Raw genomic sequence first — 72,089 nt, 5'->3', positions numbered from 1 at the left:
TGATGGCCAAGGCATAATTCATAATCCTTGATGGGGTCAAGGATCATGTGGTCCAACATATTGCCGAGAAGGAGACAGCAAAGGAAATGTGGGACACCTTGAAGATATTGTATCAGCACACTTCCGTGCAGAGGAAGATGCTACTAGAGAATCAACTTTGGTCATACCAGATGTAGAAGGGGGAGCAGATAGATCACTTCTTTGGCAAGTTGAAGGAGATCTAGGACCAATTGACTTCCATAAGGGCCACGCCGGATCAGGAGTTGATGGTGAAGACCGCCCTAAACGCAGTCTCCGAGGAGTGGGAGACAATCTTCCAGAGCATTCTAGGCAGAGCGAATCTTCCAGATTGGGAAGAATTATGGGCAGCTCTTCGCTAAGAAGAGATCAAACAGCTGACCAAGACAGGAAGTAGAACCAAAGGAGCCCGGGTCAAGAAGAGGAGGAAGAGGATGCAGCGCTCGCATCTGCGGGGAAGCAGGAGAAGAGGAAGAAAAAGGACCTCTCCAAGATAAAGTGCTTCAACTGTGGGGAACTAGGGAATTATGCGAACCAATGTCCGAGGAAGAAAAATAAGGGAGAGGCATCTAACTCCAAGGCAGCGCTAGCTAAGGCGGAAAAGGAGGTAGAGGAAGATGGTGATTGTGCCATGAGTGTTCATGTACCGCTAGAGAAGAGGTGGGGAGACATCGAGTTGTAGTCAGGGGGACTATAAGCGATGAGGGGTAGGATCCTTGAGGTACCCAAACTCTTAGATTATACCTGGCTACGAGAGCCCCGAAGTGAGAGTAGCAAGATGGCGGATGTCGATAGAAGCGAATGCGGATGAAGCGACAGAGAGTGCTAGAGTGCAATATTCCCTGGCAATGCAAAAAGGTTGCAGCAGTGCGAGAGGCACAGAGGAGGTTGCAGTGGTGCGAGAGGCACAGATTTTTTGCAGCAACTCAGATGCAGCGGAGGGAGCACAGTATAGCGGCAGAGAGAGCTTCAGCATCAGGAGTGTTTTTTCTAGCCTGACAGGGATGTCAATAGTTGGGTGGATCAATTACTTACTTCTCAGTAACTTAGTTGCAATGCAGTAGCAGTAGCAGTAGCACAGTGCAGCATGATGAGAGAGAACTGCAGTGCAGATGCAGTGTTGGGAGAAAGGACCAACAGCAGCACGGATGTAGAGGGAGTTGTTGTACGATGTAGCAGTGGTAGTCGCAGAGCCATGGGAAAAAGTATAGGATGCAACAGTGCATAGGATGTTGGGCGGGGAGGCCTAGCATCAACACAGGTACCGGTGCCGTATAATCAGAGTGATGCTCAAAGTGGAGTATTACTAGAGCACAATCCTCGCTGAGAGGGAGTGTTGATTTGGGGTAGCATCGAATGTGCTCTAGCCATGAAAATTGGTGGAGAGGCTAAAGCACATGCGATCTCCAAGACCCGGAAATGGTTTGGGGAAATTCTACCCGGTGAAGGAAATATTAAAATAATTAATATTTTTAATGGGTTCCTAAGTCTAAACTTAGGAAAATAAAAATATTAATGTGTATTAATATAAAACTAAGTTAAAAGGTTCTAAATGACATGGATCAATCCAAATCTAATCTTAGCCATTGATTAGAGATGTAATCTCAGTCGTTGAAGACTCAACTGAAAAAGTATAAGAGGAGGCCTGAGGGTCAGTTGGAGATACACCAAAGTGATCAGTGATTCGATTTTCTAGAGCAGGGTTTGCTAAGAGAAATCGAATCAGTGATCAGAGTTGCAGCGAGGGCCAATGAGTACGAGGCAGAAAGGCAAAGATAGTGTCGGAAGACTAGCGCAGAGGCAGAGAGGCAGACGCAAAGCCAGAGGGAGCCACGCAGAGGCTAGCACGAACTGCACAAAGGCTAGAAGGGCCTGTGTCATCCACACAGAGGCTGTAGGAGTGACACAGAGGATCAGAGAGGCTGCGCAGAGCCTCAGAAGGCTTACATAGAGGCCAATAGGGTTGGCGCTGAGCTTCAGATTGTGCTAGAGAGGGTTTCGTGGGGCAGACTTTCCAAATATTTGTTTCCAAATAGAGAGGTATTACTACCAGATTATTTTCTCTGTCGGGTGAGCTAGTTTGGCACCCAGTTGTACTCAAAAACACTGCATAATAATATAACCCTCAGAACTGTTGCACCGATTTTCCCAAGTTGGGTTTTTCTGGGGACGATCGTCCAAAAATAATGTTGTCATTTGTGTGTTTGTCTATTTCTTTTAGCTATTGATCTGTAGGTGGTTGAGACTGTATTGTGTTTATTTCAGTGTTTATATGGGTAAATAACTTGTTAGTAATTAAACAAGTACGTGAAATAAACTAGAGTATACAGATAAAATTTCTAATGGGTAATACTTGGAAAATTCAACAAACAAGTGGATAAGTTGGAATTCCTCTAGAGGCATATACACAATGTAAACTAAGCCCAATTGTTTTTCAATGCCAAAAACCAATTATCTTGAGCTTACATGTGATTTCTTATGCCTACTTCCATCCCCTTGAGCACTCGAATTTTAGTTCCAATGCGAACTACCTATATACCCCTCTCATGTGTATCCACAAGGAATTTTGCCTCCCACATCTCATTCCATTTACTCTACTGCAATGCCAATTTGGTCACCTCACATTGTGCTACAAGTATGCACTCATAGTTCCTCATTTGCCTCATAAGGCCTCCCATTTCACACATCACAAATCTCCTATTTCTGTAGTGAGCCTTGTCGAACTAATGTCCAATCTATATTCCCACATCCCATAGGTTATGCCTTCAATGCAACTTTCCTCGCCTTAAAGCTAGGATAATCCCTTCCAACACCCTCACAGTGCAGGCAAACTACAACAATAATAAAGGAATTCTAGAAAACATAGGAGTGAAAGACAAAGGTCATGAATTTATCCCACACAGAGACATGAATCTCCACACCTCCTTCCATTTAATTCTCATTGTCAATGAGTTATTGCATGGGAATGGGGATGAATGAAAGAGGCCATAACACCCCATCCTTTTACTCATGTAATGAAATACAATTGGCTATCACACTCAAAATCACATAAATGTGTTAATAAATCATGCGAAGGGCATAGATATTAGAGGCCCCCTTTTATCCTTAGAGTTCCTTCATTAAATTGAGATTCTGCATTACCTAGATAATCAACATCTCCATCATGAGCCTGCAAAGCTTGGAAATAAAAAATGGTCTTAAACTAAGAAGCTAAATTTTGGACTCTTAGAACCAAATATTGCAAACCAATAGTTTAAGAAATGGAAAGATTCAAGAGAGATGAATGACAATGGAGGAATCGCCATTAACTATTGCTTGTTGAACTCCATAATCTTTTAATCCAAGCAATCTTTCGCATATTGTCAATGCTTCAATTCCATTATTTGCGGCAATACCTAATCCCCAAGCAAAATCAATTTCTATATTTCCTACGAAATCAAAGAGGATCCTCCTCTGCATTTTCCACCCTTAAAATTAAGCAACATCATTAGCAATATCTATGCACCTAATAAAGTATCCAATTTTTTTATATCTTTCTCTATATATATATATTCCCATATAAAATTTATTTATTCCAAAACATATAATTTTTTAAGTTTACCATAATGGTTATAAAATAAAAAATAAAAATAAAAAAATTCATCTAAATTAGTTCTTAATATTCTAAAAGCATTTGGAGACTTTTTTTGCATTTGAACTTTTTAAATAAGGTGTAAATGTTTCCAATACTTGGATAGATAAATTGAAATATTTTATTTTATTTTTCTATAATCGAAAAGCAATTAGTCAAAAGAGACTAGTTTAACCAGTGGTCATTAAGCAATAAGTCAAAAGGGACTAGTTTAACCCGTGGTCATTAACATGCAAAGCATTCGGTCAATTCTATGTCAAAATGTCTTGTTCAAATCCCTTCTGATAAAGTGCAGTGCACAATGTATGCTAACAGGTTTATTGGAATGTCATTCACAAAATTGGATAAATATCCTATAGATTTCCCCACAAAGTTTTTCTGGGAGAAAAAAAAATACATAATAATAATAATTAAAAATAACAACTTCAAAATGAAATAATTAACCTTTCAAACATTTTTCATATTCAACTGTACTTTTCATTAAAAGGGAATCATAGAAAAAATGTCATCCAATTCAACTGTACTTTTCATTAAAAAGGGAATCATAGAAAAAATGTCATCCAAACAACAATATAAGAAACTTTAAATATTATACTAAATCAATTTCTTCTTTTATCTTTAATTTCCAATGTATTTGATGTTCAAACCAAGTAATGTCTACATATTTTGTTGGAACATACATTAAATATATGTGATGTTTCTCATGCTTTGCAAGTTAAGGGTAACTCATCGTAGATAGTGTTTTTTAGGTTGCCATAAAATGTGAAAGGGGAAACTTTGTTTCACAAATACTTATATCGTTTTTCATCTTATTCTACCAAATTACACACATATTTTACAAAAATATGGTTTGGTCACTCTAAGCCTTAGATTTTTATTGTAAATAATTGTATCCCAATGTTAAGGTCATCTGACTGTGCACCTAAATTTAGTGTAAAATAACCTTATATTATTCAATTCAATTCCTAATAATAAATAAATAAACAAATTTATATTATTAAAAAAAATATCTATATTAACAAAAAAAATATCATTTTGTATCCAGTTTAAAACACTCATGTCAAACATGCTAAATAAACACATTTATATTATTAAAAAAAATTATCATTTTGTATCCCGTTTAAAACACTCATGTCAAACATGCTTAGATGATACAAGCTCCAAGAACCTTAAACAAAAGCCAATATTTTCTTTCAACTGATCAATGAAAGACCTATATTTTTAGGTGAAGATACACATCTATAGAGAGCTCTAATGATTTGGCTGTGAATGTCTTCATTGCTCTTCAATTTCATCTTTATTCTTTGTTTTGATAACTCAGTTGTCTTACTATGGACTTGAGCAATTAATCATACCTATCAGAAGATTTGAAGGCACCTTAAAATAAAAATACCTGGAACCCCAACAGATACTGTTTGATCTACTAAAACATATAGCCATGGCTCTGCTAAATTCCCATAAAACGTTGGTACCCAGAATCTTTCATAAAGGTAATGAATTCATTTTGATGAAACTCTTGTCAATATTTATGTTGATGAATTTTATGGTATTTCAAATAAAGTCAATTAGCGCACACTGCTAATGATTTTCTGTATCAGAATCAGATTCCACGTGTGTTTGTTATTGAGGCTTGGATTAAGAAAGTCTATGACCTACATGAATGGAATTGTTTGAGTAGCTGCACCTACAAAAGGGTTTTTTTTCGGTTCTCAATTGAAGATGAACCGCACTATGTTACAATTGTTTGTGAAGGCCCTTGGGCTTGTTATAATACCTCAGTCACTATATCTCTATGGATTAAATATTTTTTTGTTGAGAAATCAGCACATTTTTGTTGTTTCATCTAGGTGGAATTCACAGATTTGCCTATGCAATTCTAAGAATCTTTGGGTGTTTCTCAATGCTTATTGGGACTTCCCTATGTTATGAATCGATGTGTTTCTTCAGCTCTGGACTCTAGGAACGAGTTTGTCACAAGGTTATTCTATCCAAATATTTGAAAGAAACTGTATATGCCAAGGCTAGGAACAAAGTCCTATAACATTGTATGGGGTGTATCAACCTCCTAAGCATCCACTTTAGATGTTGGAGTTCCAATCACAAAATATGAGACCACCCCCATTATTAACCTTGAGAGACTTAGTACTCAACTTTGAACCCCAAATGTGTCAACTACAAATTATGATGAAGGATGAACCCCAAATTTGTCAACTACAAACGATGATGAAGTATGGGTTCAAGTCGGATGAAAGTCCTAGAGTAACAAAACGATGGCATCCATGATGGCCCAATGTGCCAAAACTGTCACTGAAATATGGCCAACCCCAAATACACCCATGTGTCAATAGTTGGGAAGGAGATTGTGCACCAACCGACAAACCTCCTCTTCTTGCAAGGTGGTTGGGAGGGGGAGGTTGGTTGCAAAAGGAACACTACCCACCTGTATTGTTTAAACCTTAAACCAACTTGGATGCCAGGGAATACTTGAACTGGTCAAAGGTCTATACACTTGATGGTTGGGTTCCAGTTACTAGTTACAAAAGCATGTTCTCGTGGAACTCCTTAATAAAAAAATGAAAAAATGGACTCCATCCATCCCCACTAAAGCTAGCACCATGAATGCTCGACGACTGACAAACTGCTATAGAAAATCCACAACTCAAAGGATTATATGATTATGAGCTTCGATATTTTGTTTACAATAAATTAAGATTATTGGTTGTTTCTTAAAAAGGGTCTTGAATGTTGTTTGATAAAAATGTTTTTGTATTCATGTATAAGCAAACAAATGGCAAGAGAAGCACTGCAACCCTAATTTTATCTAACCTTGTGTCAATGGTTGTGGGTTGGGGCACTAGCCCAACTCAGCAATGGACAACCCGTTGAATTTGGATGCCCAAATTTTAGGCATGGCCAATATCTATGCTTTGAATGACAATGAAGAAACACATGCCTTTTGGAACTAGATGGTCAATGTATTCCTTGAAGCCCATTTGCTAGTTTGTGGGGATTTTAACACAGTTGGGACTCCATATAATGAAAAGGGTCGCTCCTTAATAGAACCCTACAAGGAAAATTCACTGCATGGAATGACCTCTCGGCCAAGGGTGCCTTGGAAGACCCCAGCAAATTCACAAAGCGTGACTCACCAAACATTTCAGTTAACTTGATCAAACTTTCGAAAAGGAAATTAAAAAGTATTCAAAAGGTTCAGTAGAACCGTATTTTAAAGAAAAATAAATTACTTTTTTATTGTAATGGAGGCAAAGGTTGTTAAGAGAACTACTCTCTCAAGCCAATGACATATAATATTATTTTTGCAGTGTAGGGGCTAGAAAATGTCCATTCGTAAGACCCTCTTTCAACTTAATGTATTGCATTCGCAAAACCCCAATTGCATGAACTCCATCAAAGTGATTTATACTAAGTTGCCAAGGCCAAGAAGAGATGAGGTTGGTTGCCTAGTGGGGAGACAGCATCATCCAAGTCATTACATTTCTACAGGGCAACAGAAAGCAGATTGCACCCATCAACGGTAGGCATCATACAGTTACTAAAGAAGAGTCAAAGCAACTGAATCAGAAGCTTCAATTCAATTCATATGATGAATAGCTCTAGACTCTAGACTTGGGCAATGAAACTCTATCGCTTACTAAAAAGGTTGAGGAAGTTCACTAAACTCGAGAAGCCCAATTGTGAACCAGCACGTGATCAAATTAAACCCACCAACGTTAAACATCATACAGTTGTCAAAGAAGAGGAGTTAAAGCAACTGAATTGGAAGCTTCGATCCAACCCATATGATGAGTACCTCTAGAGTCTAGACTTGGGCAATGAAACTCTATCGCTTCCTAAAGGTTGACAAAGCTTGCCAAGCTCAAGAAGCCCAATTGTGAGCCAAATTGCGTTTGATTAAATTAAAGGCTAGGCCAGCGAAGGCCTTCTCAAAGCTTTGACCACTAAAAAAGATACTAAGAAGATTGTTGCACTCAAATTGGTTGAGAGACAAATATTCTAAAAAAGAGTTAAAGCAACCGAATCAGAAGCTTAAATTCAATCCATATGATGAATAGCTCTAAAGTCTAGACTTGGGCAATGAAACCACATCACGTTCTAAAGGTTGATTGTGGATGTTTGTAGCTCGAACAGATACTTCCGCACTCGCCTAAGTGTCTAGGCATGTGGAAGTCGCGTAATTGACCCTTAACCTTAGCAGTTACTTTAAGTATTACAGTAATTGACTTTATAAGATAAAATGAGTTAATATAATGAAAAGACAAGGTTATTTGCATTAGTGAGTTAGATGAATTTCAACCGTTGATCTCAAGTGATGTTGAGATCTAACCTCAACCAGCAATCACTTTGGAGATTAGAATTGTGGATCTGGTCAATAACTCAAATTGATAAGAGGAAATCTAAGCTAAGGGGGAAGAAACACAAAACATCTATTGAGCACAAGACATTCAAAGAAAGACATCTCAGTGATGGGTGGAGAAGGATTTCCATTCAAGTGTGCAGGGTTCAAGGAAAGTGCAAAGGGCAGCAAGGGAGAGCCAGAACAGCCAAGCAAGATTAGGCAACAGATCTAGGGTTTGATCAGCTGGACCAGTTCCAAGTTTATTGTTGTATGTATTTTCCTCAGTGGACCATTTTCTCAGGAAAGGAGCCCATGTAAGTTCTGAATTTAATGAATGGAGAGCAAATCTGAAGGGTAGAAATCTTGTGTGAATGCGATCATGAGATTGGCATTTAATTTTGCTTCTATTGTTTATTTTATTTGCGTTAGAATCTTAATTGTGTTATGATTCAATAGATCTAACCTGCAAAGGAGTAATTAACTACGCGTTGGGGTTAGAAATTTAACATGGTAATAGAGCTTAGCTCCTGAAGATCGATTTCCCAAGTACTACACACAAGAGCTAGAATTGTATAGGAGTCGCATGGGCTAGGTTTACCTAGCAACCATACAAGGTAGCAACACAAAAAATAAATAAATAAATAAAATTGAAAGGTGTTGAGTTAGGGCGGGTGACATTGAGCCATACAAAGAAATTGCAGCAAAGTAGGACTGCAAAGCCATATGCAAAGGCAGCAACAAACAAACAAAAATTGGGATGAGAGGGCCAGGACACATTAAAAGGCAACTGAAAAGTGAAGTGACCAACACTTTGTGTAGTGGCCGGCAGCAGCAGGTAGAAATAAAAAATATAAGATAAAAAAATTGTCGTAGGCAGGGCCAGCCACTAGTAAACAGCTGAATCATCGATACAACAGACCAATAGCCACGAGGACTGAGTGCAGCGGGCTACAATTAGAAAAACCAACGTGCAAGAACAGAAGACAGGGTAGTTACAGAGGGTGTCAAGACATAAGAGTGATTTCAACCACCAGCAAGGATGTCGCGACTGGACCCGCAGGAGACGAGACTAGGCCGCAGCCACCAGGAAGTGCTACGAGGGACAATTTTCAGGTTGTAAAACACAGAGATGTAGTTGTACAGTGCTAGAAATGCACAGGGATTGTACAGAATGTACAAGGGCACAAGGCAACAGTGAGGCAGTAGTACATGATTGCAAAGTGACTGGGTGGACTGTACAACTAGAATTTTTTTGCTACAAAGGTCGTAGTCGCAGTTGTGTCAATGAATCTAGCCAAATTTGCTAGCATGATTGGCAAAGGTCATCCTTCAGAGGGAGAGGAGACCATACCGATCAAAAAATATTTTTCATGGGTGTTTCAGAGGACCAAGACACAAATCCACAAGAAGATCCTAGTGGATCCATAAACTAGCATTTATTTCTTGTAGGTGCTAGAGGGACTTAACACAAGGCTAATTATAATATTAGAGATATGGCAGCAAGCAGTTTGAGGATTGAGGACCGATTGGATGGAGCGTCTAACTTCCTGCCCTAGAAGGCAATGGTCACCTTGTTGTTTGAGGAACATAACTTTGCAGAGAAGGTTGTTCCTAAACCAACAAATCCAGCAGATAAGGCTACTCATGTGAAGGACATCAAAGCCCAAAGGGTTAGCTTGGATGCCATGAAGGATCATTTGATCATGCACTTGGCATAAAAGAAGTCGGCCAAGGAAATAATCAAGGCTCTAGTGGACCTCTTCCAGAGTAACAACATTAATAGGAAGATGATCTTGAGAAACAAGCTCAGATCCATCCAGATGTCAAGGTATAATAATGTTACCAGTTACTTCAAGAGGATTACCCAGACATAGGATTAGCTTGCAGCCATTGGGGAGAAAGTGGAGGACACAGAGCTTGTAAATGTGGCACTAAATGGTTTTCCCAAGTCATGGGAATCATTTGTCAAGGAGATCTGCACTCAGGGACACTTTCCCAAGTGGGAGAGGCTTTGGGATGACTGCATCCAGCAAGAAACTCAGGAGGAGTCTAAAGCCAACAGGCAGGGACAAGGAGAGAAGAATCTGGCCCTCGTCATCATGGCCAAGAAAGGCAAAGGAAAGGGTTCCAAATGTCACAATGAGGGGGCAACCTCTCAACCAAGGACTTGACCAAGCTCAAGTGCTCCATTTGCTACAAGAATGGGTACTATGCATAACAATGTCCAGAGAAGAATGAGAAGGGGAGGTCACAACGGACAACAACATTAGCGGAGGTTCGACTTGATGAGTTTGCAGCAAACTTTGAGAATGTCTTCTCATTTGTCTCTTGTCTATCTACAAGCACCATCACAAGGACTAAGTACGTGGATAGTGGTGCATCACATCATATGACAGATGCACAAGAGCTATTTAGCAATCTCACAAATAGTGACTCAAGTTTCTTTGTGGTGCTTGGTAATGATGCCAGCTGTGTAGTGAAGGGCGTTGGAACCATTAAGTTCTAGCTAAAGTCAAATGGGACATTGGAAGCCAAGGGCGTGCTATTTGTACCAGGACCAAAGAATAACTTATCCTCAGTGTCAATGATCGACGACAAAGGATATGAGGTCAAGTTCAGGAATGGGCAAGTGCTCATTCATCCAGAGGAGTCTAGCCCAAACACAGCGGTGGCCATCGGGGTTAGATAAAGCAACTTATATAGGTTGACGACCAAACAAGTTTGGGCGTTGGTACATGACAGTGACAACCTATATGAGCTATGGCACGGGAGGATGGGACACTTGCACTACAAGCCATTGTCGATCCAAAGGGAGATTGTCACTAGTCTCCCATATTTCAACATTGAGCACAGGGCATGTGCAAAGGGTATGCACTTGGTAAAAATGCCAAGGCCGCTTCTTCGAGCAACAAGAGTAGGTCCAAGCGGATCTCATTCACTCAGATGTATGTGGACCGATGTTAGTGGCATCAATACAAGGAGCACAACACTAGGTGATGTTCACTAATGACTACTATAGGAAAACCTAGATCTTCTTCATGAAGATCAAGAATGAGGTCTCTATTTGATTTAGGGAGTTTAAGGCCCAATTGGAGAACCAGACGGGCAAGAAGATCAAATTCTTAAGGTTAGACAATGGGGGAGAGTACAACTCCAATGACTTCAAGGATTTCTACAAGGGGGCATGTATCAAGAGAGAGATGACAGTCTCATACAACTCTCAGCAGAATGAGATTATGGAGAAAAAGACTCAATACATCATCGATTCTACCAAGGTTGTGCTACATCACCAAGAGTTGCCTATATTTCTTTGGGCAGAGGCGTGCAACACATTTGTTTATGCGTAGAACAAGAGTCCTCATAGGATATTGGGGAACAAGACTCCTGAGGAGGCATTCACAGGGGCGAAGCCAAAGATAGGGCACTTGTGCATCTTTGGTTGTCCACTATACATCCATGTTCCTGTGAAGAAGAGGACGAAGTTGGAATAAAAGGGGATTTTTCTTGGGTATAGTGAGACCTCAAAGGCTTATAGGATCTTCATGCAAGCACAAAGGAAGTCAGTTGTAGGAATGTTAGGTTCAAGGAGAATTTGGCATCCAAGACGTCTAGTTGCCACCAATAGTAATAAAGGACTAGAAGTAGGAGGCACCGAAGTAGAGCAGCATGCAGAGGCTTCCAATAAAAGGAGTCAACCTTTAGGTAGGGAGGAGTCAATAGCTTCTTCCACTTCTGTCAAGAGACCCAAGTGGTTTGAGCAGACATTCAGGGATGCTCAAGGGCATGTGGAGGCTGCTACAAGCACATTCAAGGAGGTAGGCCTCCACAGAAATTTTCAAACTCCATGGAACTGATGAGTAGCGCCATTGAAGAGGCTATAGACCACGAGGCTTACATGAAATCCATGATGAAGGATGATGCATGAGACATTGTACCAAGACTAGAGGGACGAGCAGTTCCAAGTAGCTCTTTCGGAAGTACCTTCCTCGCTAAGAGGGAGTGTTGATGTTTGTAGCTCGCGCAGGAACTTCGGCACAGCCCTAAGTGTCTAGGCATGTGGAAGTCATCTAATTGACCTTTAACCTTAACAATTACTTTAAGTATTATAGTAATTGACTTTTATAAGATGAAGTGAGTTAATCCAATAAAATGCAAAGGTTATTTGCATTAGTGAATTAGATGAATTTCAACCATTGATCTCAAGAGATGTTGAGATCTAATATCACCCGTCAATCACTTTGGAGATTAGGGTTGTGGATTCAATCAATAACTCAAACTTATAAAAGGAAGACTAGGCTAAGGGTGAAAAAATACAAGACATCTACTGAGCACAAGACATTGGGAGAAGGACATCTCAGTGATTGGGTGGAGATGGATTTCCATTAAAGTGTGTGGGGTTTGAGGTAAGTGCAAGGGGCAACAAGGGAGATCTAGATCAGACAAGCAAGATCGAAGGACAAATTGAAGGTTTTATCAATTAGATCAGTTCCAGGTTTATTGTTGTACATATTTTCCTCGGTGTGTCACTTTCCCAATTAAGGAGCTCTTGTAAGTTCTGAATTTAATGAATGGACTAATTTGAAGGGAACAAATATTGTGTGCGTGTTATAGTGAGATTGGAGTTTAATTTTTCTTACGTTGTTTATTTTATTTGTGTTAAAATCTCAGTCGTGTTATTATTCATAATATCTAATCTACTAAGAAGTAATTAACCAAGTGTTGGGGTTAAAAATTTAACATTGGCAAAGATTACCAAGCTCAAGAAGCCCAATTGTGAACCAAATTGTACTTAATTGAATCAAGGGCTAGGCCAGCAAAGGCCTTTTCAAAGCTTTGACCTCAAAAAATCTACCAAGAAGATTGTTGAGCACAAATTGGTTGAGAAAAAAAAAACATATTGAAAGAGAATTTGTCTATTGCTATAAGATGGTTTTTCAAACACATGCATTTACAAGAATGTAAGGTGGCCATACAAACCTGCATGGACATGGTCCACACCCTCTCACCTAGACATGAGGATGTGTGATCAAGCACAGATTAGGTGCACTAACAGTGGCTCTAATGGAAATGGTTCACAATAAATCTCCAAAGCTTGACAACTTTGAACCCTACGTGAGTTTAAGTCCTGGCCCTCGCTGAAAGGATTAAATCAGGGAGTTAGAGGTTACTTAACAAGAATTGTTCTGTTTACTAATTTGTGTTGTTAGAAATTACAAGCAAGATAGTTTTTCGGTATTGCATTTTCATTATCTGGAGCTACTCAAAATGCTCCCTAATACCTACTGAGAAGAGCCACATAATGTTGCTTTCAAAGAGATTAAGAGTATAACAAGCAACATTATCACTCCATTTTGAAATTAACAATCCAATACCGCTGCCTAGTTATCAACATCTTCCTCATAGGGAATTTGCACCTACAAAACATTAGCATTATCTTAAAAAGATCTCAGAATGTAGGATATAAATTGTCAAGCTAGCCCAGCTAGTCCAAATCTTGTAAACAATGGAAAATCTGACGACTAGTCCAAACTGCCAAGATACAAGATATATTCTTCAAAATTGACAATAAACAAGACTCCATATTCCAAACTGTATATGATAATATTCTACTATCGATGCAATATATACAATACAAACATATTAAAATAGTGATTTCACTTAAATATGTGAAATGGCTCGTTGATAGCTCGACAGATCTCCAAATATGAGAAAATGTGGCTGTAAATAATGTACATATAAGCTATAACCAACACTAATAATATGACTTGCACATTAACAACTGTCTTCTGTATATTTGACAAGATGTTCAAAATTTTACATCGCTCATTACAAAGCATGAACCAGTTCCTGCTGCATTGTTTTACACAAAAAAGGGGAAGGCCTTCATCGTCTTAGGTGGCTTGTGGCAATCTGCATGGACCCAGCCAATCTGGTTCTTGACATTGTCATAAACAATCAGGTGTCCTTGCAAAGAAATGTCTGCAATAAAAACATTGCAAATTCATAGAAGTTTTAGGCATTGACCATCCTAGGGTTCAGTGTGCTAGAATTTTGAGACGGTTTCAACCATCACTATGAGGACAAAAGGAAGTATTATTGACCATAGAATAACGGACTGAGGATCCAGCCTCAAATTTATTGCTATCACTTATATGTTGCATAGTCAACATCACTGACTTAAAATAAAGCCTCCAAAGCAACCAAAGAATTCTATAGCATAAGATGTGCATGGAAAAGAAAAGAAAACTTTAAAAAGAATCTCATTGTTAGTAATCAGGAGATTCATTATGGCACTTCATTTACCTCCAATTATATTTGTGGCACCATTGTTCACTTCACTGCCATTGAGGATTCCCAGACAAACATTACCATGAGACTGTTAAAAGAAGAAAATAACTGCAAGTATTAGAAGTCTTAACCTTTGCATGGTGGCCTTCCAGCTTTGGATGCAATGAAAGCATTCTAACTAGAGAAGTAGATATGATATTTATTGAGGTTGATGCATGCTTACACTGATGACCAAGTAACCTTCTGGGGGAATGTCAAACTGTTTGGTCTTAATAAGCCATGGGTTGCCCCCAAAATCCAGAGTCAATGGTTTGAAGAAAGGTTTCACATCTGCTATAGACCTATTGCATTATAAAATTAAATCAGCCTGCCTTGATTTTGTAGATGAATTGCCTTGCCAGAAAGCAAGGAGAAAATTTTGTGAACTTTCATAGTTACCTGTAGATAAAATAAAAATGAAACTTTCAATAAACTTTCATACCTGATAGGATGTCTTGCCCGCCAACACAGCGGTAAAGTTTTATCTGACAAATCCTGTACTAACCCTCCTCCAAAAAGGTTCTCTTTAACCTGTTCACTCTCACATTATAAGAGAAGTATATTTTAAGCAAGGACAGACTAAGTCCATTCTCAATGCATCAAGCTCTCTGAAGTAGTAATACTTACTGCTGAGACAAATGCGAAGTAAGCCGTCTCTGTGAGATATGTAAAGGAGCTACCACTATCAAAAACCACCCCTCCTAATTTGTTTTTTAGGTCATTAGAAAAAAGCGGTCTGTTTCCAAGTTTCATATTTGCATTGCCCACGTAATATAATTTCCTGGTAGCAATTAGAAAAGACCAAGAGACTTGATTAAAAAAAAAAAAAAATCCGCCTACTTAATTAAAATAAATAACTGAGCTGTGAGATTGTTTGACATACATTGCAGGCTTGCCAAGCATGGGAACCCATGTCATTCCCCACACAGGTACAAGATCATTTCCAAAGAACATATAACCCCCACCTCTTTCATCTCTTTCATCTCCAGCAATACAATGACCAATCACATTCTTAGTCAGACCTTGACTTGCTAATTGTGATGGCAGACTAACCTGAGCACTGCTAAGGCCCAATACTCCATCTGTCACTGCAGGTGAAACTGCAAGAGAACCCTGCTGGTCATATGCACATCTGTGTCAAAATGAGCAGCCACATATTTATCGTCAGGAGATCATCCATTGCTGAGACATTACAAAAACATTGCTTCATTAGAGTCTGAAAAGAGTATTACAGATTCATAGGCCTACCCAAACACAAAATTTGTTCGAGCTATAGAGCCATTTGTCAGTAACACTCTAATATTGTCTCTCGCAAGAACTCCCATAGAGGATCCCAGATCAGCATACTCTATCTCATAGTCACACTGTTCAGAGGTACTTGTGCATTCATAGCTGTGACCTGCTTGCACATTCACACACATCGGCTCCATGCAGGATACAAGTTGGCTTTTCTTGGGTTTGTACAGAGCGTGTGGTCCCTGGATAAAAGATCCCACTTAGTGATATGTGCACAAGGAGAACAGCAATAAAACACTCGTAAGAAATAAAATGCAAGAGGAATTGCCGCAGCTGAAACATTTTGTGTGTGTGAACAAAAATTGGTAGGTTGCAAGTATTTATGATCAGTTAGGAAAGGAATTTATGCTTACTAGGCAAGTTAGGTGTAGTGGTATGTGAGATGTACAAGTGTCTCCTAAAATAAAAGTTACAAATGCAAATACGATACATGTTTTTCACCTACTACCAAGTCTCACTCCTTAGTCTGCAGCAATCTTTACAACCAAAAGATAATAGTCTTTTGTTACAAGTTTCAAACTAGAATGCCACAAGTCAAACCCAGGTCCTCTCTAAAATATAGGCATTTTCATTATCTGGATTCCATATGCTACCACCTGGTCTGCTTGGAAGTGCAAGCTTCTCCAGGTTTGAAGACAGACAAAGTCGGAAGAATTCAGAAAGGTGGAAGAACTGATGAGGCCAGATGCTGCTACAAAATTGTATTTCCATTATCACTTAAATCTATAGCTCAAGGCATGCCACTAAATCACATAAATATACAAAAATATACAGTAGAACTCCAAATCATAACTTCAGGAATTTTACCTTGGCACAACTTCTGCAAGGAGCATCACATTGGATCCAAGTCAAATCACTCCCTGTGTCAACATCAAGGTGATAGGCCTTTGGTGGGTTCCCAATGAGCATTGACACATAATAAAGTCTGCAAAAGTTGAAATTCTTTAACTCCAGTCAGTTTGAGCAAGATTGAAAACAGAAATGCTATAACAAAGATTGAAACCTGGCAATGGTTCATGAAACAAGAAATTATTTGTAAGTTTCACAACCTATGTTGTACCTTTGTTTGAAACATTCAAAAGTATCCATAAAATGATTGTTTAGAAACAATCACATTCTGAGATGGAAGCAAGCATTTGTAAATTGTGAGTACAAACTACATCAGTAAAAAATGTCCATGCAGTATTTTGGGATGGAAAAGAAAGGGTGTTTGTGTTACAACCCAAGCTAATGTGAGGTGAATAAAATAAGCTGCAGATGCCCAGGTCGCTAACATGCATTTACAATAATTAATGAAAGATTTTAAAAGTATAAGGGACCTCATTAGCCTTAGAAGACACCCGTCACATTGTCATTAAGATCCAAATTGACTGGGGCCCAAAGAGGACAGCTGCTATCACCTTGCCTTGTCAAATGATTTGGGTATTATATGAAGATCCGTGGCCTGGGACTTCATGTTCGATGGGCTGAAATTTACCAATTCATACTTCAGACATTAACAAACAGCAGCTACCTGACATAAGTTATAACATGAAGTTCTCAGTGTCACCATACAACCCATCAAATGACAAGTACACACCACTTAAGACCACCTTTGGCACAGTGCTGTAGACTCCGATCAATTCATGCCTCAATTCTGACATGAGTTCATGCTATGTGGCCATAGCTTATAACACCAAAAGGTAGCCATTACAATACACAATATATAAACAGGCTATAATGTGCAATATACTGCCTCCAACCTTCCAGCGTGTGCCTATATGTTAGGGTTGTAGTTTAGGTTTTAATGAATAATTTTGCATTTTTGCATGGTTTTAATTTTTCATGGTGTTTGAACTGTGAGTCTGTCATAGGATTGGAGTACACAGAAATCATCCATAGAATTGCATACATCCATCTTCCTAAGCATTTCATAACAAGGCCATTCATCCAAACACCATAACTGAAGTGTTAGATCCATCATAAATCTCTCATACCTGTACCACGATCAATTATGAAGACCTAGTTCACAGTATAACTCCAATAAACAAGTGACGTGTGCTCACAACTGAAATGCTAAAAAGCAATGAACACTCGAAAAAAAGAAGATAACATCACAAGCAAAAGACAGATTAATGTTCACCATCTATACAATTTGTTTACTCTATATTTATTATTGCATGATAGGTATAAAAGTATACAGATTACCAAAATTGGTATCTGAATCCACAAGTGACATGCAGAGCTTTTACACAGGGCTTTTCCAAATAAAGCTCATCTATAAATGGAAAACATGGATGATAAAAGCCAATGTTACATTTATTGTTATTGGCGATTTTATTGTCAGGGGTTTGAAATTTAAATTATCAGCAATATCGGTGAAAATATTGGAAATTATCAAGAAACTTAACAAAAATAATTACAAAAATAATCATTTTTTTCCGATTTTTTAACTTCTAAAGCAACATCAACATCAGACAAATGCATTTTTACATAAATATGAAAATAAAATTGATATATAAGAGTATTAGATGTCAAGTGGTACATTGGATATTGATACCGAAATATGATATTTTCCGAGTCATAAGATCTGACAGGATGATACAAAATCACATCAAACCAAAAATAAATGTGTCTCATGAGATGAATCATGGCAATTAAAGCAATGGTTTCCCCTTGTTTGCTTGATAGAAAATGGTCACAACATCAACAATGTTACCCGAATCAAACTAAAAGATTGGTCAACCAAAAAACACATAAAAGATTCAAATTTTGAAAAGAATATATATTTCATGTGCATCCATATGAATCCAGACCATTATACACAAATATGCAAAGTTTCTCATGTATATAGCAAGGGTGCATATCACCAAAATAGCACTGAGTGCAATCCATGTTTGAATCAAAATACATCAACAAAGAGGCTCTAAATGGCCTCTAGAGTCCAAAAAACAATTATGCTACAATGAATAGCTACATAACTTCAAAATCATTGCCTATATTGGGATCCTCCACATCAATATCCCCCTCTAAGCATCAAAATAAGATAGAAAATGTTTAACATGCCTAATCAGTGATTTTGCTCGATTGAAGGGTACATTTTTGCTAGGATCATGATAGAGGAGTTCAACAATCAATGCCACCAACATTGAAGTACATAGAGGGCTTGGTGCTCTTGATTAAATGTCAGTTCCATAAGCATTGCAATCCTACCAACCCTGAAGATTGTTTAGTCTGCTGATTTTGAATGGGATCTAAAATTCTACTTTCTCCATATTAAATCCAGTGAGGTTGGAACTACTTACTCTCAAGAATCCTAAAACAAGTAATCTTAATGTTAAAAAAAAATCATCCTTTTACTTTAAAAAAATAATATTACCATTAACTACTAGGGCATATATCTCATGAGATGAATTATGAGAAAGGAAAACAACAGATTTCCCCTTGTTCGGTTGGTGGAAAATAGTTACAGTTTCCTCAAAGCTCAATCCCTTGAGACCCACTTTCAAAAAATAAGGGTTATATGACTAGGAACCTTCTTATCATGTGATAATGACAGACACAAAGCGATGAATTCCAAATTATCACGATAGTTAAAATAAATTAATCGTGATAAATTGAAATTATCACAACAATTTCAAAAGGGCAATTTATCGCAATATATACTAGTGATACAATCCCCATGGTTGATTTTGGGGATATTATTATGATAATTTTGATAATATCACGATAAGTGAAACATTAATAAAAACCATATTTTGAAATTTCCTATGGTTCTCGTCATTGTAGGATTTTATTGTCTTGCAGTCTCTATCAATGCCCTATCACTATTATCAGTCTTACTATAGTGTTGTCAGCAGAACCTAGCTTTAGTTAAACTCCATGATATTGTGACTAAATGCTGTGTAAGAGAGGTTTAATGCTTAACATAGTGATAATAATAAAGTAGTACAATCCAGACCAGCTTTTATTGTCAATGCCCTATTACTATTATATGTTTTACTATCCTACTGGTGTCACTATAACCTAGCATTAGTTAAACTCCAAGATATTGTGACTAAAACTACTGTAAGAGAGGTTCAATCCCTAACATAAGAATAATAATAAAGTAGTATGATCCAGACCTTTGAGACAGAGGTATGGCTGCCCTATGGACATAAGAGTGTTTTCCATGCTTTAGAATAGATGGATTCACAAGGACTCGACACCATGTGCTTAAACTGCAAAATTTCACCACAAGATGCCTGAAAGCCCTAGAAAATTTGAAAATGTAATAATACGTGCATCATAAATGTAGAAAAAGATTCTGTATGTACAATGCGCACTTTCCAAGTTTCCTTCATGTTTTTGTGATTAATTTCACAGTATAAGCAGTGCTTGCATTTCTAGATTTCTCAATTTCACCACGCCGAGACACTTTACTCATTCAAAAGGCTGGCTTTTATTTTGCCAGGGATGCATTCTGTCACATATTTTATCCAATGTTATCAAAACCGAACCGGTGATTGAACTAGAAAACCCTCTAGACAAGGAACCAGTCGGAACTGGACTGGAACTGGTAAAAAAATTGGTTGCCAAAAACCTATAAAATATTCAAATTTAAATAAATTAATTAAATTTAAAAAGTTAAATTGAAAAAAGAAACATATATATTCATGTGCATCCATATGAATCCAAACCATTTATACACAAATAAGTAAAATTTCTCATTTATATAGCATGCAAGCGTGCACATAACCAAAATAACACCAAGTGCAATCCATCTCTAAATTGAAAATACATAAATAAACAGACTCTAGATGGATGGCCACTAGCATCCAAAAAAATTATGCTACAACAAATACCTACATGTAATCAAAATCATTGCCTATATTGGGATCTTTGTCATCAATATCACACTCTAAGCATTAAAATAAGATAGAAAAAACATAGCATGTCAAGTCAAGATTTTGTTTGAGTGACGGGTACATTTTTAGTAGGGTCATGATAGAGGAGTTTGACAACCAGTGCCACTAAAATCAAGGTACATAGAGGGTTTGGTGCTCTTGGTTAAATACTAGTTCCATACGCTCGTACATGACAAAATCCAATGTAAATGTTGCAACCCCCCCAATCCCGAAATCCTGAAAAATTTGTTAAGTTTGTTGCATTTTGAATGAGATTTAAAATTCTACATTGTCCATATGTGAAATCCAATGAGGTCGGAACCACTCTCAAATATTCTAAGTCATTTCAAAGCAATGTTAAGTAAGAGTGATATCTAAGTAATGTCAATTTTACTTTAAGAATTTAACATTACAATGAATTGCATAGCCGTAGTAGGGCCATAGGCTTGAATATTAGGTTGCCCAACTCAAAAAAAAATTGTTTTTTTAAATTGTGTTTCAAATGCTTTTGTGTTAGTTTTTAATACTCAGCTACTAATTTAATAAATATTATGAGATGAACGAACTAAAAACTGAGCTTCCAAACACACTTACTAAATATGTTGAGTATTCTAACAAAACAATAGCAATGGAAAATAATTTCTTGAAGACACAATCACACAATAAAATAGTACACCAAAAATTTACAACCACAATTGGGGAAAACTTGCAACTTGTGTGTTCTCTTTGTTTTTCTTCAACAGTAGCAAATTCATAAAATTACATAGAAGAGGGAAAATCCTTCCCTTCACTCAGAAATCGACCAACACCCTTATGTGCCCAGCTGTGTTAGAAAATCAGAAAGGCAGAAAGATTTCCTTATGTTGACAATTACTTGTGATGTTCTTGTATTCTTATTAACTTTCTTTATGTTCTTTTATCTTCTTCTCATCAAGCAATAATCAAATTAAAAACATGAAGATCAATGACACCAGATGTAGGCATTCAGCCAGAGCTAAAAGCCCTATGGAGGGGAAAACCCATTCAAACTCTTCCATTAGTAGATTCAAATCAATTGAGACAATCCAAGACCTTAGACCAAACTAAAATATTTTCCTCACTCCACCAAGTCAGCCTTTCAAACCTCAATAGTCTCTTCTAGTCAAACAACTTCAATCCAACTACAACACAGAATTTCAGCCCTCCAGCTCCCAAAATTTCGGCCCTACTGCAAATCTGAAATTTCAACCGTCTTGCAACTACCCAGAAATTCACACATGTGGCAGAAAGAGAGAAATTTGGCTTCTTCTTGCTTGACAAGTGTCTCCTTCTCCTTCTTAGGTATTTCTCTCTCCTTTTGCAACTGCAGATCGAACCTGCTCGTCTTGTGCTTCAAATGAGGTCAAGTTGTTGCCTATATATAGTAGTTTCTAGCAACCTTTGAGGCTAACTTGTCCTTAATGAGGCCGACTTGTCTTCTTTGAGGCCGACTTGATGGAGGAGGTCTATTTGACTCAATTTATATCAAAATATTTTTCTTTCTTGACAAATAAAGCCCAAGAAGAGTCTATTACATGATGACATGGACTAGGACTCATGACATAACTAGAAGCCTACAATGAAAGCTTTGACCTATAAATAAAATAATAAAGCATGAAACCCATGCCAATAAATAATCTTTTTTTTGTAAAATAAAATTCTTTTTCTTTCTTTTGACAAATATATTACATCATGACTCAAATACAACTATGAAAACAAACACTAGTTACAGTCTTTAACACTCCCTCTTAACTAGGGAGGTATTCATAATTACATATATACATAGGTACATGGATGAACTCAAAATGATATGTTTCAACGAAGAGTTACAACACATGTTGTGCTACATATTAGATACTTGACCAGAGTATCTAATCGGATGGGACTAAGGTGTGTTTCAAGCTTCATCCACTATAGGTACCATCAGGCTTCAACTCTAACACCAACCTAGGGATCTAGGTAACATATGTCGGAGCTCCACAAGACTAATGATACCCACCCTACTTCAGGATCTAGACATCATCACAAGATGGCCAGATGTCCTCCCAAGCAACTTGTCGCCCCAAGATGCTTCATCTCTCCCTATACTTTAAATCAGATATATCCACCAATCCAAGAATGCTTCCAAAAATGTTCATCCTTCTTATGGAGAGATCCTGCACAATTACAACCCCAATTAGTAATAGACTTTCAATATATATAAGTTAATTCAAACCTTTAGGGTTCACAAATATATTGATGTTTCTTATATCATTATTATCTTATCTAAACACATCTTCGTTAGAAGCTTTCTTCTTTAACTTCTACAGCAGCACCAAACTCAACTTTAGCACTTCTTTCAGAACAACAAAGTCTTGTTTACAACTTTGCCACTCACAAATATATATTTGTAATGTTTCAGCAATGATCTTTATTCTTTCTGCAAGGTCTTAGTTGTCACATTATGCCCTCCCTCTCAACTAGGGAGATATACACTTCCTTTCATCCAAGCTCCCTCTTAACCTAGGAAGATCAACAACTTCATAACATTGGAGAAACTTCAAAGTTTCAAAACTGCAGGAAATCATTCTTTTTCATGGCAACAAGGTCATCCATCTATTCATCATTTATGTCGTTAGCATTCCCTTTATTCATCATGCTTATCATTATTATCAAGTCATCTTCAACATCTTGAAGATTGTGTACCTGCAAATCTTCAACGGCAAATACAACCAAATATACAGAATCATGATGTCAAATATATCAAAATCGTGTCATTACAATGGAAGCATCAAAATAATCAAGCTTTAGACATCAAATACCTAAACCTAGTTAGGTTCAAATTCAACAAGGTTTCATATTCTGGATTTCAACAATTTACTAGGGTTTCTATGTGAAAATTATGTGCATTGGAATCCCTACTGCAACAACCGATTAAACTTCTCCTACTTGTTAATTACTTAAACAAATTATTTACTGCTTCCTATAGCAAATATCGAAGCTATGCCCAAAACAAGAACAAAACAATAGAGAAAGATACAACACACATGACATAGTATTTTTTGGACAAATGTCCCCAGAAAAACCCAATGCGGGAAAACCGGTGCAGCAGATCTAAGGGTTTTCATTATTAAGCTGAAGTATTTCTAAATACAACTATTGGATGCCCTCCCAACAATCCAATTATAGAGAAAATCACTTGGCAAAAGAAACTGGTGAGATTACCTCACTCTACACTGCAAGTCTCGGCTGATCCGGCAGCTGAACTGCAAGTTCCCCAGCTACTTCTGTGTTGCCCTTGCGTGGGCCCTGTGTCAGCCTCTAAGTCACTGTGTCAGCTCAACTGAGAATCGATCTGCCTTCAGAAGCCTTTTTCCAGCCCTCCCGACTCAGAAACGTCAACTCCTTCAGCAAATTCGGACCTTTGCGCTAGACATTGTTGCGATGCTCTGTGTGGGACCTGCGTGAGCCCTTCCTGGCTTTGTGTCACCCACTCTACCCTCTGCACTGCCTCCTCTATGTGTCTCTATACCTCTCTAGTGAGTATTCTTGGCTTCGGAGAAGATCCTCCAAGCAAACTTCCTTTGCCCCTCTCTGCACAAGCTCACTCTCGAAATTCTCCCGCCAGTTGCTCTGCTTCATAAAATCGAACTTCTGAACTCCCTCTGTGTGTCTTTCCAAATGACCCTCAAGCCTCCTTAAATAATCTCCTCGTTGACATTCAACAGCCCAAATTAGAAGCTAATCAATGTCTATGATCATTTCTGTTTGATCCTCATCTTCTTCTAGAAGTTACACCCACAGTTTATATTAATACCCTTTAATTATTTTATTTTCCTAAGTTTAGACTTAGGGTCCCATTAAAAATTATTAATTATTTTAATAAAAAAAATTCTGGTCAGAATTTCCCAAAACGCTTTCTGGGTTCTTTGGAATACATGTGCCCGAGCCTCCCTGCAAAATTTGAGACTTAGAGCACATCCGATGCTACCAAAAATCAACATTTTGTCGCAAACCCTAGATTCCATCTTAGATATCAACAACTAAATCAAGTTAGCAATCCAATCATAGCACTTTACATCTTCAATATTATGCCCTAGAATTTTATGTCAAGTACTGCTAGGGTTTTGTTACAAACCCTAGATTTCATCAACAAAAGGATATCAAAATCAAGTTAGCATTCTAGCATTTCATATCTAGGGTTTCATTATTATTCTCTAGAAACTCATATCAATATCTTACTAGGGTTTTTATCGTAAACCCTAGATACAAACATTTAATTTCAAAATCACATATACAACAATTTTGACCAGGCTAGGGTTTTGATCATATGGATGTACATACACCTAGGGTTTCATTCCTAGGACCTTTAATTATTACAAGGATTTTGCCATAAACCCTAATTGACCAAACCCTAAAAATATAGGGTTTCTAGACATCAACAACAAACCTTAAAAAGGCTAGGGTTTTACCCCAAACATCAAGGGAGTAGAATTTGTTATGAGATCTAAACTTTATCAATAAACCTTAAGAAGAAAGGTTTAATCATATGCCCTAAGCATTGAACAGTTAGGGTTTTACAGTGGACCGTAAAGGTTAGGGCTTCACCAAAATGAACAGTGGTAATAGATAGTATGATAAGGGTAGATTCAACCTAATGATTAATCACCCTAACAAGAATCTTTATGATTCAAACGACTTGCCATAAGAGAGTTAGTAATATAAAGCAATTTTCAAATGAAGAATGATCATACCTTTTTGTATGAAGAAAATCTTGCAGCAAATCTTGTAGTCTAGGACATACCTTTGTTCTTTACCAAACCTTGTAGGATATCATCTTCTCTAAAGGGCTTCCTTTGCAACAAAGCTTCTTTCATGACTAAAGTCTTTCTTTGAAGTTTCCTCCATAATCCTTGTGTATTCTGCAAGTTTTTTTTTTTTGTTAACCAAGGAAAATATAAAGAATGGTTTATTAGTATGCAATAAAAACAAATCTCGATGTGTGGAGGAAGTCAAATATGAAAGAGAAAACAAAGAACAATATACTTATCTTTGGTAAAATGGTGAAGGCTCCATCTTAATCCAATCCTTTTGAGGGATACCTACAACTTATCAAAACAATTCAAGAATTTCTAACAAGACATATTAGATCTTTAGAAAACAAAACATAAAATTAAAAGCTTTACAAAATTTTAAGAACAATAGTCTAGAAGGATATGCAAGAAAAGACTTAATAATATAAGTCTTTGACTTCAAATTCTTCAACCTTATTCTTCTTAGGTGGAGCTTCATCAGCAATTGTTGCATGTTCTCTTTCTCTTTTCTTGTTCTTGTGCCTAGGATTTTCTAGACATTGATTCTTATAATGTCACATCTTATGACAAATGATAACATTCTACTTTACATAGGTCAATCTTGTTCTTTGGTCCTTTAAACTTCTTGTTGCCTCCCTTTTTCTTGTAGTGAACGGAGTATGCATTTGAAGTGTTGTTCTCATCTTCTTCCTTCTTATTACTTGCTAATGAGATGCGGGCTTCTTCTTGACTGCATGCATTCCACATTTCTTCAAAGGATGGTGTTTCTTTCCAACTACTAATGCCAGATGCAAAGGAGCTCCGTGATTTTGGTAGACCTAGTAGAGCAGCAATCACAAGTTATTTATCTAGTATGATTTCATCAATAGCTTGGAGTTCATCTCTTATTCGGGAAATCCACACAAAATATGAAGATACGGTGTCATCTTATGTCATCTTCAATGTTCTTAGTTCATTCTTGGGACTAGCAATTTGTCTAATGTTCTTGATAGTGAACAGTTTGGAGAGAGCCTCATACATCCCTTTTGCAGTTTCTATGTTCGATATATAGGGGATTAGGTTGTCCTCGGTGCATACCATGCCCTCGGTGCCTGCTTGAGCCCATAAAGAGCTCTCTTCACCCTGCAAACATGCATGTCTTTGTTGAAAGTCTCAAAACCCTCAAGTTGCTCAAATATATCTCTTCCTCAACAACTCTATTAAGGAAGGCGGCCTTCACGTCCATCTAGTGGATCTTCCATCCCATCTACGTTGCAATTGCCAATATGGTCCTAATGGACAAAGATTGGGCCACTAGAACGAATGTCTCATTATAGTCAATCCCTTCACCGTGAGAGAACCCTTTGGCCACAAATCCAACCTTGTACTTCTCCACACTCCCATTAATAGTGTGCTTGATCTTGTATACCCAACGTGATCCAACAACTGATTTGCCAACTAGTCTTGGCACTATCTCCCAGACATCATTCATCATGATGAAGGAATATTCCTCCGCCATGGCATCTCGTAATACCCGCTGAAAAGTTGCTTCCTTATAGAAAGAAGGATTTGAGTCTATCATCACAGTCATAAGTGCCATGTACCATTTATATCTTTGTGGTTACTTTCTCTGTTTGAATGTGGAGTTGGGGGCTCCAACTCTCTCCTGAGCCTCCCTAATCAACTGATCTTCCCACTTGGCTCGTCCTCTCCCTATGTTGGGAGTCACTAGCTAAGTGGGTTTCGTTTGCTCTACTCTCTCCTCTTGTTCCTACTCTTTCTCCTCATTTGCATGTTGCTCGGCCTGCCCAACAACTGGCTAAGATGAAGTCTGAGGAACTAGTTGAGACTCTTGCTTGAGATCTTGTTGCCCCTCCTCCTGTGTTGCAGCCTGCTCATGCTAGAAGGACTTCCTAAAAGCCATTTCCTCCTCAAACCTCACATCACGCCTGATCATCGTCTTCCTGAGTGTTGGGACGTACACCCTATACGCCTTAGATGTCTCGTTGTAGCCCACTAAAAATGCCCTTCTCTGTTGTGAGCTCCAACTTCCTCTGGTTATCAGAAAACAGATGGAAGTAAACAAGGTTGCCAAAGATCCGGAAGTGAGACATGTCAAGGTTCTTTCCTGTGAAAGCCTCGTTTTGTGTGACTCTACCTAGCACCCTATGTGAACTCCTATTCTACAAAAAGATTGCGGTATTGCGTGGCACGTGCCTCTTCCCAAAGAAACATTAGCAGCCCTTGATCATGCAACATTGCCTTAGTTGCTCCAACAATGCTCCGGTTTTTACGCTCAACCACCCTATTTTGCTAAGGATTATGAGGTGGGATAATCTCTCTCCTAATGCCCTCCTTAGCACACAAGTCCTTGAAGGCGTTGGAGATATACTTGCTACTGTTGTCTAATCCCAGCGCCTTGATCTTTCTACCACTTTGATTTTCCAAGAAGGCTTTGAACTCCACAAACTTCGAGAAGACCTCATATTTCTTCTTCATAAAGAAGATCCAAGTCTTTCTCGAGTGATCATCAATGAAGGTGACATAGTATCTGTATCCCATAAGGGATACAGAGGAAAATGGTCCACAGACACCCGAATGTACCAACTCCAAGATACTCTTAGCCCTGTTGTCTCTACTGGGGAAGGATGTCTTAGCATACTTGCCAAGTTTGCAGCCCTTGCACACGTCATGTTGATCTACGCTACACTGTGGCAGCCCTGCGGCAATTTCTCTCAAATTCTTTAGCGATCCATGGTGTAAGTGACCCATACGCCTATGCCAAAGCTCCCCTAGGTCACGGCTCTGCTCACTAACTCCCCTATTGCTCAAGGTTGCGGTTGTCTGAAATTGAAGTTTGTTGAGGTTCTTCACCCTAACTCTAATCTACTTAGCTACACCGGAGTTGAAAGGCTCGATAAAGGCCTTTCCTCTGCTGAAAATAACCACATAACCATCGTTCTCCAAGGTTGAGACTAAAAAAAGGTTTTTCTTCAACCCTGGGACATAGATGACATCTCTGAGGTAAAGAGGGTTCCCAGACTCCCTCTCAAATTGGACAGTACCCACATCATTGCCTAGGTAACTTGCATCTAATCCCATCTCTGTGCGAAATTGCATGTCCTTTTCGGTCAACCAGTTGAAATACTCCTTGTTCTCGGTCACATGACACAAAGCTCCACTGTCAATATACCACACATTGTTGGTCACTGAGCTGCCATGCAAGTTATGAGCAAAAACTCCCTCTCAAAGTGAGAGGTGAACTCATCCACTTCTGCTAATGCTACCACGTGGTCCCTCTTGGACCCCTTATTCATATTTGGACACTTGTAGTGCCCAAACTGATGACAAGAGAAGCATTTTATTTTGCTGAGATCTTTCTTCTTCTTGCTTCTTGAACTGGACTCGGCCCCTCCTGCACTTTTCTTGCCCTTGGCCTTGCCCCCTTTGCCAGCTAGGGCAAAATTCTCCTTTTCCTCAATCTTGGCATGAGACCCAGATTTGGCCTGCATCGGGATCTCCTCTTGGACACAATCAATCCACACCCTCTCCCATCTTGGTAGGTTTTCTCTGCCATTGACAACATCAGTGAAATTTTCCCATGACTTGGGAAAACCCAACAACGCAAAACTGACTAGGTCTGTCTGAGACTGTCTCCCCAACTCCAGTTAACTTGTCCTTCACTTAGGCGAATCTAGTGAGATATGAGACCACAGACTCAGACTTGGTCAATTTAATATTTCTGAGTTTATCTCTAAATACCAGCTTCTTGGCCTCACTCGAACCTTAGTACAGCCCTCAGATCGTTGTCCACATAGCCTGAGTTGTCTTCTTTCTGAACAAGTGAGGTATGATGTGATCCTTGATACCTTCAAGGATAATCCTTCTGGTGTTTGCATCCTTCTTATTGTGTTGTGCCAGTTGTTGAGGGTCTGTTGGTTGGGCTAGTGGATTGTCCACAAACTTCCAACTCCTTGCTCCTCTAGCACTATACCAATCCTCTCCCTCCACAACAACTGGGTAGAAGCTTACAAAGGAAGGGCAAGTGAACATGGCACTGAACGAATTCCCAATTTCATGGGAACCTTTTGTCATATGTATTTGTACTTAAGAAAACATTCCTAACATTGAGAGGTCATGAGATGACTATATCCAATAGGTGACTCAATGGAGTCAAAGGCCAACAAGAAGGGTGGTGATAAAACCTAGCTCTATTTGGTTAGTCAAATAAGGGCAAAGGTAGAAGACCCAACAAGGGTAAGGGAAAGAGTCAGTAGTCAACCTCATAGCCAAGAAAAGACTTGAGTAAAATCAAGTGCTTCATTTTTCATAAGTGTGATCATTAGCATCACAGTGTCCAAACAAGAAGAGGGTAAAGGGAAGAAAGTAGCAGTCTCTACAGGAACTTACATGAACAAGTTTGCTACCAAGTTTGAGAAGGACTTCTCATTGATGGACAACTTTGCAGCCAAGTTCGAGAAGGACTTCTCATCAGTATCTTGCCTTTTTACCAACACAATTCCAAGGAATGCATGGTATGTGGACAATTGAGCATCTCAATGTATGACATCGACCCAACAATTATTTTCTAGTCACAAGAAGCTAGACTCGGGAGTATAGATTAAGGGTGGTGATGATGCAAGTACCCAATAGCAAGAGTTGGTACTATTCCCTTCTAGCTCAAGTCAAGTAACTCTTTAGATTTTGATGATATCTTGTTTATTATAGGTCTTAGAAAGAACTCACTTTCAATTTTGATCATGGAGGATAATGGCTTTGCAATTGAGTTCAAGAACCAACAAATCCTCACCAAGTCGAAGAAATCTAGCTGAGATACAACTTAGGTAATAGGGGTTAGTGTTGAAAATGTGTAACCAGGTTCGGTCTTCATAAATATGAAATGTAATTTTGATTCCTATATATTGTAAAATGAAAGAAAAAATATTATTGATATTTTGAAGCATGCGTTTCATGCTCAAGGTCTTTTATTTTAGAGGTCAAGCACCCATTAAGTGTTTCTAGGGTTTGTCCTAGGTCAAGAAGTCAAAAGAGCCATTATCACATGTTGAAGACCCCATCGGGCACATTGTAACTTGTAAAAAGAACTATTCTTGTATTTAAAATTGTTAAAATACCCTCCAAGACCAAGTCGGCCTGCCAGCTAAGAAGCCGACATAATTTGAGGTACTTTGTCCACTTTGGAAACCTATATATAGGAGGGAACTCGACCCCCTATGGACACAATTCATTCTCTCATCAAGCAAGTGAAGGAGAAGAAGAAAGAGGCTAGCAAAGGAAGAAGGACGAAGATCAAGAGATTGGGTAATTTCTCTCTCTCTCTTCACACATGTGAAGGAAGGAGACTAGGGTTTTTGTTGTAGGGTCAAGTTTTTGTTGCTACATGATCGAACTTGGAGAAAGTGCAGAAGGAAGGTCGAAGGAAGGCTCATTAGATCATCCTCAAGCCCTAGAAGAAGGAGAAATTCAAGTGAAGGTCTCAAGAAGTCTTGGAACCCTGAAATAAGCTCACACATGTGGAAGCAGTTGTTGCTGGGAGGGCCGAAAATTTCAGACCTGCAATAGAGTTCGAAATTTTGTAGCTAAGCGTCAAAGTTGTGTCGTTGGAAGAGATTTGACTAGGTTTGCCTTGGACAAAGAAAGCACATCATCAAGAAGGTCGCACTTGGTCTTAGAAGGGTATTGGTCTTGGTCTAGAGGGCTTGTTATTCGTCAATTGAAGGATCTATAAGAAGAGAAGAGATTTTTGGGTTTTCCTCTCAAGTGGAGAGGTTTTGGCCCTGGCTTGCAGCCTATATCTTATGTTCTTGTGTAGTGTTAATCTTCTTGTTCTGGTAGTTGTTTTTTGATAAGAACAACATAATATTAAGAGAAGAACCTAATAAGTAAGAAAAAGTAAAAAGAAATCAGAAGCAGTTATCAAGTATAAGAAAAATCATCCTATCCATCGCCCTATAGATTTCTCAACAGTTAGACACAGTAATCTTTACAAGTTGCAAGGTGAACCTGTTTGAGCCCTACTTCATAGCAGTGAACACTTGTGTGAAGTTGTGGCACAAGAGAATGGGGCACCTACATCACAAGGAATTGCCTATTCTAAGGGAGATAGTCATAGGCCTTCCAAAGTTCCTTATTGAGCAATGTGATGTATGTTGACAACACACGCTTGGAAAGCATACCAAGGTTGCTTTCCCAAGCAACAAACATAGGTCTAAGGGGATTCTATACCTAGCATATTTAGATGTTTGTGCCTCAATGTCAGTAACATCAATTGCAAAAAACTATGTTTCCTTTATCAATGACTTCTCTCACAAGACTTGGATCTACTTCTTAAAGACAAGGGATGAGATATTTAGCAAGTTTTACGAATTCAAACCTCTACTTAAAAACCAAAAAAGGAAGAAGATCAAAGTCAAGCCTTGAGATCAAACAATTGGGATGATGATACCTTCAAAAAGTTCAAGGGCTTCCACAAGGAGGTAGGAATCAAGATAAAGCTAATTGTTTTGTACAAGCCACAACATAATGTTATTGCAAAGCAAGAGAATCAATTCATCATAAGGATTGTTAAGGCCATGATACATGACCAAGACTTGCCAATGTTTCTTTGGGCAAAGGCATGTAACACAGCAATCTACATTCAAAATCAATGTCCTCACAAGATCTTGAAGGTCAAGAAGCTAGAGGTGATCCATTTTCACATTTTTGATTGTCCAATTTATATCCATGTATCGGTAGAGGAGAGGACCAACTTGGAGCCCTCTAATAAGAAGGGTTTATTTGTGGGTCACAACGATACTTAAAGGCTTTCAGGATTTATACCCCAAAAAACAAAAAGACAATATTGAGCGGAAATGTAAAGTTTGAGGAAGACTTTACATCCAAGAAGTCTCAATGAGACTTAAAAGGCTTTCAAGATCTATATTCCAAAGCACAAGAAGACAATACTGAGCGGAAATGTTAAGGTTTAAGGAAGACGTTACATCCAAGAAGTCTCATGAGAAGCTCAAAGCAAGGTTTGTGGCAAGAGGGTTCTCCTAGGGAGAAACGGACTACAAGGAGACATTTCCTCTAATCACCATGTACACTTCTATCAGAATCCTCATGTCCTTGGTTTCATTTATAGGATAGAGGATACATCAAATAGATGTGAAGACAACTTTCTTTGATGGGATCATTGAGGAAGAATTGTACATAGAGTAGCCTCAGGGGTTTGAGGTAAATGAGGAGGAGTCCCATGTTTTCCGGGTTAAGAAAGCCTTGTATGGATTCAAGCAAGCACCAAGACCATGATATTCTAGAATTGACAAATATCTACAAAGTATGGGTTTCACCAAAAACAAAGCATATCCTAAATTATATTACCTATTTATTGGGACTAATCTACTTGTTTTGGTGTTGTATTTAGATGACTTGTTTCTAACAAGTGTAAGGAAGCTCATTGCAAGGTGCAAAGCAAAGATGGCAACTAAGTTCAAGATGAAGGACATCAAAATGATGCATTACTTCATCGATTTGGAGATTTGGCAGAGATCATGGGAGATTTTCTTTAGGCAATGTAAGTACATAATTAACATCCTGAAGAGATTTCAAAAGGAGGATTGCAAACCTATAGCCACACCCACGATCACTAATCCGAAGAAGGTGACAACTTTAGATCCAAAGTCAGTGGATCCCACGTGGTATAGGTAGTTGATAGGTTTCTTGATGTATTTGGTCAAGACCAAGCAAAATATATGTATTGCAATGAACAACTTGAGTCAATTCATGGTGAAGCCAAGGTAAGAGCATTGGTTAGCAACAAAGGATATGCTTCAGTATTTGAGTGGTACAGTGGAGATGGTCTAAGATATCTTGGAGATGGTAAAGGGAAGTGGCAAGGATATTTGGATGCAAAATGGGCAATCAAAGCAACAGACAGGAAAAGCGTTGCTTAAGATTGGATCAACAATGATATCCTAGTTCGATATGAACTTGAAACAAAGTTTCATGGCACTTAACTCAGCAAAGGCATAATACATACCAGTCAATATTGCTAATAATGAGACCATCTGGCTTTGCAAGTTACTTGCAGTGCTGTTTGATCAGGAGTTGGAACCCAAAATCATTTACGGTGATAATCAGCGTTGTATCAAACTATCTAAGAATCCAGTGCTTCATAATAAGCCCAAACATAAAGAGATCAAATATCACTTCACATGAGACAAAGTTCAGAAGGGAGCAGTGAAGCTCTGGTATCTTCCCACAAATACATAAGTAGTTGATATTCTAACCAAGCCCTTAGCAAAAGGGAAATTTGAGACATTCAGAGACATACTTGGATTCGTGTCGAATTCCTTCCTTGCTAAGAGCGAGTGTTGAGAAATATGACTCAAATAAGAACTTATAAATAGGTTCAGTGTGAACGTGCAAGAAGTACATTAAGATATTTTCTATTTTGTAATTACTTCAATAAGAAAGTAAAAGTTATATGTTTAGCCGTTGAGTCTAAAATGTGTATTTAATCCATGCATGACTTAGACTAGAAATAATCTCAGAAATAGATTATGGTTTTGGTCTCATCTAAAGGTATAAAGATAGGTCAAGATAGAGGATTTTAGAAACAACTAAACAATTGAGAAGGTTAAGCAATCAAGAGGGGGGGGCGGGGGAAGATAGAGAGCAAGGATTCAAGCACAAGTGAATATGAATAGCAAGGAGGGTGTACAATATAGATCCGTACAACCATATGGCTCTATACAGTTGTATGGAACGGTTCCACACAGTCGTACGAACAGTTCGTACAATTGTACAGGCAAAGTTGTGCAATTTGTATAGTCATACAACAAACTGAATAGCTCAATTCAAAATGATTTGTTGACCATGCAAATGTTGTTTTTAGCAAATTGTGGGGATCTCCTTCAAAGTTTTTTTGAAATAATGAAAATTTGATTTGAAGGAGAAATTTCTTGTGTACGTATGAAACTATTTTATGCTTCCACTATTTAATTTGCAACAATTGTGTGATTTATGCCATGGTTTAGAATTTAATCTTTGGTTAATTAAATTCAGCAAGTTATTTGTTTAATTGGGAACATAAGGACAACAGTCATCTAGGCTTTAAATTTTTATAGTCTAATCACCTAGTGTGCCATAATTGCATGGATAAGTGTGTGAAGTAAGTCTGTCTCAACAAGTAGAAAAACTAAAGCATACATCCCCTTCCTTGAGAGTTGTGCACCCTCTACCTAAACTAGAACCTTATCATGCAAGAGCACTTTGATTAACTGGAGATTGCACCCTCCTATTAATAGATCATGCCTCCAAAACTAAATTGAACATTGAACTAAAGAAAAATAGGAATTGCTAAATCTAAAATAGCATGCAAACCAAAATTAACTAAAGATGGCAAGACTAGAAATATACTATGATAGGTACCCACATGTCACCCTCTACTCTCCTACACAATTGTGCCTCCCTCATAATCTACTACACACAAGAACCGGGACAAATTGTCTCCATTACTGTTGTTATATGAACCTGCAATGTTATGTATCCAGATCAAAATAACATAGAAACATAAGAAAAGATAGATCACCAACTTGATAATAAGCCACCTCGAGGGGCAACCTTATTTTACATCACATAAATGAACAATTATTGGATGATTCAAATGACAAGACCTCCTTGGTATATATAGGAGTCTAAAGGGTAAAACTATAATTAGGGCATACATAACCATAATAATGTAAGGACTCAACCATAACAATAGTAGGCTTCTATGGGGAACAACAATAACAATATAAGGGCTACCCTAGTATTATAAGGATCTAACATGCCCCTCTCCTTCAAAAAAGTGGTGTCCTCAACGCTTGAGTAGTTTTGGATGCTTCTGTATAAAATACTCATCTTCCCATGTGGAATCTTCAGAACGTAAGCTCTTCCACTGAATGAGATACTCTAAAATTGATTGATTTCGTAGCTGTCGGATTCTTGTTTCAATGATTGCTTCATGATCCAATATGATTTTTCCTTCCTCATCAAGTTCTAGCAATATAGTTTGAACTAGGAGCTTGTCACCTACAACCTTCTTTAAGCATGAAACATGGTAAACTGAGTGTACTCATGAAGATGCAGGAAGCTCCAATTTGTATGCCATAGTACCAATCTTTTGCAAGACCTTATGTTAAAATTGGCAACTAGGGCCAAATTCCACTTTGGACAGCTCCTCTGGGGAAGATAATTGTAGCATTAAATTCCTCTTTTCGAGAGGACCAAAATCGACCTAAAGATCATCGAATTTGGTTAAGGAGAAGTGTGATTTTGAATTTATGATTCTCTCATGTAAAATTAACTAGGTCGGCCTCACCTATATGTCGGCTCAATAAGCCCAAAAGTCACGTCTCTTCAACCCCATCGAATTGTATATAAAGAGGAGCCTTCTCCCTCATTTTAGACACATCAAATGACTTGGGACAGATGCAAATTTGAGAAGATTGGAGGTCGAATTTGTTTGGGTCTATTTATCTTCCACAGGTCCGAGTTAAGAGTTGGTTGCTAGTCGCAGGCTTAAGGACTGATCTGGGTGATGTTTTGGCATAATCCTTGGATAAGGAACACTCCTACAGCTAGCCACATTCATTGTATGGAGCCACAGGTGGGCCGCAGGCCTGATTGTCTTGGAACAGAAAGGTCGTAAAGCATTATGGGCTACTGGTAGGCCGCAAGCCTGTTTCTCCTGATCAGATAGGTGGATGACATGTTGGAGGGCTAACTTCTAGCCTATGTTGGTAGCGAAGAAGAACAGAAATAATTGAAGGAAAACCGCAGTGATTAAGGAGGTCTGGGAGTGAAGAAAAGAGGGTTGTAACCGGCTGATAGCAAACCCTTACTCGTGATCAGAATTGCAGATTGATTGTTACAAATTGGCAAGTCATTCTTATTGTACTCTCTCTTTCTCTGTTGAACATTTGATTTTAATAATAAGAAGAATTGATGAAGGGTTTTTCCCTAGCTTGAACCAGATACTTGTGTTCTATTGTCTTGACTTGTCTTCTAGTTCGATCGTATATGTTCTTTCTTAAATTGCTATCAATGTAATAATGATTCAGTGATAATTACAGTGAAATGGACTAACAAATGGGCTAATATGGAATTTGAAGTAACTAAGCAAGAACGTGTTAACTTAAATTTAACACCTTATAAAGGCCATAGTAATTGGGTGATAATTTATTAACCTTTTTAGCTTGCTTGAGGGACATTTGTTTGTATGGTTGTAGTCATAAAAATATCCAATTGCCCCCGTCAAAACTTCTTTCACTGTGATGTTGATCTTCCTGTTGTTTCATTAGATTCTGCGACAAAGTCAAGTTATCCTTTAAAAGTTGGAGAACTTGTTGTTGATGCTTGATGTGATCTTCCATTGCTTGAACCTTAGATTTGTCTCCTAGAGACAATGTGATGGACGGTGGGTAACATCCATAAAGCACCATTAGTGGGATCATTTTTGCTATAGTATGGAAGTAAGTGTTATACCACCATTTTGCCAAGGGTAACCACTTGACCCATTGTGTTTGTTTATTAGATATAAAGCAACAAAGATATCCTTCCAAACAATTGTTCACTATCTATGTTTGCCCATCAAATTAAGGACGATAAGATGAGCTATGAGCTAATCGAGTATTGAGACAAGAAAATAATTATGTCCAAAAATTTCCAATAAAAATGGAATCTCTATCACTTACAATAATCTTTGGGTTTCCATGTAGCTTTTGAAATCTCTCCATGAATGGAGTAGCGACTGTACTAGCTTTGACAGCATGAGATTGTGCACAAAAGTGTGCATACTGTTGATTTTATAGTAGCAAACATGACTAAACAATTTTCAAACTAATAACTACTTCCAATGATACAATTTTTTACTTCTTTAGGGCATTCCAATCATTAAGCAGTTATACTTGAAAATTTCAGCCATTAACTTCAATAGAGCAATAGAGATCACAGTAAGAACAATGAAACAAGAGACAACAAAATTTCTTGGGAAAAAACCCCAAAAGTGGGAAAACCCAATAATCTTTCCTAATGAGAGAGAGAGTTCAATTCATCAATATACATCAGAATATTCCAGCCAAAATGCCAACCTTTATCTTCAATAAATGCCAAGTCAAACCAGTCAAAAGAGAGAGAATAAGTCAACATTTTGCTCACAGTCAAAGTTTGCACATAAGGGGCCAAATTTCGGCCCAAGGCTACTAGTCAAAGGACCGCAATTCAGTTCCACAGTTTCCATAAAAGGGTTCAATCAAACCTCACAATTTGACCTTTTAGTCAACACCCAGAACGGAGATAACTTTGGTCAATGAACAATCAATGATCTAGAGAATATTCAGCCTCCAAACACAATCAAAGATTCAGTCAAACAACAGAGAAAAGAGCCAAGTCATTGTTGGTCAACGTAGAGATAAGAGAAGTGAAACTTCGCTAAAAACTTTTGTCTTCTTCCTCCTTCGCACATGTGAACATAACTCCTTGTTGTAAGTCGAATGGATGAGTTGATTGATGCCCAAATGAAGTCCAACAAATGCCAATATATAGTAGGTCAACAAGGTGGGTTTTGACCTTGGGATCAAACCCCTTCAACAGGTGGGGTCAACCTCCCTAGTTGAGGCCAACTTGGGCATCTAGAAAATAAATAATTTCTCTATTGATTTTGATGATGAAATAGAAAATACCGATCGCAGCTACTATTTTTCAACACTCCCTCTAATGACAAGGAGGTACTTTTCATTTTCTCTCAACAGAAGTACAAATTTCATCATAAGGAAAGATATATAGCATCAAGTTCATCCCACAAAAGCCAAAACCAATGGCATCGAGGGCAGAACCCAACTGAAAATGGGTCAATCAATATCATTCATGAGGCCAAACCCTCCAACCATACGAAATGGTTTCTTAGGCGAGCACAATGGCTCAAGAGAGTAATCAAAGTCAATCTCTCCGACCATAACAACGATCTCTCGGTCAAACCCAATGACCTAACAAAGTACAGTCTATCTCCCTAACCATAAGCAAAGGTCTCTCGATCCATATGACCTACAGGAGGAATCCCTATCTCGATATCAAACTCCCAGACTAGATAGTCTCTCAATCAAACACAATGACCTAAGGGAGAGAACTCAAAATCAATGTCCCCGACCAAACCCACTGGTCTCTCAGTCAAACACAATGATCTAAGGGATCACTCCAAGCCTCAGAACCAACTTCCCCAACCATAATGGTTTCTCAGTCAAACTCAATGACCCAAGGGAGTAACCAAATCAATCTTCCCAACCATAAAACATGGTTTCTCAGCGAAGCCCAAGGAAGATTCATGATGTTATACAATTAATGCTCTCTCTCCAAGAGGAATTTTCATCCACTCCATGCTTCTCACAGAAGCAAGCAAACTTCATCTGGGATAGTGGTTTTGTCATCAGCAATTTGCTCATCAATAGAAATGTATTCGAGCCTCACAGATCTTCTTTGGACAACGTCCCGAATATAATGACACTTCATCTCAATGTGCTTCAACCTGTCATCAAAAAGCAGATTCTCAAAAAACTTCACACAGCTTTGATTGTCACAATATATCACGGTCGATTCCAACACCTGATCAAACAAACCAGCAAACAACTTTTGAAGCCAAACTAATTCACAAAAGGTTGAACAAGCAACTATATACTAAGTTTCAACCATACTAAGAGCAACAGAAGTCTGCTTCTTACTTGTCCATGATATCATAGCAGAACCAAGGCTAGAACAGAAACTAGAAGTGCTCTTTCTATTCTCAGTGCATCCATCCCAATTAGCGTCTGTAAAACCATGCAGTTGCCATTCTCTATTAGAAACATTTCTCAAACCATAATCAATGGTTCCATGTAGATATCTCAATATATGTTTCGCTTCAACCCAATGCCCATGACAGGGCTCAACCAAGAATTGGCTCAACGTGATCACAGCATAGCGGATATCAAGTCTAGTATTAACCAAATAGTTCAATGAGCCAATAAACTTACGATACATAGAGGGATCAACCAAATCAAAATCACAATCTAGCAGCTTCTTCAAATTTGTCACCATCGGAGTTATCCATGGACTTACAATCCATCATGCTAAATTCTTGAAGGATGTCAACAAAGATTTCACCAATCTTTTGTTACACTTCTAATCCCAAGTAGTCATGCATTAGACCAAATTCCTTCAATCAACTCCTTACACTGGACAAGGAGGTCCTCAACCCTCATTAGAAATATATCATCAACATATAGTAGTCAAATCAAGAGCTCATTTTCAACAACTTTGTAGTATAGATTTGCATCAATATCGCTCTTCAACAAATATCAATTCAAGCTTGATTTGCCTAACTTCATAGTCTCCTCCCCCTTACTGAGGTAATACTTTGCTTTGTATTTCTATCAATCTTCATCTTGGAAGTCACAACTAACTTCTTTTTGACATCAAAACAAGCTTCAATCTGGTTGATATGTTTATTCCCTCTTAGTCCAAGGCTCATCCAATACAATATCTCTCGAGTCACAACATGAGTCTTCTTGTCACAACTTTACTTTGTTCTTCCAATCTTCATTTATTGCCACAGCCTTGGCCGCCTTCATTATGTACCTACAATCCTTACTAGGAAGTCATGGAAGAACAAATACAATCAAACAAAATATACAAGGACAAGAGACTACTAGTAAAAGAATAACAACAATAGTGATAATTAAGAAAGAGAGATATAAAATATTTATCTTTTGTGAATATGTCAGCGCCCTCTTAATCTCAGCCTGCCTTCTTGCATCCAACTTGTAAATCAACCTCATCCCCATCATCATCAAGATGTCATCCCTTCTTTGCGGGAGCTAGGTTTTCTTCTTTCAATGGAAACGTCTATTCCTAGGGTTTTGTTCATAAACCCTAAGGATTTTCTTGTTCAAACCCCTTTGCATACTAGAGTTTCCAAACCCTAGATATTTAATTATTCAAAGACCCTAGATTCAGTATGTGATTCTTCTCATGATCAATCCATGATCATTCTAAGCCAAGTATTTTGGTTTCTTCAAAACATCAATGTGCAAGGAGTAAGCTTCATCATTCAGAGTTGAACATTATCTTCAATATTCTAATGCAAATTGTTTCATCATACTTGATTAGTTCTTCAGCGTTGCCAGTTCAAATATTAAACTTGAGCCTTTCAACCTAGGAGGCCTAAGCACATACATCCCCCTTGAAATGACTTCAGACTTTAATTCCAAAGGGGAGCTTGGCTTCTTTTAAAGAGACTTTTTGTGAAGGCATCCTTTTTCCTTAAATGTGCAACAAAGTCTATGACAACAAACGTTGATGCCTCTTGTAGCCTCAACATCCAGACCTTGGATTTTTCAGAATTTTAGCTCATATCATATCAATCATCAATAGATTTATACATGATTGTTCGTATATAATGCATCTCACATTCTAGAGGTTCTAGCAGACATTAACCTTCATACTTAAGCTCTCGAACTAGAAACTTATTTTCTTAGATTAAAAGTGTCTTTTCCAATTTGAAAACAAACATCAGAAAACTTTAATACATTTTGGACTCCTTGTCTAACCTGTACGTTTAACCCTGAAGAGGGACTCAGCCTCTCTTCACTAAAGCGAACTTCTGGAACAGTGATCCCTTTTACTTTCCTTTCAAAAGATGAGCATCTTTTCCTCAACATGTCATAATACAATATCATCATATTTTAATGTTATTGCCATATCAAATCATCAAGTATGGATGTCTGTCCTCAAGGGTTTCTTACTGATCTAGTGAGTTCCTTCAATCTTCAGGAGATAGGCATCATGTAAAAATCACATCAAGACAGAGCTTCCAAAAAAAATATCACTGAGACTTTAATACATACCTCACATGTTAAACTTCAGATCTTATTGTAACTTGGATCTCTTCAGTAGAAAGATCTCTTTAAATTTCTTCGAGCTGTCTTCTTCAAAGGGATCTCAAGTCTGCTCTTTATCCAGGTCTCATAAACTTTCATTATGTATATAACAAGAATCTTTTAAGCTAACATCATATTTAATTGTGAATGAATTTGAAAATTCGGCTTCTAGAGATATAGAGAAAAATCTGAGACTATGACTTTAAGCTTCATGGAGATTGAGGCAATTTGGGCTCCTTTGAAATTACACAACCTCTATCCTTGTAATTTTTTGGGATGACTTTAGACCTTCGCTCGGATTGAATATTACTCAAATTTTCTAATACAGGAGTGACTCACATGCTTACATTTCAAGGAGATATCTAGCATAATACATTATCATCTGTGAGAGAGAGATGCTTCTTTCTTAGGTCAAAATACATAATAGATAGGCAGGATCCATCAACAATGTTCTGCTTCTAAACATACATGATTGATTTTTCATTCTGCGGGATACTTCTTGTCATCAATGATCAAAGGTTATCAGTGACTTTCTGCATTCAAATTCATCATGGTTTTAAGAACAAACTTGATACACACCTTTTTCAACCAAGCAAAAATATTTAGAAAACATCTCCTCTCTTGAGATTTCAAAATAACCCTTTCAACGAAATCATTGTAATTGATGGCACATACCCCAAGTTTCAAGCAATAAATAACTTCATTGGTCTCTTTATGTATATCTGCACTTTCTATCTCATCATTGTAATATTATTGTATGAAAACAACCTTTAGGAAAAGGTACATAGACCTTTCAACAAATTTGATAAACTTCAAGCATGAATGAAATAATTCAGACTTTCTTTAGAAATCGGTCTTCCATTAGAAGCCTTTCAAACTTTTACAGATCTCCTGAGGATTCTCAACCACCCAAATAGCCTCTAAAATTTTTTGGCCTCCTTTTAGATCTTTGATATGAGGACCGAGGCATCTAGATCTTTGGATCTGTGAAATGCTCCTCGATCCTCCTCCAAATCGGAAACCTATGGTCCATCAAGATTTGTTCATCTTCTTCTTGCAGGTGAGGACTCCTTTCCAAAATAGACTTTCAACCTTGATCTCAACATGGTCATCAATCTTGATGTAATGAATGCAATGAACGATCTTAACCTTTGATCTCCTTGCAAACTAAGATATAGACACTCGGCCTTCTACAAATATTTTGTAGTACAACCACAAACAAGTCTTTCAACTAGGACTTTCTCAGACTTGGGCCTGCTTATGGCTTTCAGAGATCAAGGTTGCTCTGGTGAGGTTGACCAGTTAGATAGGTGATCTCAATGCTCTTTCCTCCACCATAGCTCTGATACCATGTTGATTTTCTAGTAGCAAACAAGACTAGAACAATTTTCAAACTGATAACTACTTCCAATGATATAATTTTTTACTTCAAGGCATTCCAATCATTAAGCCGTTATACTTGGAAATTTCAATCATTAACTTCAATAGAGCAATAGAGTTCATAGTAAGAACAATGAAACAAGAGACGCCAAAAATTTCTTGAGACAAAACCCCACAGGGGGAAACCCGTTATTCTTTCCTTATGAGAGAGAGAGTTCAATTCATCAATTGTACATCAGAATATGCCAATGAAAATGTCAACCTTTGATTTCAAGAAATGCCAAGTCAAACCATTCAAAAGAGAAAGACTAAGTCAACGTTCTACTCACAGTTAAAGTTTGCACAAGGGGCCGAATTTCGGCTTGAGGCAGCTGGTCAAAGGGCCCCAGTTCAGTCCTGCAGTTTCCACAGAAGGGCTCAGTCAAACCTCAGAGTTTGACCTTATAGTCTGCCCAGAACAAAGACAGAACTTCAATCAACGAACAGTCAACACTCCAGAGAATATTCGGCCTCCAAACACTGTCAAAGATTCGGTCAAATAGCAAAGAAAAGAGCCAACTCAATGTTGGTCAATGCAAAGATAAGAGAAGTCAAATTGCGCCGAAAACTTGTCTCCTTCCTCCTTTGCATGTGTGAACAGAACTCCTTGCTGTAGGTTAAATGGATGAGTTGATTAATTCCCAAATGAAGTCCAACAAATGCCAATATATAGTAGGTCAACAAGGGGGTTTTGACCTTGGGGTCAAACCCCTTCATCGGGCGGGGCTAACCTGTCTAGTTGAGGTCGACTTGGACATCTAGAAAATAAATAATTTCTCTCTTGATTTTGATGATGACAATATTCACCGCAACTACTATTTTTCAATACATACTTGATAAGTCCATCAACTACCACCATGATGACACATTTTCCTTCCGACTTGGGTAGACCCGTGATAAAATCCATCGAGACCTTTTCCCAACACTGACTTGGAATGGCTACTGGTTGTAAAGGACCTAGGGTCTTAATTGTCTTGACTTTATTTTGTTGGCAAACCAAACACTCTGCTACAAACTTCTGAATATAAGATTTAAGGCCATCCCAAAAAAAATCCTTCTTGACCTTGTGGTAAGTTCTTAAAAAATCTGGAGTGCCCTCCTATAGGAGAGGTGTACAATTCCAAAATAACCTTTTGTTTGAGTTGGGACTTCTTACATAGATATAAATGATCTTTGTACGACAATGAATCATTTTTCTAGATAAATGTATCAGATGCACTAGGGTCTTGCTAAAACTTTTGAATGAGTGTCCACACCTATTCATCATTCTTCCATTCATCCCTTGCTTCAGTTATCCAATTAGGTTTGATAATATAAATGGCACAAAGAAATGTGTTAAAATTGGCAACTAGGGTCGAACTCCACCTTGGACAACGCATATGATGGAGCTGATATTTTTATTGGATTCCTCTTTCTGAGAAGTGTAGGATTGATCTAATCATCTCATTCTGACATGTATAAATGGAATTATGAATTTATTTCTATTATGGACAATTTGTCAAGGTCGGCCAGCAAACTTATGTAGGCTCAGAAGCCCAGAGGTCATGTCTTTTCATCCTCAACATTGCATATAAATAAAAGGAGCATCTACCTCATTTGGACACTCATCATCACTCACATATCTCTCTCTCTCCTCATCTGACTCGGTCGTACGAATTTCTAGGCAACTTCTCTCCTCCACACGTGTGAAGGACTAACTGTACTTTTATGTTTTCTGCATTGACCAAGTTGCAGCAAGTTTGACCAGCGTTAACCAGGCAGCAATTGACCTTGTGACTGTGTTTTTCTTGGGAGAAATTCTGTTTAGGCAGGCCGCATTTCTTGGCACAAATTTCGAGGTCTTCTAGGCAGTTTGACCAACATTGAAAGCAGGTAATTTAACCACAGTTTTGACTTTGTGTTAACCGAGTTTGACCGACATTTCTGGACTGTTTTGGGCTAATTTAGAACAGTCTTGAAGACCGAATTGACTTGGTTTGACCGAGCTGATTTGGAGGAGTAATTCTGCTGATTTGATCAACGTTGACTTTCTGATTAGGGCATCCAATTGACTGCAGTTTGATTTAACAGATTTGACTGTGTTTCGGCAAGTGAATTTTGTATATTGTACTCTCACTCTGCTGAACTTTTGAAGAATAATAAGAAGACTTGATCAAAGGGTTTCCCCACATTGGGGTTTTTCCCTGGCATCTGCCGAATATTGTGTCCTCTTGTCTTGGCTTGTCTTCTGATTTTTATTTACATTCTATTTGCATTTACTATCATGTTAATGTGATTGCTACACTGGTAATTGATATTGGGCTAATAAGAAAAATTGAAGTAAATTGCTCTTAAGCATAGAACATACCATTGTTATCTAAAAGTAACATGGTTTCAGAGCTGAGGTGAAGACAAAGCCCAAGCAAGAGTGAAAATAGCAATCACTGAGATTGGTTGGACAAGGAAAAGCTCAATGATAAGTCTGATTATCATGCATGGAAGATGTCTCTTGATTTGACTTTGGAAGAGCAGGATGTTATGGACTATGTGCAAGGAAAGATTACTGAACCTCCTTCAAATGCATCGACTACCGCTAATACAAAGTACAAAAAAGGTGAAGTCAAAGTAAAGAGGATCATCAGGGATTCTACTAACAAGCATTTGGTTGCATACATATCCAATTTGAACATATCTAAGGAAATGTATGAGAGGTTGGTTGGCATTTTCAAAATTAGCAATGCAAATCAAGTCCTCTTTCTCAAAAACAAGTTGAAGGACGTAAAGAAGGGAAGAGGTGAAGATATCCAATCCTACTTCATGAGGATTACCGAGATCAAAAATGATCTTCTTTCAATTGGAGAAGTTATTGCTGATAGGGAGCTCACTCCGATTGCCCTTGGAGGTCTCCCTCGTGAATGGCATGTGTTCAACACTACTATCCTCAACAATCACAGGATTCCAGGTTGTGATGAATTTTTGACTAGATGTACTCAAGAAGAAACAAGGATGATGGAGAGAGACATGCCTTCAAATAGGTATGAACCTACTACATTCTCCGCTCATGCTAAAAAAAAGAACAATGTAGGTTCAAAGAAGCAATGTCAAGGAAGACCGGGATTCAAAGATGGAAGGAAGGGAAGATGTTTCATTTGTAACAGGTTTGGCCACTATGCTAGGGAGTGTCCTAATAGAAGGGATACACCTCAGGATGATGACAACAACCACAACAATTTCAGGGGCAACAACAATCAAAGGAATGGCAAATTCAACAACAAAGGAAAAAGGAATGCTCCCGCTACTCAACATGGAAATGGTCGACCTCCCAAAAGATCAAGAAACTCTAGGTATGATGAATCTAATGTTGTAGATAACAAGGCAAAAGAATTTTATCTCATATCTGCCTTCTCTACTGCCTCTCCCCTAGATACCTTAATAAATTGGTTGATTGATAGTGGTGCCTCAAGCCACTTTACTGGATATAAGGAAGTTCTTTCAAATATGATAGAAAAGGATACAAATTTCGAAATCATTCTTGGAGACAATGCCACCTATCCCATGAAGGGATTTGGGAATGTTACCCTTCAATTGAATCAAAGTAACACCATTCATCTACAAGAAGTACTATATGTACCTGATCTAAAGAAGAACCTGGGATCTATTTCGGAAATGGAGGACATAGGATTCAAGGTGGCATTCATCGATGGAAAGGTACGTGTTTGGAAAAGAAATTTCAAAGAAGCATTTACTCTTGGATTCAGGGTTGATAGCCTATATCAAGTTGGAGGAAGCCCATTGGGAGCTATGTCTTGCGACACATCACTTCAATCCAAATTATGGCACCGGAGGTTTGCTCATCTACATTATAAGGCTCTACCCGATGTGAGGAAGATGGTGACAGGCATGCCCGAATTTAAAGTAGAACATGAAGGTGTTTATCAGGAATGTGCTGAAGGAAAATATACAAGGGGGTCATTCCCCTCAAGTGATAGCAAGACTACCAACATTTTGCAATTGGTTCATTCTGATCTATCTGGTATGTTGCCCGTGACATCCTTAGGAGGATATTTATATTATGTTATCTTTGTGGATGACTTCTCTCGTAAAACTTGGATTTATTTCTTGAAGAAGAAGGATGAAGTGTTCACATGGTTCCGTTCTTTCAAAGCCTTGGTCGAAAAGCAAACAGGGAAGAAGATCAAAATATTGAGGACTGATAACGGAATCGAGTATGAATCAAATGAATTCAATGACGATTGTAAAAAAGCTGGCATTAAGAAGGAGACTACTACCGCATATACTCCTAAGCAAAATGTTGTTTCCGAAAGCAAGAATCGTTCCATTGTAGAAGCCACTTGTGCCATGCTACATGATCAAAGCCTTCCAAAGTTCCTATGGGCAGAAGCTGCGAACACTGCCGTGTATGTTCAAAATAAATGCCCTCATCAAGCATTGGACTCCAAAACTCCCGAAGAAGTTTTCACCAGTAAAAAACCTGATGTTTCTCACTTTAGAATTTTTGGTAGTCCCATGTATTTTCATGTGCCGAAAGAAGAGAAGCAAATTGGATGCATTTGGGAAGAAAGGAACATTTGTGGGCTATAGTGAAATTTCTAAGGCATATAGAATCTATGTGCCTGGTCAAAGAGAAGTGGAGATAAGTTATATGTCACCTTCGATGAAGATGCTACCCTTGGGAAGATTAGTAACCTTCTTATTCCAAGGAAGGACAAAGAAGCAAATACAAGAAATCAAGGATAACCATAAGACGAGCTGATGCCCGATGTTGAAGGACCAATGGATCCCATTGATCCACCTCCTCATGAGCCCTCCTCCTCAAAAAGGAGACCCTCATGGCTTAGGGAAACTCTCAAAGATGCCAAGAGACATATTGCACCAAGGGGGACATTTCGTGAAAGTAAGAAGCCGAATAGGTACCAAGGGTACTTAGCTGCCATGAGCACCATTGTTCAAACTGAGCCTTGCACATTCGAAGAAGCTGTGAAGCACCAAGTTTGGAAGGATGCTATGAACGAAGAGTACGAGTCAATTATGAAGAATGATGTATGGAATGTGGTCCCTAGACCCAAGGAAAAATCAGTTGTCACCTCTAAATGGCTCTACAAGATCAAGCATGGAGCTGATGGAAGTGCTGAAAAGTTCAAGGCCAGGTTTGTTGCTTGAGGCTTCTCTCAAAAGGAAGGTGTGGACTACGATGAGATATTTGCACTAGTTGCCCGATATACCACCATCTGTTCTATTATAGCCCTCGCTGCCTCGCAAGGATGGAACCTACACCAGATGGATGTCAAAACCGCCTTCTTACATGGTTCAATTAAGGAGGAAGTCTATGTAAAACAACCCGAGGGGTTCTACGTTCAAGATCATAAGACACATGTATGCAGGTTGAAGAACGTTCCCTATGGGTTGAAACAATCTCCCCGAGCTTGGTATGAGAGGATCGATAGCTATCTGATGAAGTTGGGTTTTACAAGAAGTGAAGCTGATCCGAACCTTTACTTTAAGGTTGAGAATGATAGACCTCTCATCTTGGTACTTTATGTGGATGATCTCTTTTTGAGAGGTGCAGACCCTCTTATTCATCAATGTAAGAAGGAGTTGGCTTCCGAGTTCGAGATGAAGGACCTAGGACTGATGCATTATTTCCTAGGATTTGAGGTCTGGAAAATGCCAGGTGAGATTTTCCTTTCTCAAGGAAAATACATTGTGAAGTTACTTGAAAGATTTGGGATGGTGGATTGTAAATCTGTGACTACTTCGATGGAACTTAACTTCAAGAAGTTATGCGGAAGTGTTGCTAGGCCCAATTTGGGAAATCCTTATGAGTATCGTCAACTCATGGGGGCCCTGATGTTCTTTGTGAACTCATGTTCGGACATATGCTTTGCAATGAATACATTGATTCAATTTATGGTCACCCTCATCACATACATTGGATTGCTACCAAGAATCTTCTGATATATCTTCGGGGCACAATCACCTATGGACTGAGATACACTGCCAGGAATGTGAGGCTCCATGATTATTCTGATGCTCACTGGGCTGGCAGTGTGGTGGATCGTAAGAACACATCAAGATGTTGCTTCTCACTAGGTTCTGCTTCGATATCGTGGATGAGCAGGAAGCAGAAATTGGTTGCTTTGAGCACCGCTAAGGCCGAATATATTGCTGCTAGTATGGCCTCCTATGAAGTTGTTTGGTTGAGAAAGCTTTTTAGTGAGTTGTTTGGACATGTGCTGGATACCACCGTGATCTTCTACAACAACCAAAGTGGGATTCGTCTTTCTAAGAATCCCGTGTTTCATGACCGCTCCAAGCATATTGATATCAAGTACCACTTTATCCGGGATATGGTACAAGAGGGAGTAATAAGGCTCCATCACATTGGGACTAATGATCAAGTCGCAAATATTCTTACGAAGCCCCTGGGGAAGGTCAAATTCTTAACCTTCCGTGAACGACATGGAGTCATGGAGAGACCCTCTTATGAGGGTCCCATTTGAGATATTGAGCTCTAGGAGCTTTAGGGGGTTTGGGGTACTTCCTGGAGTGATGAGCGACCATAGGGTGAGTGGTTCACCTTCCCCTAGTGGCGCATTGTGTACAAGGTGAGTGGTTCACCTTCCCCTTGATACACCATGATGGTTGAGATATGCATAGGATGAGTGGTTCACCTTCTCTTACCGATACATCCTACCCATGCAGTGCGGGACTCATGGGAAGTACCTCTCATTTGGCCAATGAGTTGGGAGATGAGGATAGGGACCATAGTACTACCGATGGACGCATCGTGTACTACCATTCTCCCTATGCTAGGATGTTTGATATTGATCTAAGTTCAATGGAAACTGACTTTGGGTCAGTGGAGAGTGGTATGACACATCTCGACCATTTCTTCTTCATTATTTCTTCATAGTTCAGCAGAACAAAGCAGAGAAGAGCAGGGTTGACAGGGATGGTACAGATTGTCAGATGGTTTGGCAGGTGGAGTTCTCCCCAATTGAGAGGGAGTGTTAAAATTGGCAACTAGGGCTAAACTCCACCTTGGACAGCTCATATGATGGAGTTGATATTTTTATTCGATTCCTCTTTCCGAGAGGTGTAGGATTGATCTAAAGATAATTTCATTCTGACATGTATAAATGGAATTATGAATTTATTTCTATTATGGACAAATTGTCAAGGTCAGCCAGCGAACTTAGTAGGCTCAGAAGCCCAAAAGTCATGTCTTTTCATCCTAAACGTTGCCTATAAATAGAAGGAGCATCAACCTCATTTGGACACTCATCACCACTCACATATCTCTCTCTCCTCATCTGATTGGGTCGTACGGATTTCTGGGGAGCTTCACTCCTCCACACGTGCAAAGGGTTGACTGTACTTTTCTATTTTTTGCATTGACCAAGTTGCAACAAGTTTGACTGGGCAACAATTGACCTTGTTTGACTGCGTTTTTCTTGGGATAAATTCTGTTTGAGCAAGCCTCATTTCTTGGCACATATTTCGAGGTTTTTTGGGTTGTTTGACCAGCATTGACCACAGAGAATTTGCCCTGTCATTGACCACAGAGAATTTGCCCATAGGTTCGACTCTGCATTGACCAAGTTTGTCCGACTTTTTCTAGACTGTTTTGGGTTAATTCGAACTGTTTTTGAAGGCAAAATTGACTGGGTTTGACAGAGCTGATTTGGAGTGATTCCGTTGATTTGATCAACGTTGACTTTCTAGTTAGGGCATCCTGTTGACTGTAGTTTGACTGGACATATTTGACTGTGTTTGGGCAAGTGAATTTTGCATAATGTACTCTCTCTCTCTCTCTGTTGAACTTTTGAAGAATAATAAGAAGCCTTGATCAAAGGGTTTTCCCACATTGGGGTTTTTCCCTGACATCCGCCACATATTGTGTCCTCTTGTCTTGGCTTGTCTTCTGCTTTTTGTTTATGTTCTATCTGCATTTACTATCATGTTAATGTGATTGCTAAACTGGAAATTGATATTGGGCTAATAATAAAAATTGAAGTAAATTGCTCTTAAGCATAGAACATACCATTGTTATCTAAAATTAACACAATGCTTCCACATCCTCATCCTTTCTTGAGAGTGCATCTGCAACAACATTTTGCTTCCCTATTTTGTAGATGATCTCAAAGTCATAACCCAATATCTTTGTGACCCATTCTTGTTGCTTTTCTAAAGATAATCTTTGTTCCAAGGAGTATTTAAGACTATCATGATTTGTTTTTACCTTGAAGTGTCTTCCCATTAGGTAAGGGCGTCATTGCTTCAAGGCATGTAGTATTGCTTGCATTTCCTTCTCATAAATAGGTTTATGTAAATTATTTCCCTTGATTGGACGACTTTCAAAGGCAATGGGTATTCCTTCTTGCATTAAAACAGCACCAATGTCATTTCCTGAGGCATCACGTTCCACAATAAAGGTTTTTGTGAAGTCTGGTGTAGCTAAAACCGGTGTTTGGCACATGGCCTCTTTAAGATGTTCAAAGGCCTTAGTTGCTTCTGGAGTCCAAGACAATGCATCTTTTTTCAGTAATGTTGTTAGAGGTGTTGTTATCTTCCCATAATTCTTAACAAACTTGTTATAATACCCTATCAACCCAAGAAATACTTGAAGACACCTTAAGGTTGTGGCAATTTTACATTCCTTTATGGTCTTAATTTTGTTAGGGTCTACCTTAACACCCTCATGAGATACAATATGACCCAAATATTCCACCTCATATACCCCAAATAAACATTTGGAGGGTTTTGCATACAATTGTTTCTCCTTCAATAGCTTGAGCACCCTGTCAACACGTTAAACATGATCTTTCCAAGACTTGTTATAGATTAGTATATCATCAAAAAATATACAAACACAAATTTTCTATGGAAGGGTTTGAAAGTGGAATTCATCAAACTTTGAAATGTGGAAGGTGCATTAGTAGGGCCAAAAGGCATGAACAAAAATTTATAATGACATTCATGAGTTCTTAATGTTGTTTTCGGAATGTCTTCAGTCTTCATTCTAATTTGATGATATCCTAAACAAAGATCTAGCTTGGTGAAGAAAATTGCTTAATATAATTCATCTAACAATTCATCAATGATAGGAATGGGAAATTTATCTTTAAAAGTGAACTTGTTGAGCTCTCTATAATTCGGACACATATGCCACGATCCATTCTTCTTGTGCACCAATACTACTGGATATCTAGCATTTATGCGACCATGTGTTCAATTTCACTCTTCTAGGCATAAGGATATATGTAAGGTCTAATGTTTGGAGAAACACTTCCTGGAATTAAGTGAATAGCATAATCATGATCGCGAATAGGTGGGAGACCTTTGGGAGTCTCAAATACCTTGGATTGATTGTCAATAACTCTTTGGAGATCTGGAAAAATGGGTGACTTAGATGTTTGAACATCTAGTGAGCATAATTGTGCAATTACACCTTGTTATTCCTTCTTCAAAAGTTATGTCATGCCATTAGAGTTGATTATCTTACCAGGTCTCCCTGTGATACCCCTTAATTCAATTTCCTTTCCTTCCCAGAAAAATTTCAAGAAAAGTTCTTAAAAATTAAAAGTTATCATCCCCAAAGATTGTAACCATTGGACTCCTAATACAACATCAACACCACCCATTGGAATGGCAATCATTGTACTATTCAGTGCATTCCTCCATGGTTAAATTGATATTATGGCACTTCCATGAGCAATTTATAGTTCCTCCATCTACAACCATCACTTGAAACTCTAGTGTTGGATATATAAAGCAATTCAAATCCTTGGCTATCTTACAATGAATAAAATTATGGGTACTACCTGAATCAATCAGCACTATTACATTTTTCTTCTTGATATATCCTTCTATCTTAAGAGTTTGAGTGGTAATTCCAGCCAATGCATTGCAAGATATGGCCAGATGGATTTTTTCAACCTCTGGAGCTGGTTCTTGGTGAAGATCTTCTTTTGATATTTCTTGTTCCTTGTCCTCCTCCACTTCACAATCTATGTAAAATAATTTCTTCTCAATGCACTTATGGTCTTTACTGTATTTGATATCGCAACTGTAACAAAGCCCTTTTTCTCTTTTTTCCTCCAATTGTTGTGATGTCAACCTTGTAGGTTGTGGGAGGCTAGGAGCGGCAACATTTCCATCTTTATAGTTGTGAGTGGTAGACCTCCTTGTTGCCATAATTTTGCTTTCAACATTTCTCGCCACCCTAAACACACTTTCCAATGACTTAGGTTCCCAAAGGTAAACCTAACGTTGGATGTTATCCCTTAGAGTCCATATGAAGACATCAGCGAGATGCTCCTCTAGAATATTACTTACCTCGATATCCAATCTTTGGAAATTCTCAATGTGCTCTGCAACTGAACCCCTTGATATCCAATCTTTGGAAGTTCTCAATGTGCTCTGCAACTGAACCCCTTTGTTTGAGATTTATCAGTTGGCTAAAGAAAGTATTGCTCTTTGTATCCTCATAATGTGTTATCAATTCCTCCGTAAAAATTGTCTAAGTGACGAGTGATTTACGAGAACAAAGCCACTAATACCACACAAACTGACTGGGTTCTAAATATAAAGATGCAATGTGTACCTTTGTGTGTGGTGCACATCATGTAGATCAAATAATTGCTCCATCTGTAGTATCCATGTTACCAGATCATTGCCATTAAACTTCCTCATATCGATCTTTGGAATGTGGTTGGTCTTCAACCCAAAGTTGGAGTCTCTAAAATCATGATTCACATTCCTTTTGTTCTCATCATGAGTTTTGTGGAATACCTTATCACCACTAGGAAGCATTTCATGTAGCATCTTTGTCAAACCTTCCATGTCCCCTTTTATTTTTGTTTTTAAACCATCCATCTTAACATTCATCATTGCTTCTAGTTCATTTTATGTCACTCTTTATGAAAGCGGAATTTGTTGCACTTGTTCCCGTAATTTTGATATATCATGTTGCATTTCTTCCTCTTCTTCATGTATCATAGTAGAGCTTTCTATGGGCTTAATGGGTGTATCATTTTTTCGTTTGGGAGTCATTTTAAAACCAAATAATGATATCTATGCTTCACTACGCCCTTTGAATCACTTCAAATTGATTTTCAAACAAAAGTTATGCAATTTTAAAATACACACCTTTTTTGTTTTTAAGAGCTTGATTTTGAGCTTGTTCATCTGACCAACCTTGAAATTGTTGTATCTCTGTGATTTCGGCCTCCCAAGGTCTAAAACTTTATCCTGAGGTAGCTTGTTGTGTCTTCTCTCCACTCCCGCAATTTAGATTGAGATTGAGATGAAATTATGCCAAATCTCCCACGATGATCTGATTATGGATTGGTCCAATATAGCGAACTTGTACGAGTTGCCACGTGTCACTGTTTCAACATTCATCCCTGAAACTTCAACCTGAAAAACTACGATTCGTGCTCTTTTAGTCACTTTTTACATAATTCAAATCTAATACTGGAAGAGAAAGTTATGATGATTTTCCTAGGGACACTTGTTTGAGATTGAATTCCGGAGCATACAAAAACATTAACTTCCTTGGACCATATCTCCGAAAATATAGTGAACCAAGGTCTAAACTTTTAACTAGATGTTCATCTAAATTTTGACTCCATGAGGTAAAGGTTTCACGCTCTGAAGCTTCACAAAAAAAAATTATAGCGAAAATGCCACGATGACCAGTTTGAAGCAGCAAAACCCTAGGATCAAGAGTTCTAATACCAAATGTTATTTATCTAGATCAAAATAGCGTAGAAACATAAGAAAAGATAGATCAACGACTTGATAATAAGCCACTTCGAGGGGTGTTAATTTTAGATAACAATAGTATGTTCTATGCTTAAGACAATTCCTTTAGCAGCCCAATGACAAATTCCAATTATATCCAGTAGCAATCACATTAACTTATAAACATTGATAGTAAATGCAGATAGAACATAAAATCATATGCACAAGACAAGCCAAGACAAGAGGACACAAGATGTGGCACATGCCAGAGACAAACCCCAATGTGGGGAAACCCTTTGATCGAATCTTCTTATTATTCTTCAATAGTTCAGCACAAAGAGAGAGTACAAATATAAGCCCAAAGCAGATCTGCTAAAATAGTAGTCAAATTAGCCTTAACCAAAAAGTCAACGGTGGTCAAAGTTGCCCCAAAACATCCTCCAAACAGCAGTCCAAATCAGCATTCCAAGAGAGTCAAAGTCAGCTCAAAATCTTTGATCAAACCCAGTCAAAGGAGAGAGAAAGTCTGTTGTAATTTTCTACAGTCAACATTGAACTCAACAACCTCCAAATGCCTCGATTTTTGTGCCAAATAATGCAGCCTAGAAAAATCGAAAATCTGGCCCAAAAATTGAAGTCAATGAAAGTCAAACAACACTCAATCAACGATGGTCAACGCCCTGAAGTCAACGGTATGTTCTGCCTAGAAATTTGACCTCCTACTACACGTGCGAAGAAGAAAGAGGAGCTGCCCAGCCACACATGCGAAAATGAGAGAGAGAAGCCTCCAATGATGTTTGACCCAAACAAGAGAGAGATGTGATGAGATGATGATGTCCAAATGAGGAAAAGGTCTCTCTTATTTATACACAATGTTGAGGGTGAAAAGACACATATGTTGGGTTTCATGAGCCTACATTTGACTGGAGCTGACCTTGACAATTTGTCCATAGAAGAAATAAATTCATAATTCCATTTCTGCTTGTCATAATGAGATGATCTTTATATCAAAATTGTACCTCTCCGAAAGAGGAATCCAATGCAATAAATGTCTCCAACATATGAGATGTCCTACGGTGGAATTTGGCCCTAGTTGCCAATTTTAACACTCCCTCTCAACCAGGGAGAATTCCACCTGCCAATCTGTCATCCTGAACCATCATGCCATCACTGCTCAAATCTGTTGAACCATGAAGTAATAATGAAGAAGTGATCGAGAGTGTATCATACCACTCTCCACTGACTAAAGTCAGTCCTCGATTCTAGATCAAGTTGTTGAACACCATGCATCCTAGTCATATGAAGTACGACAATACACGATGCATCCATTAGTAGTGTTATGGTCCCTAACCAACTTTTCCCAACTCACTGGCCAGATGAGAGGTACTTCCCATGAGTCTCGGACTTTATGGGTACGATGTGTGTCAGGGCATCAGCAGGAGAAGGTGAACCACTCATCCTGCTCATATGCCATAGGAGAAGGTGAACCACTCATCCTATGCATATGTCAACTGTAAGGTAAGAACTCACCCTCCATGCATGTTTCCGGGTAGGGTAAGATGAACCACTCACCCTACACACATGTCAACCATAATGGGGTATCACAGGAGAAGGTGAACCACTCATCCTGCTCATATGCCATAGGAGAAGGTGAACCACTCATCCTATGCATATGTCAACTGTAGGGGAAGGACTCACCCTACATGCATGTTTCTGGGTAGGGTAAGATGAACCACTCAACCTACACACATGTCAACCATAATGGGGTATCACAGGGGAAGGTGAACCACTCACCCTGTATCTAGCGCACCACTAGGGGGAGGCGAACCACTCACCCTATAATCGCTCATAGCTAGCTCCAAGAAGTACCCCATGCCCCCAAGAGCTCCCAGAGCTCTATGTCCAACTCATACAGGACCCTCATAAGAGGGTTGTTCCACAACTCCAAGTCTCTTTTGGAAGAATAAGAATTTGACCTTCCCGAGAGGCTTCGTGAAAATGTCAGCAACCTACTCATCTGTCCTGATGTGTTGGAGCCTAACTGCTCCTCATTGTACCATATCTCGAATAGAGTGGTACCTGATATCAATGTGCTTGGAGCAGTCGTGGAACACGGGATTCTCTGCTAAACGAATCCCACTCTAGTTGTCGCAAAAGATCATGGTCATATCTAACACATGCTCAAAATAGCTCAATGAAGAGCTTCCTCAACCAGACTACTTCACAATAGGCCATACTCACAGCAATGTATTTGGCCTCGATGATACTTAGTGCAACCGATTTCTGCTTCCTGCTCATCCAAGATATAGAAGCAGACCCCAAAGAGAAGCAACACCCAGACGTGCTCTTATGATCCACCACACTGCCAACCCAATCAGCATCTGAATTTCCATGTAGCCTCAAATTCCCAGCAATGCATCTCAGACCATAGTGGATAGTGCCCCGGAGATATCTCAAGAGATTCTTGGCAGCAATCCAATGAATGTGATGAGGCTTAACCATATATTGACTCAACGTGTTCACAGCGAAGCATATGTCAGGATGGGAGTTGACCAAGAACATCAGTGCCCCCACAAGTTGACGATACAAGTTGTCAATGTGGAACGCCTTCGACCATACTTCCCACCACTGCTGAACACATCAGAGATTGCAGAACAGCTCACACCTACAGAGTTAAATCCAGATTGCATGGAACAAGCCACAATTGATCGAATCATGGACACGCAGATCAACAACACTCGACAGCAAAGGAACCAACTATATCGAGTTGTCAAAACAGGCCAACTCCTTCACCAGGGACCAAGTTCAGTAGAAGTTTCCTCATCTCATGGAGGAACTCAACGCAATGGGGACAATTGCTTCCTTGGGGGGGGGGGAATGATTTAGGTGGATATTCGTGGCCACCCACCTATTCCACTTGGACCCCCACCATTGTTTCTTTTTCAGTTTCCTTATTGGTAGCACAATTTACTATTTTTGGCAGTTTTTCGGATCCTGAACTTCTGGAGCCGTTTTGAGGCCCTAAACGACGTTTTCTGGGGAAAACTAGGACCAACATGGGTCATAGACTGATGTTGGTCATTCAAAAGTTGTAGTCCTTGGATAGATCTTTCTAACGAGGTATTGTGTGCGTCAAACGGAGATCGTATGCCAAAGTTACGACCCCGGGAATTTGATGTACCAATTTACCCAAACGGGGCCCATAGTTTTGGCGCTTCATCTCCTAGGGTTAGGTTTTTGGATGTTTAGGGTTTTCCATTGTTTCTCAATAATAAATAAGCCTTTGAGCCTCATTGTAACACAGTTCGAGGCATGTAGCCGCCACATCTCTTCTCAGAGATAAGCTACCATCACCCGAGCTAGTCTTATTTCCATTCTGTTAAAGGCCTCATTGTAACATAGTTCAGAGGCATGTGACCGCCACATCTCTTCTCAAAAATAAGCTACCATCGCCCGAGCTAGTCTCATTTCCATTCTGTTTGTAAGCATATTTCAGTATTTGATATTAATGAAATGAAGTGTTATTTCTACTGCGTCTTTGAATTTATGGTTATATCTGTAATTTGTTGCGTTCCTGTTTAAATCCAGATCAGTCCTATTGTAGCCAACTAGAGTCATGCGATGAGGATAAAGGGAAAGTGAGATATTTTACCTTTGATGAGGCAGTGGACCCATGCACTTGATCAAAGATACAAAAATGTGAGATAGAGGGCTTTTGTGCATGCGGCCACTCATAAGGAGTCATACAAGTGATCACACATATAGGTATGCAATTGATGATATGTGTTGCAAAAACAAAGCCCTCTCCCCAAAAAGACAACTTCATTTTTTGAGAATGAAGCATATAGCAAGCCATCTCCATAATTGCTCCATTCTTACGACCAAGGACTCTATTTTTCTTAGGAGTATGGGGAACATTCTTCTACCGAAAGATGCCATGAAATTGAAGAAATTGGTGGAAAGTATTACAACTGTACTCGCCTTTCCCATTAACCCAAACTCCAAAGACACTTGATCTTCCAAATGCATTGAGCTTGAACAAGAGCTTTAAACTCCCGAAATTTCCCAAACACTAAATCCTTGAATTTAATGGTGTAAACCCATAGAAACTGGGAATAATCATCAATACAAGTGAGAAAATACTTGGCTTTCAAAATGAAGAAATGCCCATAGGACCACAAATAGCATTGTGATTAATGTAGGGAGGTTTTGAAGCACACCTTCAATCGCCCCGGCTTGTACATTCATTCGGATTCATCACAATATCTAGAAGCAACAACTTTGAATCCATTATGTCTTTAACAACCCATATGTCCAACCAAAATTCCACCTTTTTCTTAGTGTGTGTGATGTAATAAATAGATAGTAGATTCAGTCACACTCCAAAAACATGAAGAATACCCCCATACTTAGCCTTATCAATAACAACAATGCCACAACCAAAAATTGGAAGAGTCGAATCATCATCATTAATTACCCACTCACCTTCATGTTGATCACTATAGTTGGAGAGAAGGTGCTTGTGCTTCATGATATGCCTAGTTTCCCCAGAATCTGCAATCCATTTCTATGAAGATGTGGAAGACAATATAGCAAAGAGCGCAACTAAGTGTGTAGAATTACCAAACTTATAATTTCTTCGATATTTTGAAGATGAACAAGACAAATTTTTGAAGTATGACCCTCCTCCTTGTGGCAATAAGAGAAAGTCGTCCTCTTCTTCTTGGAGGATTTAGTTGTGTCACCTGTAGATTCACGCACATATAAAGTAGAAGCCTTAGAATGCTCTTGATCTATAGAGCGTAGTCCATCCATATTCCTCAAGGTGACTTGATGCTAAATAAAGTTAGAAAAAACATCTTGTAAAGTAGGTGAAACATGTGCCTTGAGAAAAAGAGGAATGTTACAAACAATGTGGAAAAAGTCGAAGTCGGGATTAATTCGGCAAGGGTCCAAAAGTTGAAAAACTCGGCAAAGTCGGGAGTTTTTCGAAAAAGTCGGCAAAAAGTCGGCAAAATTAAAAAAAATACAAAAATATTCATTTTTTAAAAAATCCGGACTTTTTCAATAAAATCCCGACTTTTTCAATAAAATCCCGATTTTTTCAATAAAATCCCGATTTTTTCAAAGAAAAAAAAATCATTAAAGAAACTACCACGATTTTTTGGAAAAAGTCCCGATTTAATCCCGACTTTTTCGATTTAATCCCGATTTTTTCGACTGGGAAAAAATCGGCAAAAAATCGGCCGATATAATCGGCCAGCCAAAAAAATCGCGTTTTGGGGATTTAATCCCGATTTTTTCCCGACTTTTTCCACACTGGTTACAAAGGATGAGAGCAAAACTATTGAATGCGAGAGAAACTTTATAAGGACAACATTGTTATATCCATAATCATGTTTACCTTGGCCACCAAATGTAATGATAGCAGAGTTCAAGATCTTGAACCTAACATAATACTCATCAATGGTACAGAAATCCACCATTTTGAGGTTGGCAAGCTCAATTTCAACTCGACCAACTTAAGTAGTGTTCACTACACCCAATAAATTGTGGAAAGCATCCTAAATCTGCTTCCACTCTCGCTACCCTTGGTGTGATGAACAAGGCCTCGCTCTACATAAAAAGTGATCAACCCTAGGGCTTCATCCTTCTTCAAACACACTAGATCAAAACCATCATCATCTTCAGCCAAAAGTGGTTTCTCCAAATACATCCATAAGCCTTTGCTACAAAAAAGGGCCTCCATTTGATCAGCCCACAAATGATAGTTGACCCCATAAACACAGGAAACAGCCATTTTCCATCCATAAGACCAGTACTTCCCTAAAAAGTGCAAATGATTGGCTGCAAGAAGAAAAAATGAGAGTGCTGCCCTGAGGGAGGGCACAAACCTGCAGGATAACCCCTTATATCTGCTGAAAAAGGCCAACAAACAGCCAAGAAAGGAGGGCACTGTTGGAAATGAGGATAAAAAACCTTTAAAAACAGTTTGTTGTGCAAAAGGGAATGATGAAACCTAGTTTCATACCTAAAATTTACCCTAGCTTTAGACCTGGAACAGCTCTGAAACAATACTGAATAGAGAAAGAAGAGTCCACAGTAGCTCTGATACCATGTTGAGATTAAAAGATAGTGGATTTACAGTGAAACATTCAATAAACCCTAATAGCAGAAAAATATGACAGCACTTCAAAAAATGAGCACAATATATATGAACCCATACCATGTGCTTGAAAGAGAAATTCAACACACAAAAAAGGATGATCACTGTCAAAACACAAGTATTCAAGAGAGTGGGGGCACTAGGTCTTTTATCAAATAAAAAATTGAGCAATTAATTTACTAATGAGGAGGATGGTGTACACTGTATATACAATATTACACCTAAACCTCCATTCAGGTTTAGAGTGCTAACCCCCAGATGATGAGATGACTAGGCCAACATAGTCAAACATTGATAACTGATAAGTATAATTAGGTGGGTTAATTATCAATACGTAGGCTCAATAAAGACACCGAGACCTCAAATAGAGGGTTGACACATGGCATCAAGTGTATATTAGCCATAATCTCAACAGCAATAAGTGTACCCTTACTGCTGTTGTACAGATCTGCTGCTGTACCTGCTCACTGACTGCGCCCTGCTACTCTAGAGAAGGCTGCCAGAGCTAAACAAGGTAAAAGTCTAACAAAACCAATGTGATTACATTCTATTTTCTTCCATTTCAAACTATTCTAACTCTCCAGGATTTATGAACATAATGTTTGGGAACTTTGCAGCGTTATCCTGCAGCCAATCACTTAATATGTGCTTCAGATGCTCCACCTCCCACGATTGAACTCGCTGACCCTCAAAATGTCTTCTGGTGAGGCTTGGGTTTTGAAAGTCAAATCGCACATAAACATTTCTAATAACCACTCAAAGATCCTTTTGCTTTGCAGCTTAAAAATTGTTTATAATCTCCATGTATAATAGGGAAAGTTGGATATTTTTTCATACAAGTGAAGATTGCACTGGCCTTCTGTCTTCAATCCATCATCAAGTTATGACCGTTTCCTACAAACCCTATATCTTCAGATAAATTACTTTAGACGTTTTTGCTAGACTGAATTAAGGTTATCATCCATAAAATTCTCATCAAGGTGTGTCAAACTCTTTAAGACTTGTGAAAAAACGCATATATTCTAGTCAATTTTGTTTTACTTGTCCTAACACAATCGCTCCACAGAATACCACGTAGAACAGACAGTACACTAAATAAAACTTGTAATTTAAGTAACAATGGGAGATTGGCCCTTAGAAAAGTTTTTCTTGTTTAATCCCAGAAAGAAATGGGAAGAAGTGAATTAACTCAAAACAATATTATCAAATAAGGTTCTGCAAATTCACTCCCGGTCATTTGTCTAAAAATGAGAAAACATACATGTACACAAGATCATTACCAAGGATCATATTAGCTACTATTGTTTTTAGAATGTTTTCAGTGTGATCACCATGTCAACAAAGCATGAATGGACCAGACACCAAAAGCAGTGAATTAACTCAAAACAATATTATCAAATAAGGTTCTGCAAATTCACTCCCGGTTATTTGTCTGAAAATGAGAAAACATACATGTACACAAGATCATTACCAAGGATCATATTAGCTACTATAGTTTTTAGAATGTTTTCAGTGTGATCACCATGTCAACAAAGCATGAATGAACCAGACAACAAAATCTAAACAGTTGGTCCCATAAGACATTACTGGGCTGGTCCTGACTGAAAGACTACTTTACTGGTTGATTGGGACCTTACTATCTGTAAGGACCCTACATAGATTTTGGCTTAAGGCCTTGAAGATACAGTGTTAACCAGAAGCTTAGTTATGCCATGTACAGTTAAAGCTGGGCGATGAAGAGTTTGATAAGTGATAGCAGCAGCTCTCATTTTTTTCACCATTCATCATGCAAAAGCCAATTGAATTGTCTATCAATTGTTTCTTTTCACCATCCAATCCCCCGGGATAGCTCAAAATTTCCGAGCAACTGTGTGGGCCCAACTACAGCCCGTCCAATAACAAAGGGTCGATCCTTCCTTCCTGTTGTTAAGTGTTCCATATGCATAACAGTTGTGAGACAGATGTTTTATAAAGCATACCTGCACCGAAAGCTTTGCCAATCTGGAAGCTGGCTTTCAGATGCAAGTCCCCATGTTGATGTAATAGCATCCTCACACACTAGGATAATTATTAATAACATCACCGATGGTTTCAGTGCTATGCCTTCTCAAAGCATCTTTGCCTCGCAGTTATTATCTATGGGCTGTTGCATGCTATCTTACCACATTGACATGTCGATGTGTTGGTAGTTCATTTCACATTAATACACCCCTTCCCCCTTCCTGTACTGATCAACCCAACCAACCAGCCTGCAACGTCCTGATCAACCCTTCTAATGCTATTCTAGGGTAAGTGAGAATCCTCCCTGACTTGATTTTTCTCAGTAATAGGGATGAAGAACAGGACATGCGACTGATGAATATATTCTCAGTCAGATAAGGTGTTGACTAAAACGTTTTATTGATTCTAAAAGGTGGTAAGGTGTCGCCGAGTTGGGATAGTCCTGAAGAGAGTAAGCTCCTGACTGGAAGCTTTTACTGGGTTAGCTTGGTCGGGTTGATTTTAAAACGCCATAACAAACTCTTGTTCGAATAGTTCCGGCCTTACCTGACTAAGAGCTTCTGCTCGGATAAGGTTAACGAAAGGAGCTACCTAGCACCAAGTGTACAAAATAATCGAAAATTGAATTTATACAGACACAACAGGATCTGCTACATACCCATCTGGATAGACATTGCCTTGGATTGTAAAAGCAGTAGAAGAACTGGTAGAAGTTGCAGGTGACACATTATTTCTGGTGGTGTCTCTCTCCACAAACGCCCCTAATTTCAGAGCAGGTTTGTCCTCCACAGGCCCGTGATAATTATTCCCATACTTTGGATACAGAGTATACACGCCCACTTTACTGTCATCATCATCCTCGTTGGGACTGCTATCAAATCCAGAATAAGGCGTCCAATGCCAGATTGCCAGGGCCAGTGCAGCCACAAACAAGATAGCAGTGGCCTTCCTCAAACGCGCCCTCCTCCTGCTGAGAAAGGGCCTCCTGGGATTTGGATTGGGTATTTGCTGCTGCCGCTGCTGCTGCTGCTGCTGCTGCTGCTGCTGCCGTTGCTGCTGCTGCTGCTGCTGAACTGCACCCCCTCCTCCTCCTCCTCCTCTAACCGTAAAAGCTGCACACAGTTTTTCCTTCATTTGGGTTGTCTGGAGGGGGCAAGGAAATTATGACCACGCCTTTTAATTCAGGCTGCATTGATGCAGTAGCCATGGATAATATATACGGAAGGTATATTATCTTACGCCCAGGGCAGCGGACCACCAGGGCGAATGTACAGAGTGGAAGGAAAGCCCACCGATCTGTGGTACCTGATAATTTCTACCATTCTGCCTGCTTGTACATCACGGCCCAACCTCCCGCCCTAATGTGGTGGGGGACATTGTCAATTTCTCAGAAATGTATGTGTCATCATGGGCCACATGACAAGGACCCATCTGGTTTACCTCGCGCCTTCTTTCATTTTCTCAAGACATTTGAAGGTCTTTGGCAAATGGATGGCGAATACAGGGAAGGACCGCCAAATTTAGAGAGCCTTCTTTCATTTTCTCAAGACATTTGAAGGTCTTTGGCAAATGGATGGCGATTAGATGGAAGGACCGCCAAATTTAGAGAGCTTTGGAGAGCTTGTGCTTTCATTGCACTGGAGAGGATCTCCATTTGTGAGACCTGTACTTGCTTTCATCTGTTTTTTCGTTTTTTTAAATGAAAATCATGTATTCCAGGCCATGGGAAAATCATGCATTCCAGCTATAGAATTCAGTTTCAATATAAAGATGTGTAATTTTCTAATATTCAGAAGCATGATATGGAATTAAGATGGAATTAAAATGTGATTCTTGAATAATTCAAAGTTAATTTTTATAATTTAATAAGTTTTATTATTGGAAGGATTCAAAGTAGATTTTTATAATTTAATAATTGAATATGTCTTCTTTTAAGAGGTTATAGATTTTAATATAAAAATAATAAATACAAGCTATTTGAAGTTTTAAATAAATATGATGAAAATTAAAATTATTTGTGATTTTCTTCATTTAATTTTATAATAGTGAGGAATAAGTTTAATTATTGGAAGGATTCAAAGTATCTTTTTATAATTTAATAAGTGAAGGATGTCTTCTCGATGGAAAATTAAAATTATTTGTGATTTTGTGATTTTTTTTATTTAATTTTATAATAGTGAAGAATGTGTTTTTTTATAAGAGTATAAATTTAAATTTAAAAGGACGAAAAGTGATATACATTTATGTAAATTTTAATAATCAAATAATTATGAAAAAGTAGGCATACCACTTTGATATCCAATCTATTTATTATCAAATAAAAATATCACATATTATTATTAATTTATTATAATAAAAATAAAAATTTAAAATTAATTTTTTTCATTCAAAAATAAAAATAATTATAATTTTTTTATATTCAAAAATGGAAAATAATTATAATTCTGACATTTTTTAAAATAAATTAGTCTTCTTTCATTTAATATAAGGACTAGCTTTCACTTTGTCACAATCTATTGCATCTCAAGAAGCTTACTATTAAGTGGGCAAAGGAAAAACTCCAAAGGGATTCCCATACCCTCACATCTGTTGAATCATCCTTGGCGCACCTTATGGACAAACACAATAGGGGATTCTTAAGTCCTGAAGCCAAGCTAAATTTGATTGAGCTAGAAAATCAAAGAGCCAGAATTCTGAAGGAAAGAGAGGAAACCTGGAGACTCAAGAGCCGTGCGATCTGGCTCAAATTTGGGGATGAGAACACAAGGTACTTCCAAAACTTTGCCAAGGGAAGAAAAGCCTCCAACACCATTTGGCAAATGCCCTTACCGAATGGAAGCATTGCAAAAACCTTCAATCAAATATCACAATTGGGTATCTCACATTTCAAACAACTCTACAGGGAGCCTCCTACCTCAAACCTAGCTGAAATCATTCAAGTAGCAGGGCACTTCCCAAGCTTTGTTGATCCGGAAGAGGTAGTTGAGCTAACCTCTCCCGTCACCAGAGATGAACTCGAAGGGACACTAAAATGGTTTCAGAAAGATAAAATCCCTGGCCTGATGGATGGCCCATTGAATTCTACTTAGATTTTTTTGACCTCATTGGGAATGACCTCCTCAATGTAGTAGAAAAGTGCCAGACCTCTGGGAAAATGTATGAGGCTATCAATGCCACCTTTATTGCTCTCATTCCAAAATCTGACTCTCTAGCATCCTTCAATGACTTCCGACCCATCTCTCTCTGCAATACCCTATACAAAATCATTGCAAAGATCATCGCAAACAGGCTCTGACCTATACTCTCCCATCACATTTCTCCTGAGCAATTTGCTTTTCTGCAAAATAGGTAGATCCATGAGGCCATAGGCACTGCCCAGGAAGCCATCCACTCTATCAAAGCTAAAAATCTGAAAAGCATCATCCTCAAGATAGATCTTGCGAAGGCATTTGATCGTGTCAGCTGGCTCTTCATTAAGATGATCCTGATCCACTTAGGATTCCCTCTGGCTTTCACAGACTGGATTATCTGCTGCATATCCTCGGCATCTTTCAGTGTTCTTATTAATGGCTCTGCATCCCATTTCTTTCATGCTGAACGTGGACTCCGGCAAGGATGCCCCCTGTCTCCCCTTCTGTTTCTAATAGTGATGGAAGGTCTCAGTAGGCTCATCGGCACTACAAAACGGGATGGCAAACTCAAAGGACTGAAAATGAACAAACTCTGTCATCTCAAACATCTCATTTTCATTGTTGATGTTATGATCTTCCTAGATGGCAGCATAAGGGATTCTTCTTCCTTCCATGACATTCTTATTCTATTTGAAAAAGCCACTGGTATGGCTACAAATCAGGCAAAATCTACTATTACTCTGTCTCACACCACCCCACAGGAGGATAGAGCTGCCCTCCATTTTTTCCACTATTATTTGCACAATCTCTGGAAGGGTCTGAAATACTTGGGTTTTCGGATCAAACCCCACAACTACCGGATTGCGAACTGGATCTAGTTAGTGACTAAAATTGAGAAGAGATTGAAAGCATGGAATCATAGATTTCTATCAAGAGTTGGGCGCCTTGTCCTAATAAAATCAGTCCTGGAAGCCACCCCTGTATATTGGATGTCACTTGCCTGGATCCCTCGGGGAATACTCGGGCACATCCAACAGATATGCTGTCGATATCTTTGGAACGGACAAAAGGAAGGTAAAACCTTTGCTTGGGTAAGTTGGAAGAAAATCGCATTGCTAAAAAAAATGGGGGGGGGGGGGGGGGGGGGGGGGGGCGAGGTGGGGACTAAAGACCTGTCTATTTTTGGCCAAGCTCTTGCAGCCAAGATGAGTTGGTCCCTCCTCACTTCACAGAATCTTTGGACAACTGTGTCCTACCACAAATATATATGGCCGCTGCAATTATTGGACTGGGTAAGATTACTAGAATGGCCTCGGGTGGGCATTTCCATAGTATGGAAAGCAATCCTTCAATCGATGCCTTTCATCAGATCAGGCTTGGCATGGCGCATTAACAATGGTGCATCTGTTCGCATTGGTATTGATCCCTGGATAGGAGGGGGAAACAGATATCATTTACCACCTGAACTTATACAATACCTACAACACAGGAATACCTTGACGATTGCACACATCGTTGATCCCAAGCACATCACTATATTCAAACAAAACTGGAGGACAACACCTGAATTGAACATACCTGCACAATGGCAACAGTCCTGGGATTCATATCTATCAGCTTTGTCCGAAGCTCGTGTACACCTAAATCATGACCCAGATGTACTTGTTTGGATCCCAGCTGAGCACGGGAAATACACACCAAAACAAGGATATAATCAACTTCTCTTGGATCGCAAGCCTACACACTCTCAAACATGGTGGCAACAAATCTGGAAAATGAAAACTCCTCCCCAGGCACACCTCTTCATGTGGAGTGTTTTATGTAATAAAACTCCTACAGGCGATGCCCTTATGCACAGATCTATTCATGGCCCAACCTGGTGCGTTCTCTGCAATCAAGACACTGAAAACAATGAACACCTGTTTCTCCTCTGTCCGACTGTCATACAATTCTGGCAAGTTACAACTCAACAACTCTCTATGCAGAATGCATGGCAAGGCACTTCTATTCTCCAAGCATGGAACAACTGGATTGCAGCACACCAGGGAGCTAAGGCACAATGCCTACCTCTCATCATTTGTTGGACCTTATGGCTTACCCGGAACAAAATTATTTTCAAGAATGAAACTGCCCGATGGCCACTTCTCATTGCAAAGGCCGTAGCAGCTTATTAGGATATCCCAGAAGAGGCAAACCCTCACACTCACAGACCCTCGGCACCGGGTCGGATTGATAAATCCAAGCCATGGGCTTACTTCAATGGAGCTGCCCAACCACATGGTTGCGGAGGGGGTTTCATTACATCTCTGAACAACATTTCTTTAAGGTCCAATTAGGTGTAGGGGAGGGTACAAACAACTTTGTTGAGCTTATTACCCTCAGACATCTGCTTCATTTTGCATTAGCATATGACTGCACTTCTATTCAGATCTATGGGGATTCCAAAATTATTATCAATTGGTTCAACAACAAAAATCATTGTCATGCTATTTCTCTACAAAACATTTTGGATGAAGTCTACAATTACAAAGCAGTGTTTAACTTAGTCTCTTGTCATCATATATACAGGGAATATAATGAAGATGTTGACAGACTTTCCAAGGAGGGCTCGCTACTTCCCCAAGGCATGTGGATAATCTCTGAACAGATGGGAGCAGACTTCTACCAATATCACCACAGGCCATATATAGACCAGGAATACCATAGGGTGGATAGGCCCTAATTTTATATATTTTTTGTTGTTTATATGAGAGTTTCATCAAATATGTAAATATTTATATTTGCTAATATATAGACAAACAATCTGAATATGTACAGGAAATGGCTTGGCCATTCATATTTTGTTACAGTTTGTTTCAAATTGGTCATGGATCAATAGTTCTCGCATATGCCACAGGCATCTACTACATGTAATTTTTCTACTTAATGAAAGTTTATGATTTTTCCATTGGAAAAGAAAAAAGGACTAGCCCTCACTTAAGCTCACCTTGTCAAAACAAAACAAAAAATAATATCTTAAAATTTTAAAGATTTTTTATCATAAAACTATATCTTTTAAAGACTTTTGATAATAAAACTATATTTTTAAGAAAATATTATTTATATAGAAATCAGAATGGAGAATTTTTGCTAACGCGTTTCGAACCATCTAATATGATTCATTGTCAAAGACAAAATAAAAAACCATATCTCAAACATTATAAAAAAATATTAAATTAACCTAATTAGGTTGTATATTAGGCATCTCATATTTCATTTATGGTGAAATATTATATTAAGCAAAGTCGAGAAATATTATATTAAGCAAAGTCTTTCATTAGAAATCACATAGGAGATTTTTTTGGCCCACTCGTTTCGAACAAGTGTGGTTCATCATCATAGTTTGCCTCTTCATCTAATCCTCATAATGAACCACACTTGTTAATTAACCAAAAATTTCTCTCATGTAATTTCTAAAAAAAAATACTTAAAATATTATATTTTTAAAACATTATTATATTAAACCAACCTCTTCTTCCATAATCTCAACTTTGAATCCATGGAATTATATTCCCATGCCAAAACCCGGGTCAAACTTTATCTCTCACTTAAACAAATATTAAAATAGTGATTACATTATAGTCTTTTCAGCGCATTTGCGGTAATTTTCCCGTGAAAGATAGCTACGATATTTTGGATATCCACCTAAAATATCTGGGAAAGTTCCTGGATATTTCATAACTTTGAATCTTTCCTCTTTCGTGAACAAGATATTTTAACATTTTAAGGTTATAGAAAATTGATAATGAATATTTATTAAATTATTTTTAATTTAAAATTTTGAAATGAAAATATTAATATAATTTTTAAAATCTTTATTGTAATATAAAATAAAAATTTAATATAAAATTATGATGAAAATGTATCTCACATCACTATCAAACTAAAGTCTACACGTCTTTGAAAATCAACCCAATATATTTACACATTAAACTACTAATAGTAATAATCTAAAATAAAATATTAAAAAGGTTTTCGGGTTTCAGAATTTAGGTTGAGTCGTACGTGAAATTTGTGTTCGTATATAATGTTCTATATCTTTGAAGTAGGCAATGGTGTTCTATTAAATTTTAAAAGTCAAATGCAATTTTATATATATTTGTTTGTTTAAAGTCATATAAAATTTTAAATTTAAATATAAATTTCATTTTTTAATATTATTTAAATTAAAATGTTTTTTTAGTTTCATATAAAATTTTAAATATTTTAAAATTAATGAAAAGATTATCTATATTTTTAAAATATTAAAAAAAACATTTTAAATTAATTTTATCAAAAGGGATAATCTTTTTTATAAAGTAGTATGATGGAGATATATAATTTTTTCTATATTTAATTTGGAGTTGACACATTTTTTTGTAAAAATAAAAATAAAATAAATGTACGGAGAGAGGTCGATGGCTTTCATTTGGATTTTCTGACTCGCAATGGGAGGTGGTAAGTGTTGTACGCCTGTGTTAGACTTGCTTTGGCTAATTTACAATGCCTTACTTGGTATTTCTATAAATATTGTTATCCTTGGTTATGTGTCTCAATTGTTATTTGTGGCTGGTAGGTTGTGTATTAGGGTTTCCATCAAGTCTATAATTTTGTCTTTGTTTCAATCATTGGTTCAATCTCATCATGGTAGAGTGGGTATTAGGTTTTTGTCGTTTGAGGTGGTCTAGGTACCTTTAATTGTGAAATTGGTCATATGTTGTGAGCTAGGTCGGGTTAATGTTTTGTGGGCTTGTGGCTGCAGAGGTTTCTAGGTCTTGGGGGGTCTTTTGATGTTTTCAATGGTAAAAGAGGTCAAGTCTCTAGTCAAAGAAGCTTTGTCCTCACCCTTGTTTAGTGGGTTCTTGACTAAAGATAAGTCTTTTGTCTAATGCTACTGTGACGAAATCTTTTGTTGGTTTCCCGATTTTGGTGAGGAAGGTCGAGTCGTCCTCCGTGTCCTTTTGCAAGTAGAAGCGACCCTTTCAAAGAAGAACCCTCATGTGACTCTACAATGCCTCCTAGGTAGACGGGGAGAAGCAAGAGGGGAGGAGGCAAAAGATCTCAACCAGGCCAACATGGGACAAAGCTTTTTGGCCACGACTTGGTGGCAGCTTATTTTAATGCCATTGCTCCGGAGACCCGTCAAGGGATATGTGAATTGGAGATATAAGCAGGCGAGGAGAGACATTCTCTATCAGACTCAAAATTATTGGATGGCATGTAAGTGTGGGTTCCAAATCCTGGAAACACCAAGGGAAGGCGGAAAGCAATATTTGAATTCAGTGACGCTCCACTAGCAAATGAAAATGCTTCTGGGGTTGATGTTGAGGGACAAGCAAGTGGAAAAATATAATATATTTGCGTCATTGAGGATGCAAAGAGAATGTTGAGGAACCTAAGGTTTTTTGTGGATAAGATTGAGGCCCATATGATGGACGTTGAGAGCCACACAACTTGTGATTATGATGGGGGTGAGCAACTGGACCCTCCTGGCTCTAGTGCTTGAGTCTCAACCAATATTTCCTCTTCTAACAATGAATATTTAATGGGGGTGATGGCGGGTTTCTTCTAGGCCTTACCTAATGCTTGTTTTGGTTTGTTCAGGGCCAAGTGATGGCTCTTCCTTCTAACAGATGACGGCAGCATATGTGGTTCGAGGTTGTGTGCTTTCAAATTTTGGCTTTGCTCCTCGGGCTTAACTCCCGTGGTTGAAACTTGTTCTTGAGGCGTGTTGAGATTGGTATAATAATTTTGGGTTTAAAATGTGTGTATGGGATGTGCGGGCGATTGCTCCTCGTGCTAGAAAATGTTGAATTCTCCATGTTGACTTATGGTTAACTCTTTTTGGTATGTAGTCTGTCATTCTAGATGTATCTATGTGTTAGTGACGTCAGGCTTATGTCTTGTGTTTTGACCTCTCCTTTTGGCCCCCGATCCTGAAATGTTGATGGCTTCCTGGCTGATAGTTGTATTGTGGTCTATGTGTCTAGTGTCGTTAGTTTACATCATAGTCATGCGACATCAAAGTTCGAGTTTTGTTTCCTCCCTCTCTACGCTCGCTAGTATATGATGTATTCATAATTTCATAAAGTAATATGAAGTATTTTAATCTACAAAATATGTGTGTGTGTGTGTTTTAATTAAAATCATATTTCAGATAGAGAAATATTCTTATTTCTAATTAATTAATTAAATTTAATCATTAAATTCATAAATATTGTGGGTACAAAAATGAATTATCATTACTTAAATTTATTTCAAAACAACATGCATATTATGATTTTTTTGTGAAGAAATCGTTTGTAATTCTAATATTAACTTTTGTGATTGGTTTGATTTCCAATATGGAAGAAATCGTAAAAAAAA

The 72,089-nt window shown here is 38.4% G+C and overlaps 1 protein-coding gene across 1 annotated transcript; it reads right to left on the bottom strand.

The window, feature by feature from the left end:
- Positions 1-13,586: 13,586 nt before the first annotated feature.
- Positions 13,587-64,213, bottom strand: LOC149166840 (aspartyl protease APCB1-like). The gene is made up of 10 exons (XM_089432771.1): positions 63,679-64,213; positions 63,233-63,647; positions 16,437-16,554; positions 15,582-15,811; positions 15,217-15,465; positions 14,961-15,114; positions 14,776-14,864; positions 14,518-14,635; positions 14,310-14,382; positions 13,587-13,985 (listed from the first exon to the last, which is right to left on the bottom strand). Exons 1-10 carry the CDS (start codon positions 63,779-63,781, stop codon positions 13,867-13,869), a joined length of 1,668 nt encoding a protein of 555 aa, XP_089288897.1. The 5' UTR covers positions 63,782-64,213; the 3' UTR covers positions 13,587-13,866.
- Positions 64,214-72,089: the final 7,876 nt, after the last annotated feature.

The sequence above is a fragment of the Pinus tabuliformis genome, chromosome 5_1 (genome assembly GCF_031772625.1).
Source record: "Pinus tabuliformis cultivar Carrire ecotype Pingquan chromosome 5_1, CPIR1, whole genome shotgun sequence".
NCBI lineage: Eukaryota > Viridiplantae > Streptophyta > Pinopsida > Pinales > Pinaceae > Pinus > Pinus tabuliformis.
Note: the sequence above shows the minus strand (reverse complement) of the source record. Positions and strands in the feature narration are given on the sequence as shown.

What these genes read in the sequence shown, in the direction of transcription:
- LOC149166840 (XM_089432771.1), bottom strand. Translation starts at nt 63,781, where the DNA reads ATGGCTACTGCATCAATGCAGCCTGAATTAAAAGGCGTGGTCATAATT. An exon ending in AACTGTGTGCAGCTTTTACG is followed by an intron (nt 63,648 to 63,678) that starts GTTAGAGGAGGA and finishes GAGGGGGTGCAG; the next exon opens with TTCAGCAGCAGCAGCAGCAG. An exon ending in TGCCACAAATATAATTGGAG is followed by an intron (nt 13,986 to 14,309) that starts GTAAATGAAGTG and finishes TTTTTATTGCAG; the next exon opens with ACATTTCTTTGCAAGGACAC.